Below are 72,089 nucleotides of genomic sequence, written 5' to 3'. Positions count from 1 at the left end.
TCAATCCGAGAATTAACTGTTGCCTGTCACCAAGAACTAAACATGTTGCTATGGTGAATAATTCAGAGTGTAAAAGAGAAAACATATTGACCTAGGTCAGAACCTCACCAAGATTTATTATGAGAAAAATATCAACCCTGTCTTTTTTTTTATTATTTAACCATCTTCTGACAATTAGAGGACATTGGGTTCTCCAAACAAGTTGAACATATGGCGTCATTGAGGTTCAGGTTATTAGTGCTGGTGTCAGATTATCACTTCTTGCTGATCGGCATCACAATCTGCCTACCCCACGTACAGTGAAAGTTTGATAATTGGCACCCATGAGACTTTGATGGTGCTGGACTGGTACATATTCTGGAGTAATGGATGTCACCTCTGTTAGTACCAAAACACACTTCTGTTTTGGTTTTGTTTACATACAATAGAGTAACAATATATTTTCCTGTGAACCCACTAGGTTTAAAGGCAGATGGAAGTAACCCAAGGATTGTGACCCATCTCTGTCTGCTATTCCAACCACGTTTCTGACATCTGGTGTTCTGGACCCCAACTTTGACTTGGGTTGCCCTTCAAACCCCCAACACAGGCCATACGCTCCACTTGCATTTTGGACCTCCAGCTCACATTTCAGTCAAAGGACTCATAGTGAACAGGTTGTTTAGCTATCTGGAATTCCAAACCATCAGACAGATGCCAGATTATCAAACATTTGCCCTACTTTATCATGAAATGAGCTGTAAATGTATGTGCATGAATTTCAGACAAAATTCTAAATCTGTAGAACCAACATATCAGGAGGTCCAAAGTCAGAAATAGAACCCAATGTACTATATGTGTCAGTATTTCAGTTATGAATGTGGTAACTTAATCAAATGAGTGTAAGCAACCCAGACCTCTATTACACAGAAAAAAAACTTCCATTAGGTTATGGAACTAGATTTATTCAAATATACATTCATAGAGTTATACAACATAGAAATGGCCCTTCTGCCCAACATTCAAGATGTCTACCTGAGCTTGTCCCATTTTCTGGCATTGGGGTCATATCCTTCTAAACCTTATCTAACCATGTTCCTGTCCAAACATCCTTTAAGCAATATAATTGTACATGCCTCTACAACTTCCTCTGGCAGCTCATTCCATTTACCTACCACTGTCAGTGTGAAAAATTTACCCCTCAAGTCCCTTTTAAATCTCTTTCCAGTCACCTTAAACCTATGTCCTCTAGTTTTTGACTCCCCCTATCTTGGGAAAAAGACTACAACCATCTATTTCCCTCTACACCTCTATATACTTCAGCCTTTGTGTTCCAGGGAAAAATAGACCCTGCCTATCCATCCTCACCTTTTAACTTTGCACCCTTTGGTCCAAGTATGAAACCCTCATGAAACTTTTCTTTTGCACATTTTCAGGTGAACCTGTAGAACCAAAATAGCAGGAGGCTTAGTAACATCCTTCCTATAACTGGGTACAGTTCTCAAAGTGTGGTCTCACCAGCAACTTACAAATTTGAAACTTCATGCCCTAAAACCTGTACTCAATTCCCTGACTGAGGAAGGCAAGTGAGACAAATGCCCTCTTCACTACCCTTTCTACATGTGTTACCACTTTCAGGGATGTGCTGTTTGTACCTGCAGCTTGTGTCTCTCTGTCATATAACATTTTCGGTGCCTTAGCATTTAGAGTGCAAATCCTGTCCTAGTTTAACTTAGTAAAATGCAAAACTTCGGACTTCTTGGAGCTAAATTCCATCTGCTATTCCTTGGCCCACTTCCCCATTTCATTGGGATCCTGCTGTAATTTTATAAAATTACTGTCGACTACATCATGAATTTTGGTGTCATCAGCAAACTTACTAGCCATGTTAAGAACATTGCCATCCAAATCATTATTTAACCTTCAGTGGTTGTATTGCTTATTCACCTGATGTCATGATTAAAAATAATTCAAAATTAATATGATAATTAAATATTTTCATATGAATCAGACTTGCAGTGTTGTCTGCTGTGATAAATATAAACTTTTATAATGCAGCATATACATTTTCCAGGTTAGTAATTATCTTTTTGAAGATTGTGTATTCCACATGAATCTTGGTCTAAGTATAAAACTCTAAAGCTCCTGAAGAAGACAATTGTTTTCTGATAATGCTTATAACAATATCAATTTCAAAATCATTAACAGATTCAAGAACATTTATCAATTTATTGATTGTCAGAGCTACATGTTATTTCACCTTCATTTAAAGTTAATAGACTCAAGATCAAGAATTTGAAATCCACTGCCAATCAATGTGAATGGGAAAAAAATAATCAGTACCGATGCAATGTAATTTTGACTTTGCCTTGGTAGAAGTAGTTGAAAATGAATGTTGCCGAGGTCTTCTCCATGGAGACTACTTTGAGTAATTCAGTGTAATATCATGCAGAAAAGAAGTTTTATATTCATACATTAATATTGTAAACGTGATATTACAGATGTAGAATGAGCTAATAGTACTGTTACGTATTTCATATCCCTTTCATTAATGCATTTACTCTCAAATTCAGATTGTCCACAGAGCAAACCTTGTTTCTGACCACAGAACTAACCCCAGAAACTGCTCAATTGAAAGAAGTCTAAATAAAATTATTTTTATAAAGATTTAGCTTTCTATGGCTGAGCAACAGAACGCATATCAACTGAGAAAGGAACAAACGTGGATGAAACTTTATCTTTGCAAGGATACCGACATGAAATCTGCAGCTGACTAAGAAGCAAGCAGTAAGTCCAAATGCTTTTGCTATTCTGGCAGAGCTGGTAGGGAGCCACTAATGAACTGGAAAAAAAACATCAATGATTAACAAATTTTAGGCTACTACATGGCATGTTATTTGCAAGTATGTTATTGTTTTAGAAGCTCGACTAATGTCTGCCAGTATAATTTCTGTACTTGTGCATTTATCTGATTATTGAACTCGATTTTGTGAGCTTAGATTCTCACGCTGTGTAAATTAATTTAATATCATTTTTTTAATGTTTTGAGTCTGCAATACACCAATTCTATTTTTAGAATTGTTTCATATTCTGATTTTTAGCATTTTGCCTATAATTACGATAATAACAACTTGTTTGTTCACAGTGCCTTCTACATGGAAACATCAGAGTTTTTTTATCTATCATTATATAACGTCTTAGTATCAAAATCCCCGAATGTTAAAATGAAGATAGGTAGGAGTGCAAAGTGCTCGAGGGGTCCACTGTATGAGCAGTTTGCTACCTAGCTTTGATTAGACATGAATCTGAGAGATGGACCTGGCCTCGAAAATTGCAGTCCACTTCAATCTTAAGTCAGACCAACCACTGAATCAATATTGTACTCATTGTTTAGTTATGGTTCCAAGTCTAAATCCCTTTCTGCAGTGTGGAGCATCCTTAAGACAATTTCTGCCATACCTACTTGATGCACCATCAATAACTCTCTCTGAGACGTAAAGGCGAGATATTGGCTTTTATTGACTGGAAGAAGGAACAAGCAGCTGTCGACCACCTGGAGACTGAGAGGCCGGGCTCAGACCTCAATCGCCTTTATACAGGGGTCTGTGGGAGGAGCCACAGGAGCAGTCAGCGGGGGCGTGTCCAGTCAGGTATACGTAGTTCACCACACTACTCATGAGAAATAACCTTCCCAGAAAGCAAATATTGTGCATGGTCTGTACCTACCGAACTCCTTCCTTTATAGTTCTGGATATAGAAAATAATTGGCCCTCTTCAATTATAACTATTGTAATCTGCACATTAGAATCTGCAGATACTTGTTTGTGCAAGAGAAAGTCAATTTGTGCTGAGTTAAACCAGTTAAACCAAGATTCCTCACTTAAAATTGCTTACATATAATCAGCAATACAATCTGCAGTTCTGGCTTTAAGTCTGCACCTGAAGTACAATGTGGGGAAATAATCACCAAGTCATACACAGAATGCATGAACAGAAATAAAGCTAGTGATTCAGCAACAGACCCACATCTAAATAAAAATAATACAAATTTGCAGTATAGAATTAAGAAAGTGAGCGGAACATTTGGTGAGTGGTGTGGGGGCTAACAAAAAAAAATCCATACTGAAGAATGTCAAGTGATTGACCATAAGACATAGGAGCAGGATTAAGCCGTCTGGTCTACTGAGTCTGCTCCACCATTCAATCCTGGCTGATCCTTTTTTCTCCTCCTCAACCCCAGTTCCCAGCCTACTCCCCGTAACCTTTGATGCCATGTCCGATCAAAAACCTATCAATCTCTGCATTAAATATGCCCAATGACCTGGCCTCCACAGGTGCATGTGGCAACAAATTCCACAAATTCACCACCCTTTGGCCAAATAAATTTCTCCACATCTCTGTTTTGAAAGGGTGCCTTCTACCCTGAGGCTGTGCCCACTTGTCCATGACTCTTCCACCATGGGAAACATCCTTACTACATCTACTCTGTCTGGGCTTTTCAACATTTGAAAGGCTTCAATGAGATCCTCTCTCATCCTTCTGAATTCCAGTGTGTACAAACTCAAAGCCATCAAAGTTCCTCATATGATAACCCTTTCAATCCTGGAATCATCTTTGTGAACCTCCTCTGGACCTTCTCCAATACCAGCACATCTTTTCTAAAATGAAGGGACCAAAATTGTTCACAATACTCAAGGTGAGGCCTCACCAGTGCCTTATAAAGCCTCAGTATCACATTATACATTATAAAGCCTCACTATCAACTCCAGTTCTTACTGAGAGTTGTGTACGATGTACTACCAACTCCAAGAAACCTGCAGAACTGGGGAATAACAGAAGAGTCAATGTGCCGTCTGGGCCTGAAACCAACCACCTAGAGCATATTCTTTCTTCATGCCAAGTTGCCCTTTCCCAAGGATGGTACAGATGGAGACACGACTGGGTTTTGAGAGCTCTCACCCACACTTTGGAGACAGAGAGGAAAAAGGACCACAAAAAGGACAGCCAACCAAACTTCATGAACTTCATCAGGACCGGGCAACATGCTGCAGTAATAAACAAGTGTAGAGATGGTATCCTGAACATAGCAAAGGACTGGGAGATGAAGGTCAAACTTGGAAAGAAACTGGTATTTCCACCAATAGTAGAGACCACACTTTGCCCAGACGTTCTACTATTGTCAGGGTGCAAAGAAGCTCGCGGTGATAGAGCTAACAGTACCATGGGAGACCCGATGCCAAGAGGCCCACGAGAGGAAGCATGCGAGGTATGAAGACCTGAAGACCTGGTGGCAGACTGCAGACGGCAAGGCTCTCAGATGTGGAACTTCCTTGTCGAAGAGGGGGCAAGAGGATTTCTCGCCAGGTCATGCTGGAGGATGATGGCAGCTTTAGGGATACGAGGGAGAACCAGGAAGCGAGCCCCTAACTCCATGGCCCAAGCAGCAGGGAGAGCGTCCAGTTGGCTTTGGCTGCGAAGGGACGATAGTAGCTGGCAGTCTGACCATGGAGGGTAGAAGATTGATCACCTTCCGCTGTCCCACCATCCCGAGGATGTTCCGGGTTAAGGGTTGAAACGTCTGGAGATGGCTGGACCCGGCTGATGACTCGATGGTCCAGCGGCAGAAACATCACAGCTCTTTAAGGTAACTGAATGTCCCTTTGCAGTCTTTCTGAAAGTTCACAGCTTATCTCCACTGTTGACTTTACAGGTATACCCCTAATGAGCCGAAATGCACTCCTGCCTATCCCTGGCTAAATCATTAATATAGATTGTAAATAGCTGACAGTCCTCATGTTGAGGCCATAGTAGCCTGGTGGTTAAGTTAATGCATTTAAAACATGGCATCACAGCTGGAAATTTAAATAAACAAAACCTTATCAGCAACCATGAAACCACTGGATTATTATTTAAAAATCCATCAGATATATTAATGCTCTGCAGCAAAGGGAATCTTCAGACCTTTTCTGGGCTGATCTGCAGGATATGTGACTCCGGCCAGACTAATTTAGTTGATGACCAATTATACCTTGAAATCATTTACAAGCAACACGGTGCCAATTAGAGACTGATGGTAAATGCAAACTCTCTGGAGGAAAGAACAAGAACAAACTGAGGCAGTGAAGTTCAGTGACACGATTAAGGGGTCTATACTCACAGAAGGAGGAGAGGTGATCTGTAAAGCAACTATTTAATCTACACTTAGACTTCCTGATGCAGAGCAGACTAGGTAGAAAGTGCATGCAATTTGCCATCTGACCGAGCAATGTCTGAAATATGGTGCCAGCATTGCATTAACAGTGCAGCTGTGAACTGCGTGACAAGGGTGAAGGTGCTTGGGGGGTGGGGGTGGCAGATTTTATTGGTAATTAGTGAAGGGACTGCACTGCCCCATGAAAGTAGATCCTGCTGAATGCTATGGGGACGGTGATTTTGAATCCGAATCAGAACCAGGTTTATTATCAGCAGCATATGTTGTGAAAATTGTTAACTTGGCAGCAGCAGTACAATGCAATACATGACAACATAGAATATAAATAAATAATCTAACTAACAGTAAGTACTGTATATATGGGTATTTAGAGAAACAAAACAAATGGTAACAAACCAGGCTCTTGGATAGGTACATGGAGCTTAGAAAAAATAGAACTAAAGCAAGTACATGTTCAGCACAGTATTTGTGGGCTGAATGGCCTGTATTGCGCTGTAGGTTTTCTATGTTCCATGTTCTATATATTTGTGTGTGTGTGTGTGTGTGTTAAAAATAGTGCAAAAACAGAAATAATATACCGCATATTTTAAAAAGTAAGGTGGGTTCAATGTTCATTTAGGATATTGTATGGCCCAGGGGAAGAAGCTGTTCCTAAATTTCTGAGTGAATGCTTTCAGGCTTCTGCACCTCCTTCCTGCTGGTAAAAATGAGAAAAGGGCAGCCCTGGGTGGTGGAGGTCCTTAACGACCGACGTTGCCTTTCTGGGTCGCTGCTCCTTGAGGATGTCTTGGGTACTACGATACATCTGCTTGGATGGCATCTTACTCCAGGTTGGCAAAATTAATCTTAAAATGAGGAACGCGGAGCCAATATCTGCGCTGAAATGTTCAGTAGGAAGGGGTGGCAATAAAGTTGAATATGGCACGTGGCCTGTATGCGGGTTCGATGTTGAATATGTTGATGAAATTACTGCCATCGCCGAGGGTCGTGTTTATGCAATGAAACACAACCCCACAGAACCCGCTGAACAGACGGTGTTTGTCATGAGCTCCGCTCTAATAAGGAACGATTGGAACCGGATGGGAGGTGTTGAATATGAATTTACCGCAGAGCCGCTTTTCAAGTGAGAAGCTGAATTCTAAACCGACCTGAAGTATAGTATAAACATTTTCTTTTAAGAATGAATCCCAATAATTACCTAAGGCAGCAACTGTGATGGATAATACAAACCTCTTTAAGAAATTACGTTTTTATAACAATTTGGATTGATACATAAATAATCCCGAAACCAAGTTACTATTATTTTTCAACCTTATGTACCAACACATAATTACTGATAATCAATACCCGCATTTGGGCATTATCCTCCTCTCGGAAAGTGGGGGGGGGAGGGGTTGAAGGTTACATATAAAAATGAAATACCAACTCCAATACAGTACTGAAAACATTTTTCCATTGCGGAACTCCGGCTGTCCGACCGACGCTTCACCTACACGATCGGAACTTGCCAATTATTCCACTCCACCGCAGAATGTGAATTAAATTCCGAATTGTTACAACATAATTCGGGTGTTCGGCGGCCAGTGTGAGCCCTCCGGGAGGAAACTATCAAGCTTTTTTCCCTTTTCCCTCCCCTGGACATGCAGTTTTTATTGTTTTACAAACTTTGGGCTTGGGATAATTTTCCAGCGGTCTTAGAAATTCGCAAAGCCCTTCTGAGAAAGACACCGTCAACCCCAGCACGGAATGATTGGGTTCGGTTCGAATCTTTAAGGAGTTACTTGTCAGTGCGTACTCAGAATATTTACAATGTATATGACCAGCTCGGCAAAGCTAATGTCACCAGATGCATAATGTAATAACAAATAGAAGCAGGAGTGGACCACTGTATCGGTTTTGCCGCACATTAGGATCGTACTTTTATTTTTACCTCAGGCATTTTCCTGAACTAGTCTGTGATCTTTCATTCCCTTGATATCTAAAATTCTGTCCTTTTTGCCTAACTAGAGATAAAATAAAGATTAGCTTTACTTGTCACAGGTACATCTAAACAGATCGTTTGCGTCAAATCAAAGCAGCAAAAATCGCGCTGGGGAGAGGCCACAAGCATCCCGACCATGTGCCATTGGGAGGTGGGACGAAACAGGAACACGGGTCCGCGCAGCCCTGTGAACTGTTCCCATACGAACAGCGTATTAGACAGCATTCAGACAGCGAGGGGGGAATTATCTGTGATCCCGCTGGAATAGTGTTACGCTGCAGTGCCACTCTTAAATAAACTCAGTGGATGAAGCCGTACTGAACTCTTGCCTAGAGAATTCCAAAGACTGATGAAATAAAGTGCGACGAGCACGTTTTGATGAGGACGTAAGCAGCCTATCCAAGGATATAGGCAGGTTGAGTACAAGAATAGAGACATATTGCAGAAATTACAAGGGGTGCTGGTGAGACTGCATTAGTTGCAAAGATCTGCCAACTGACCTATAATGTGGGTAACAGCGAAATCGTTCATTTTGGCAAGAAAATAAAGCAAAGAAACAATTATATAAATGCTGAGAGGCGGGGGCCCAGAGATACGGGAATTTAATTGTCCTAATGTATGATTTGCAAAAGACTAATAATATACATCTGAGGTACTGTGATGCTCCAGGCACAAAACAAACACTGAAAGAAGTACCCCTGGAGGCAAAAGGTGTAAATCAAAGTTTTTAAGTGTCGGCAGCTCATGGGCGCTGAGAGTGTGAGGAAGGATTGTCAGTATGTAACGGTAAGGACAGGGGGTGGATCAGAGGCTGGTAGGTGATAGGTGGAACCAGATGAGAGGAAGGGTGATGGCCAGATGTGAGAGAAGGGGATAGAAAAAATGAACTAAGGGCGAAGAAAACTAGCGAACAATTGAATCTGTGACGGAGGCGAACACAGCTGAAACTGGAAAAATTTATGGTTTTTTTTAAATTGGATTTTAAGCTATCCAGGGAGACTATGATATCCATTTTTTTTTTTCATTTAGCATCTGGCCTCTCCATGGTAATGGAGAAGGCCAGGGACAGACTGGTCAGTGTGGGACTGGGATGGAAAGTTAAAGTGACTTACAAATGGAGGCTTGAGATGGTTGCTGTGGACTGAGCACAGGTGCTCTCCAAAAGCAGTTGTTTAATTTATGGCTGATTTCATCAGTGTGGAGGGGGCCAAATTGTGAGTCTGAATGCAGTAAATCCGGTTGGAAGGGAAGCAGATGAAACTCTGCCTGCTTTAAAACTCTGCCTGCTTCTGGATAGTGGAAATTTGAACAAAGAAATATCAGATGTATTTTAATGCAGGAGAGTGTGAGGTGATGCATTTTGGTAGGTCAAATGCAGCAGGAAAGTATACAATAAATGACTGTCCGAGGGACAGCCTTTGGGGTGCAAGTCCATTGATCTTTGAAAGTGAAAACATAAGATATATGCTAGTAAAGAAACATTTTTACCTTTCTTAATCAGGACATTGAGTATAAAAGTTGGCAAACCTTGCTGCTGTTGTGTAAAACTTTGGTTAAGCAACATTAGTCAGACTGTGACCAGTTGTGGTCGACACACTATAAGGGTATTGAGGCTTTAAGAGAGAATGCAGAAGAGGTTCTCCAGATTTGCATGATTTGGAGTATGTTAGCTGTAAGGAGAGTCTGGACTAATTTGGAGAATTTTCTCTGGAGCATCAGTGGCTGAGGGGTGCCCTGGTAGAAGTGTGTGCAATTATGAGAAGCATAGAAGCTTATACAGTCATGCTACTTTTTCTATTTTGGGAATGTAAAGTACTATAAGTACTATTGCTTTATCGAGAGAAGCAGAATGTTTAATGGAAATGTGAGAAGCAAGTAGTTTACACAGAGAGTTGAATGTGCCTCGAACTCATTGTTCGAGAAGTTGATGAAAGTGGTCACGATAGTAGCATTTAAGATCACTTAGTCACATGAACAAGAATAGAATAGAGGGATATAGACCATATGCGGACAGATGGGATTAGTTTAATTTGGCAAGATGGTCAGTGCAGACCAAAGGGCCTGTTCCTGTGTTGTATCGTTCTTTGTTCTATGTTCCATATCCAATGCCTCATCCCAATCTACACTGCCACCTAGTGTCGCTTCATCGGCGAAACAAGATTTTTGCATTTAATCCCGTTGGGTCAAATCATTGATAGTTTGGAAACAGAGGGGTTTTCGGCACTGATCTGTTGCCTCCCAAGTCAAAAATCACCCAGTTCTGTTCATTTGTCTTTGAACTATTTCTCAGTCCAAACTAAATTGATCATTTTACTGTATTTAGAGATTCTAATGACCTTCGATACAAAATACAGCAGAGACTTGTACTCAGCCAACTCCATCATCAAAGTTCAAAGTAAATTTATGATCAAAGTAGGTATATAGAACATAGAATAGTACAGCACATTACAGGCCCTTCAGCCCACAATATTGTGCTGACCCTCAAACCCTGCCTTCCAAATAACCCCCCACCTTAAATTCCTCCATATACCTGTCTAGTAGTCTCTTAAACTTCTCTAGTGTATCTGCCTCCACCACTGACTCAGGCAGTGCATTCCACACACCAACCACTCTCTGAGTGAAAAACCTTCCTCTAATATCCCCCTTGAACTTCCCTCCCCTTACCTTAAAGCCATGTCCTTTTGTACTGAGCAGTGGTGCCCTGGGGAAGAGGTACTGACTGTCCACTCTGTCTATTCCTCTTAATATCTTGTACACTTTTATCATGTCTCCTCTCATTCTCCTTCTCTCCAAAGAGTAAAGCCCTAGCTCCCTTAATCTCTGATCATAATCCATACTCTCTAAAGCAGGCAGCATCCTAGTAAATCTCCTCTGTACACTTTCCAATGCTTCTTTGAGTATAGGAGTAAAGAGGTCCTTCTGCAGCTGTACAGGGCCCTGCTGAGACCTCACCTGGAGTATTGTGTGCAGTTTTGGTCTCCAAATTTGAGGAAGGACATTTGTGCTATTGAGGGAGTGCAGCGTAGGTTCACAAGATTAATGCCCGGAATTGCAGGACTGTCATATGTTGAAAGATTGGAGCGACTGGGCATGTAAACATTGGAATTTAGAAGGATGAGAGGGGACCTGATAGAGACATATAAGTTTATTAAGGGTTTGGACACGCTGGAGGCAGGAAGCATGTTCCCACTGATGGGTGAGTCCAGAACTAGAGGCCACAGTTTAAAAATAAGGGGTAGGCCAATTAGAACTGAGATGCGGAAAAACTTTTTCACCCAGAGAGTGGTGGATATGTGGAATGCTGTGCCCCAGAAGGCAGTGGAGGCCAAGTCTCTGGATGCATTCAAGAGAGAGTTAGATAGAGCTCTTATAGATTGTGGGGTCAAGGGATATAGGGAGAGGGCAGGAACGGGGTACTGATTGTGGATGATCAGCCATGATCACAGTGAATGGTGGTGCTGGCTAGAAGGGCCAAATGGCCTACTCCTGCACCTATTGTCTATTGTCTATTATCTGTGGACATGTACCCCCAGATTCCTCTGCTCCTCCACACTACCAAGTATCCTGCCATTTACTTTGTGCTGTGCCTTGGAGTTTGTCTTTCCAAAGTGTACCACCTCACACTTCTCTGGGTTGAACTCCATCTGCCACTTCTCAGCCCACTTCTGCATCCTATCAATGTCTCTCTGCAACATTCGACAATCCTCTACACTATCTATAACACCACCAACCTTTGTGTCGTCTGCAAACTTGCCAACCCACCCTTCTACCCCCAGATCCAGGTCGTTAATAAAAATCACAAAAAGTAGAGGTCCCAGAATGGATCCTTGTGGGACACCACTAGTCACAACCCTCCAACCTGAATGTACTCCCCCCACCATGACCCTCTGCCTTCTGCAGGCAAGCCAATTCTGAATCCACCTGGCCAAACTTCCCTGGATCCCATGTCTTCTGACTTTCTGAATAAGCCTACCATGTGGAACCTTGTCAAATGCCTTACTAAAATTCATGTAGATAACATCCACTGCACTACCCTCATCTATATGCCTGGTCACCTCTTCAAAGAAATCTCTCAGGCTTGTTAGGCATGATCTGCCCTTCACAAAGCCATGCTGACTGTCCCTGATCAGACCATGATTCTCTAAATGCCCATAGATCCTATCTCTAAGAATCTTTTCCAACAGCTTTCCCACCACAGACGTCAGGCTCACTGGTCTATAATTACCTGGACTATCCCTACTACCTTTTTTGAACAAGGGGACAATATTCGCCTCCCTCCAATCCTCCGGTACCATTCCCGTGGACAACGAGGACATTAAGATCCTAGCCAGAGGTTCGGCAATCTCTTCCCTTGCCTCGTGGAGCAGCCTGGGGAATATTCCATCAGGCTCCAGGGAGTTATCTGTACTAATTTATTTTAACAACTCCAACACCTCCTCTCCCTTATTATCAACATACTCCAGAACATCAACCTCATTCATATTGTCCTCACTGTCATCAAGTTCCCACTCAGTGGTGAGTACCGAAGAGAAGTATTCATTGAGGGCCTCGCTCACTTCCACAGCCTCCAGGCACATCTTCCCACTTATACCTCTAATTGGTCCTATCTTCACTCCTGTCATCCTTTTGTTCTTCACATAATTGAAGAATGCCTTGGGGTTTTCCTTTACCCTACTTGCCAAGGCCTCTCATGCCCCCTTCTTGCTCTTCTCAGCCCCTTCTTAAGCTCCTTTCTTGCTACCTTATATTCCTCAATAGACCCATCTGATCCCTGCTTCGTAAACCTCATGTAATGCTGCCTTCTTCCACCCGACTAGGTTTTCTTCTTCACTTGTCACCCATGGTTCCTTCACCCTACCATTCTTTATCTTCCTCACCAGGACAAATTTATCCCTAACATCCTGCAAGAGATCCTTAAACATTGGCCACATGTCCATAGTACATTTCCCTGCAAAAATATCATCCCAATTCACACCCACAAGTTCTAGCCTTATAGCCTCATAATTTGCCCTTCCCCAATTAAAAATTTTCCTGTCCTCTCTGATTCTATCCTTTTCCATGATAATGCTAAAGGTCAGGGAGTGGTGATCACTGTCCCCCAGATGCTCACCCACTGACAGATCTGTAACCTGACCCGGTTCGTTACCTAATACTAGATCTAGTATGGCATTCCCCCTAGTCGGCCTGTCAACATACTGGGACAGGAATCCACCCTGGACACACTTAACAAACTCTGCCCCATCTAAACCCTTGGAACTAATCAAGTGCCAATCAATATTAGGGAAGTTAAAGTCACCCATGATAACAACCCTGTTATTTTTGCACCTTTCCAAAATCTGCCTCCCAATCTGCTCCTCGGTATCTCTGCTGCTACCAGGGGGCCTATAGAATACCCCCAGTAGAGTAACTGCTCCCTTCCTGTTCCTGACTTCCACCCATACTGACTCAAAAGAGGAGCCTGCTACATGATCCACCCTTTCTGCAGCTGTAATAGTATCCCTGACCAGTAATGCCACCCCTCCTCCCCTTTTTCCGCCCTCTCTATCCCTTTTAAAGCACTGAAATCCAGGAATATTGAGAATCCATTCCTGCCCTGGTGCCAGCCAAGTCTCCGTAATGGCCACTAAATCATAATTCCATGTATGTATCCAAGCTCTCAGTTCATCACCTTTGTTCCTGATGCTTCTTGCATTGAAGTACACACACTTTAGCCCTTCTACCTTATTATCTTTATACCCTTTATTCTGCTGCTCTTTCCTCAAAGCCTCAAATATGTGAGATTCATTTCCTTGCAGGCAGTCACAGTAAGACAAAGAAATACAATAGAATTAATGAAAAACTACAGTCAAAAGCTGACAAACAACTACGCTGAGAAATAAGACAAACTATGCAAATACACACCAGAAAAATATCAGTTATTGGGCACTAGCCTCCCAACCCTGGAGGATGTCTTCAAAGGGTGATGACTCAAGAAAGCGGCATCCATCATTAAGGACCTTCCCATCCAGAACATGTCCTCTTCTCATTACTGCTACCAGGGAGGAGGTACTGGAGCTTGAGGGCACACACTCACCATTTTAGCAACAGCTTCTTCCCCTCTGCCATCAGATTTCTGAACAGTCCATGAACTTTGCCCCACTATCTTGCTCTCTTTTTGCATTACTTATTTATATTTTTGTTGTAATTTACAGGAGTGATTTTAATGTACTGTACTGTACTGCTGATGCCATGACAAATGACGTGACATAGGTCAGTGAGAATAAACCTGATTCAGATTCTGATACATGTCAAATTTCTTTACTATTTCCTTGTTCACCAATACAATTTCTCCTGTCTCAGTCTACTGGGGAAATCACATCAGTATTTATATTTTTCCTCTCTATTAATCTATGAAAGCCTTTATACTTTTTTATATTTGTATCAAATCTGTTTAGTTATTTTACTTTCCTTTGAATTATCAATGCCCTCCTCCTCTTTGCTGATTTCAGTATCAATCTCTGCTTATTTACTGGCAAACAATATAATAGCTTCCATATCCACCATCATATCTGACACAATCACAGCTCACTTTCATATTCACAGCCTTTGTTTCAGATTGCACTAAATTATTTTTTCATCTTTAAGCAATATTCTATCACACTATGATTGCTGTTGCTATCAGATCAGCAAGAGATGCATCTTTATTGTTCAATACCAGATCTAAGATAGCCAGCTCACTCATTGCTTCTGCAACATACTCATATAAAAGCACCTCTTTTACTCTTCATAAATACATCGTCCATATTATAGCTATTATTTTGGTTTGCATAGTCCATAATTATTGGAGGTTATAATCTCCCATCTCTGATTCATAGTTCCCTAGGGAGCCAATATATGATTCCCACTATTCTAATCCGTCTCCTACTGTTTCATTGCTCTAACCAAACTGTTTCTGCTTCTGGATATTTTGAGCTGAGATCCTTTTGTTACTGCTTTTATCTATCTTTCAATATTGGGCCCACACCCAACTCCTTGTTTTGGAGACACAAGAGACTTCAGATTCTGAAAACTAGAGCAATAAACAATCTGCTGAAACAATTCAGCAGGTTTAGCAACATTTATGGGTTGGAAGGAATTGCCGACAGTTGAAGCCAATACCCTGCATCAGTACTGAAACACAAGTAAATCATAACTTCACCAGAATGGAATATTTGGATCTCTGGACAATAGGAGGAAAGGTATAAAAGTGGAAGTTTTGCATTTCCCGAAGTTACAGACCAAGCCGCTATGAGAAGGGTTGGGTTTTGTATGGGCCAAAGCAGTGCAAATGCAGGCGTTCTTTCAGAATGCTAAAAGATGAAAATTGTATCAGGCACTTGCATGATTATAAAGGTGTCAGAAATTACAAAGGGTGATCCTTTGAACTTGGAGCTTCTAGCTTTTAGCTCTGAAAATGAGAATGAGCAAAAGCCCATTCTTGCTATGGGAGAGAGGAAAGGGGGAAGACTAAACCAAAGAGCCTTCTCAAGTATGATGAAAGGAAACCATATCAAAAGAAAGATAACATAATGAAATTTTTCTTGAAGGTAGTATCATCGGAACAGAGAATGGAATGGTAGCTGTGGGAAAATGTAAGTTTGAGCTGGACATTAATCACTAACCTATCTCTGAAATGGGATATGGAAGTCAATAAGGGAAAAGCTGGGTCCATTGAAAGTGAGGGATCTAGGTGGAAATTAGTGGAAGAAGTGATGGAGTTCTTATCAATGAATCCTCTACACACCCAAATCTAGTGCCAATCAGTATCAAGCAATATTGTATCAGCTCTCAAAACCTCATGAATTATTGGTGCCACAATACTTCACACTTTAAGCAAGTTTGCTGCTGGAGTGCAGTTAATCTATGGAACAAGAAGAAAGCAGTTTTAACTCTTAATATCTCCACTCCAGAACTAGTGGAATTTATGACTCAGAAGAATGGAGTGACAGAAGATTTAAATAATCCAGTCCTGATGAAGGGTCTCAGCCCAAAAGATCGACTGTTTACTCTTTCTATTGATGCTGCTGAGTTCCTCCAGCATCTTGTGTGTGTTGCTTTGGATTTCCAGCATCTACAGATTTCCTTGTGTTTGAGTTCAGACAATCCAGTGGGCATGAGGAACCCAATGAACTAAGAACTAGTCAAAACATGGTACTAGAAACTTGAAAGCTGATCGAGCTCAGAGACACAGTGATTTATGCCCCAGAGTTTTGAAAGAGGTGGCCTCAAAGGGAGTACATGTTCAGTTTCATCCTCCAAATTCCTACATTTTCCTAAAGGAAAATCATGCTTGACTGATCTGTACATGGTCTTTGAGAATGTGACTTGAATAATAGGTAAGAAGTGGGGGTTAACCATTAGATGTGGTATATTTGGATTTCTGCAAATCTTATGGCAATGTCCTGCTACAAAACAACAAATTTTGCATCAGGTAAGACTATCAAAATAATGCTGATCCTTACCTTGATCCTGAAGGTTCTATACAAGCATCTGATTAATAGGATTATGCAACAATAGGTAACGTATTAACATGGATTGAGAACTGGGTAAGAGACAGAAAGCAAAGCGTAAGGATCAATGGATCATTCTGAGTTTGGTAGGCTATACCTAGTTAGAACTCACTTTGATATTTGGCTCAAGATCCAAATTATATTTACTGTCAAAACTCAGATTGGTGGGATTGAGAGTACTGACGAGTATGTAAAGAGTCTTCAAGGGGATATGGACAAGCCAAGTGAGTAGTTGAGAACAGAGTAAATAGAATGTGACATGCAAAAGTGTTGGCAAGAAAGAAATTCATGCTAAAAGTTCTTAATTGGTCAGGCAGCAACTTGGGATGGTAAGGGATGGTTGAAACTTTAGGTCAGGGCCCATTAGACCATAACCCCATAAGAAATAGGAGCAGAATTAAGCCATTCAGCCCATCAAATATGCTCTGTAATCTCATCATGGCTGACCTATTTCCCTCTCAACATCATTCTCCTGCTTTGTCCCTGTAACCTTGCACACCCTGACTAATGAAGAACCTATCAGCCTCCACAGTAATTATCTCAATGACCAGGCCTCCACAGCTGCTTGTGGCAATGAATTCCACAGACACACCATACCTTGACTAAAAAAATTCCACTTTGTCTCCATTATAAATGGACATCTCTCTATTCACAGGTTATGCCCTCTGGTGCTAGATACCCTCACTATAGGAAACATCCTCTCCACATCCACTCTATCTAGGCCTTTCAATGTTCAATTGGTTTCAAAGATCTCCCCCTCCTTCTAAATTCCAGCAACACAGGCCTAGAGCCATCAAACGCTCCTCATATGATAAACCTTTCATTCCCAAAATCATTTTTGTGAACCTCCTTTGAATTCTCTTCAATGTCAGCACATCCTTTCTTAAATACGGGGCCCAAAACTGCTCATAATACTCCAAGAGAAGTCTTCACATTGCCTTATATAGCCTCAGCATACATCCTGTTTTTATTTTCTAGTCCTCTCGAAATGAATGCTAACATTGAATTTGCCTTCCTCACCACTGACCAAACTTGTAAATTAACCTTTAGGGAATCCTACAAGAGAACTCCCAAGTCCCATTCAACCTTGGATTCTTGAATTTTCTCCCCATTTAAAAAATAGTTTATGCTTTTATTCCTTCTACCAAAGTGCATGAACATGCACTTCACAACTCTGTATTCCATCTGCCACTTCTTTGCCCATTCTCCAAATCTGTCTTAGTCCTTCAGTAGTCTCAACACTACCTTCCCCTCCACCTACCTTTGTACCATCCACAAACCTGGCCACAAAGCCACCAATTCCATCATTAAAATCATTGACACACAAAGAAAAGAAGCAGTCCCAATACTGACCCTGTGGAACACTACTAATTGTGGCAGCCAATCAGAAAAACCCACCTTTAATCCTACTCTTTGCCTCCTGCCAATCAGGCATCTCTTTGTCCACATGAGTATCTTTCCTGTACAGTATTACCATGGGTTCTTATCATGCTAAGCAGCTTCAAGTGTAGCACCTCATCAAAGGCCTCCTGAAAATCCAAGTACACAACATACACCAATTCTTCTTTGTATATCCTGCTTCTTATATTCTCAAAGAATTCCAACAGATCTGTCAGGCCAGATTTTCCATAAGGAAGCTGTGCTGACTTGGGCCTGTTTTATCATGTACCCCCAAATACCCCAAAACCTTACCCTTAACAATCAACTCCCAGCCAAATGGCCATAATTTCCTTTATTCAGTGCCCTCCCCTTCTTAAGGACTGGAATGATATTTGTAATTTTCCAGTCTTCCAGAACCATGCCAGAATCTATTGATTCGTGAAAGATCATCACTAATGACTCCACAATCTCTTCAGCCGCCTCTTTCAGAATCGTGGAGTGTAATCCATCTGGTGCAGGTGATTTATCTACATTCAGACCTTTCTGTTTCCCAAGCATCTTCTTCCTAGTAATAGCAACTGTACTCACTTCTGCCCCCTGACACTCTCGAGCTTCTGGCATTCTGCTAGTGTCTACCACTGTGCGAACTGATGCAAAATACTTATTCTATTCAATGCCATTTTCTTGTCTCCAATTACTACCTCTCCAGAGTCATTTTCCAGCAGTCAAATATCTACCCTAACCTCTCTTTTACTCTTTATATACACGAGAAAAACTTTTGGTATCCTCTTAGATATTATTTGCAGGATTGCCTTCATATTTCATCTTTTCTCTCCTTATAGATTTTTCAGTTGCCTTCTGATTGTTTCCCATTAATGATTGCTTCATTATATGCCTTCGCTTTTGCTTTCATGTTGGCTTTGACTTCCATTGTTGGCCACAGTTGAATCATCCTGCCTTTAGAATATTTCTTCCTCTTTGGGATGTATCTATCCTGCACTTTCCAAATTGCTCTCAGAAACTCCAGCCATTGCCTCTCTGCTGTCATCCCTGCCAGTTCTCTTCCAATCAACTGTGGTCAGCTCCTATCTCATGCCTATTAAATTCCTTCTATTCCACTGCAATACTAAGGAATTTGACTATAGCTTCTCCCTCTCAAATTACAGGGTAAACTCTATCACATTATGATCACTGTCTCTTAAGGGTTTCTTTACCTTAAGGTCCCGAATCAAATCTATTTCAATACACAACACCCAATCTAGAATGGCTGATCCCCCAGAGTGCTGATCCAAAAGCTGCTCTATAAATTAATCTCATAGGTATTTTTCAAATTCTCTCTCTTGGGATCCAGCACCAACCTGATTTTCCCTATCTACCTGCAAACTGAAATCCCCCGTGACTATCATAACATTGCCCTTTTTACATGCCTTTTCTACCTTCCCATTGGAAACCTGTATATAACTCCCATCAGGGTCTTTATACCACCGTAGTTTCTTAACTCTACCCACAAGGATTCCATAGCTCCCAATCCTTTGTCCCTTCTTTCCAAGTATTTGATTTCATTTTACCTGCAGAGCCTCAGCCTACATGTCAGTCCTTTCCACATAATGTATATCCTTGTACATTAAATGGTCTAATTCTGTCCCTATATATTTTGGTCTTAAGCTCTCAACTATAATCTTCTTTCAAACATGACTCGGAGATATACACAACATCATACCTGCCAATCTCTAACAGTACTGCAAGATCATCTACTTCGTTCCATCTACTGTGTACATTCCTGTGTACAGTCCTGTATTTGTCACCATTTTTGATTTTGTCTCCTTGCTTTGTCTCTGAAGTGTCAGAGGCTGAGAGGAGATCTGAGGGAAGGTTTACAAGATTATGAGAGGCATAGAGTGGAAAGAGAGTATCTGTTTCCCAAGGTTGAAATGTCTAATACCAGAGGGCATGCATTGAAGGTGAGCGGGGGTACATTCAAGGGGGATATGCGAGTCATGGGTGCCTGGACTGTGCTGCCTGGTATGGTGGCAGAGGCAAATACACTAGAGGTTTTTAAAAGACATTTGGGTAGACGCATGGATGTGAGGATGATAGAGAGATATGGACATGGTGTAGGTAGGAGGGATTCGTGTTTGGGTGTTTTGAGTTGCTTTGTTGCTGGTTCAGCACAATATTGTGTATCGAATAGCTTGTTTCTGTGCTGTAGTCTTTTATGTTACACTGCAACTCACTCCATAGACTGCAATTTTACCCTATCATTTGCCTGTCCTTCCTGACAGTCTCACTATACACACTGCCTCTACTTGTATACTAACTGCCCCATCCTCAGCCCTATCACTCAGGTTCCCATCCCCTTGCCAAGCTAGTTTAAAGTCTCTTCAACAGCTCTAGCAAATCTGCTCACAACATTATTGGTCTCTGTCAGGTTCAGGTGTAACCCATCCTTTTTGTATAGGTTATACCTTCCCCAGAAGAGATCCCAATGAGCCAGAATTCTGAAGCCCTGTTCCCTGCACCAGTTCCTCAGCCATGCATTCATCTGCCAAATCATCCCATTCTTACCTTCATGGTATGTGGCACAGGCAGCAATCCAGAGATTAGTATCCTTGAGGTGCTACTTTTCAGCTTTCTACCCAGCTTCCTGAATTCTCTCTTCAGGTGTTCCTCTCTTTTTCTACTTATATCACTGGTGCCAATATGTACCAAGACTTCTGGCTGCTTATTTCAACCCCCCACCCACCTTTGGAATGGCATGGACCAAATCCAAGACATCCCTGACCCTGGAACCTGGGAGGCAACATATCATCCTCTACCACGTCTACAGAATCTCAGGGCTATCACTCTAACTATGGAATCCCCTATCACTACCATCATCCTCTTCTCCACCCTTCCCTTCTGGGTCACAGCACCATACTCAGTGCCCGAGCCAAGAACACCACCCCCACAACCCATCCCAGTACCCAAAACAGTATACTTATTAATGAGGGGAACAGCCACAGAGGTACTCTATAGTGGCTGCCAATTTCTTTTCTCTCTCCTAACACTCACCCAGGTACCTACCTCCTGCAAAATTTAGGGGTGCCTACCTCCCTGTAGCATGCATCTATCACCTCTTTGATTTCTTATATGAGCCAAAAGTCATTGAGTTGTCATTCTATTTCTCTGAAGAGATACAACTTGATGTGTCTGGTGCATATCTGGTTATCTGTGAGGCCGGAGATTTCCCAGAAATACACAACTCACATAAAGAGCACAAAAAAAACCCTAGAGCCTTTCTCACTCTTCTAACTAAGTGCTAACAGAAAAAAAAATGAAGAATAAAGAATAAACGTACCAAATACTTACCTTGCCAAAGTCTTTTCTCGCCGAAACCTAATGAGCCATAACCTCCCCACTCTAACATGCCCACTCACACAATGGCTACTCCATTCGACTCCACCTTATTCTTAATTGGCTTGCTAATGAATTGTGATTTGATTGGACCATTAGAAAATGTCAAAAGTCTGTGAATGCTCCTCTTTAAATCTCACTCACTGACCTGGGGGTTGCCTCCTCTCTCACTCCTGATTTGATAGAGCCACCAGAAAACATCAAAGCCCATGAATGCTCTTTTATAAATCTCACTCACCAAGCTGTGAGTCACCTCATTTCTCACTCCCGATTTCAGTGGGCCACTGGAAAACCTTGCATTGGTGTTGCCAACAGTGAGCTGAATCTCGGAAGTGGAGTAGAATGTGTGCGTTATGATATATTGTATATTTAATGCAAGTATTTTTTATTCAGCTCATGATTATTTACCTGTCCCATATACTTTTATTGCAAGATAAAAGCTTTAGTTTGAATTAAATATGAACATAATTAAGCATGCAAGACTCTTGGATTGTTTAACAAATGACGGTTGTCCATACAAATCCCCTACTGTGGTAAGTGAGCCAGGAGAGGAAAAACAAGTGGAGATACAAAATAGCAACCATCTGTATCTGTAACAGAACATTTCACCATCCTTTGTAATCACATTTTCTTGCCCTGAACATAACATATTTTGTTTATGTAAAGGGAAGTAGCACAAAATACTATAAGACTTTTAATACGGTCTGTGGATTTAATGAATTAATGCTCCATGATTTCTTATCTTATTATAATAATTTTAATGTAATCATTGAGGCAACTTCAATAGTGAAAAGATACACTTAATAGAAGTGTTACAGTTGAAAATTATTTATTGAGGAAATATGAACAATATTAAATTTGACGTTATGAAGACGGAGGTTTACAAAATGTGTTCCAATCGAAATCTGGAAACCTGCATTTCTAAAAAGATGTGTTAGTTGGGTTGGGCGGATAAATTACTATTCGGCAAACCAAGCGTTTGCATCTCAGCTACGTTATATAAGTGAAATCCTTTTTTAAAATGTTTTTTTTTACAGTTTGAACATTCCCATTCTTCAATACCCGAAAGAAATCGGAATTCCGACCAAGTGTACAGAAAAATAATGTATTTTTTTAACCAAACACCGCAGTCGAAAAAGCTGCAAAGGGAGTTGAAAATCGATTAGAATCACTGATCAGGTCCGGTCTCAGAACGATTTAAAATGACTGATGTCGCTCATCCAATACCCCAGACTGTAGGGTCGCATTCATGTGTGTCACACTCAGTTTCTTCGATATTCGACAAAGTATTTGGCACACACGATACCGGACAGGAAAATGGGGTTAGAAAGGATAGCGAATTATCTCCTTGATCGTGAAAAGAACTATAATTTTATAATCCCGATAACAATTAACTTTTAAAAGAATTGAAGAAAAGTAAAGCCCGAAATTGCGTGGAATGGCTGAGAAAAGATCGTATTTTCGATTTAACGAAACTTGAACCGGCACCTTTGGGACTGTTTTTTGATACTTGTGAGAAACAGTCTCTTCCCGGTTATTTAAACCCTCGATTGAGAAGTTTGCCCTCTCTTCTCCCACTCCGCGGGCAGGTGCTGAGAGACACGATCTGCCGCACCAATGGGAGAGACGTCATCTTCTAATCTAGTTTAAAGTGCTTTGTGAAGCGCTAATGTTATTTTAGATAGTCTCTTTTTCAAATAATTTAATAGCTGGTAAGCGAGGAATAATAAATTTACTGCACCCACCGAGCGCAATGCCATTTGTTCTTGATCATGGGAAATTATCTCCTATCAAAAGCTCTTAATCTTCCCCAGGCGTGCACTTTTACAGACGTCAACATCAAAGTTAAACTGAGCCGTGAGCCCGGTGTAAACTTAATTAAAACTGGATTCATGCAGTATGAAACGATATGAATACATTGGTAGTTGTGACAGTTCCAGTATGTCGGCAGAGAGGTGGATACAGTCTAAATCCGCTCAAGGCGTTAATACTCGTGGTAGAATAGCTGAGCTTGGGAGTTGAACAGTGGGTTGGCGCCAAAACCTTGATGTCCTTGCTTTTCTTCCGTTACAGCATGGTTATGGGGCAGTTCCTAGTGATGCAGAGCCAACTTTGCTACGGATTACACTTTCTTCCACTACTCGACCAATAATGTTAAATTAATAAAAATCAAAGCTAATCAACAGGAATAAAACAGAACGTGCTAGAAATACAGGAGCAGTGAATTGACGCCCGTGGAGAGAGAAAAAAAAACTCAGGTGATGTTTGGGGTTGATCTTCCATCAAAACTCAAACACGGAAATGTCAATACTGTTACTTCCTTTACGAACGCTGCCTGGTCTAATAAGTATTGCCGGGGTTGTTGTTTTTTTTTTCAGTTTTGATTTCCAGCATCTGTGGTATTTTGATTTCGATTATCGTTTAGAGTAAAGATTCCCAACAGTAAGTGGAAATACAAAAGTAAGTCGAAGTATAAAAGTGTAAAGAAAAGAGATGTCATACACTAGATTTAACCTGAACCATAAAATGTGGTAGCATAAAAATATTCAACATTCAAACAGAATAAGAAATGCACATGAAATTGCAAAACAAAAACGAATAACAACCTGGTTTTCCCAAACTTCTTATATCAAATGACAAGTTTTCTTAAGTAAAGACAGATTGGTAAATTACTATTAAAGAAAACAATCCTGACCAAATCCCAGATGGCATCCTCTGTATCTGTAGTCAGTTTGAATTATATGCTTTCATAATCTTTAACTATCATGCGTGATTTGGCATCCTTCATCTATATCAGTCAGTTGTTAATAATGCTAAAAGTATGTTTAGTATTAACTTTTATGCTAAAAGTATCAGACTGCTGTGCACTTCTCCCCTCCCGATACAAAATTCCTTCTCCAGATTACTTTGCAAACTTTCCCACTGCAACAATGCACCATCTTCTCAAGTGAAAGAAAGAATGGACAGCAAATGTGCGCAATGAAAAGTTAAAAGTCCAAAACAAAAATGGTATTACTAAGTGCCAGTGATTGAAGGTGAAGTATTGGCTGATGCACCATCAATAACTCACACTGAGACGTAAGGCGAGATATCGGCTTTTATTGACTGGAAGAAGGAAGAAGGAACCAGGAGTCTATACTATGTCCTGGAGACTGAGGCCGAGCGTCAGGCCTCAGATTGCCTTTATACAGGGGCCTGTGGGAGGAGCCACAGGAGCAGTCAGCAGGGGGCGTGTCCAGACAGGCACATAGTTCACCACATTGGCCTAATCCATCTGCATGATTGACTTTTCATTACCTCTGTGTTTTCAATATTCCATGAATTATAATTTTATTCAGGTAGATGTTAGGGAGACTGAACATAGTTGAGCAAATTGGCTTGGTTTGTTTGGTAGAAATCTTGACTTCAGGTGAGATATTGTGGTTACAAACCTCACATCACAGAACTGGATTGGCACTTCTATGCAAAAATATCACCTCTCAGTTTAGGTCAAATGGGTGCAAAAACCCTCATGGTACTATTTGAAGAAGGAATAAATCGTCTGCCTGAAATGAGCATTCATACAACCATATAACCATATAACAATTACAGCACGGAAACAGGCCATCTCGGCCCTTCTAGTCCATACCGAATGCTTACTCTCACCTAGTCCCACTGGCCCACACTCAGCCCATAACCCTCCATTCCTTTTCTGTCCATATACCTATCCAATTTTGCTTGAAATGACAATATCAAACCTGCCTCTACCACTTCTACTGGAAGCTCATTCCACACAGCTACCACTTTCTGAGTAAAAAAATTTCCCCTCATGTTACCCTTAAACTTTTGCACCCTAAGTCTCAACTCATGTCTTCTTGTTTGAATCTCCCCTACTCTCAATGAAAAAGCCTATCCATGTCAACTCTATCTATCCCCTCATAATTTTAAATACCTCTATCAAGTCCCCCCTCAACCTTCTATGCTCCAAAGAATAAAGACCTAACTTGTTCAATCTTTCCCTGTAACTTAGGTGCTGAAACCCAGGTAACATTCTAGTAAATGTACTCTCTCTATTTTGACATCTTTCCTACAATTTGGTGACCAGAACTGCACACAATACTCCAATTTTGGCCTTACCAATGCCTTGTACAATATTAGCATTACATCCCAACTCCTATACTCAATCCTCTGATTTATAAAGACCAACATACCTAAAGGTTTCTTCACCACCCTAGCTACATGGGATTCCACCTTCAGGGAACTATGCACCATTATTCCTACATTCTTCAATGCCCTACCATTTACCATGTATGTTCTATTGGATTATTCCCACCAAAATGTAGCACCTCGCACTTATCAGCATTAAACTCCATCTGCTCTCGTTCAGCCCACTCTTCTAACTGGCCTAAATCTCTCTGCAAACTTTGAAAACCTACTTCATTATCCACAACGCCACCTACTTTAGTATCATCTGCATACTTACTAATCCAATTTACCACCCCATCATCCGGATCATTAATGTATACGACAAACAACATTGGACCCAGTACAGATCCCTGAGGCACACCACTAGTCATCGGCCTCCAACCTGACAAACAGTTATCCACCACTACTCTCTGGCATCTCCCATCTAGCCACTGTTGAATCCATTTTACTACTTCAATATTAATACCTAACGATTGAACCTTCCCAAATAACCTTCCATGTGGAACCTTCTCAAAGTCCTTACTGAAGTCCAGATAGACAACATCCACTGCTTTACCCTCGTCAACTTTCCTCATAACCTCTTCAAAATATTCAATAAGATTTGTCCAATATGACATTCCACGCACAAATCCATGTTGACTTTAGTTTTCCAGAAATGATGGAAAGACATTAATCTATATTGTAATGGTACTCACTCTTCAGAAAGTATTATTTGGCTGTTTGCTACCGTAGGTTGCCCAGAGGCAATATTAATTGTTCTATAAAGGAAATTTAATTAATTTCTCTGTTGATCATGTGTAAGTATTGCAATGAATAGACCATAATATATCAGAGTAAATTAGGCCATTCAGCCCATTGAGTCTGCTTTGCCATTCCATCATGACTGATTTATTATCCTTCTCAATCTTTGGCAACCTGACTAATCAAAAACCTATCAATGATCATTTTGAATATACTCAATAACTTCTCCTCCTCAGCTGCCTGATTCATCATATTCACCAGCCTCTGGCTTTCAATATTCGAGAGATTTCAATGAGATCACCCCCTCTTTAATTCTTCTAAACTCCAGTGAATACAGACTTACAGCCAACAAACACTCCTCATCCATTATCCCTTAAATTCCTAGAATCATTCCCATGAACCTCCTCTGGATCCTCTTCAATGACAGCACATCATTTCTCAGATAAGGAACTCAAAACTGCTAAAAATACTCCAAGTGCAGTCTGACTGATGCCTTATAAAGCCTCAACATCACATTCTTGCTTTTATAATTGAGATCTCCCAAAATAAATGCTTACATTAATTTCAATGCATAAAATGCATAACATTACAGGGCTAAGAGAAGAATTCTGCTTCTTCCAGCAATAGAGAAATATTTGTCAAATGACGTGATTGAGCCCTCCATTTCTGTTTCCCGGTAGAGTTTTAGTTTCTGTCTTGTGCTTTTGTAATTTTTTTTTCATTCAAACCCTAAATCTCCTGGGATTCAACCTTGATAATTTGAATATTTTTGTATACCTGCTTATAGCCAAGTTAAGCACCAGAAACTTAAACCCAAATTAATTGCCATAATTGCCATAAACGTTATCATGTATACCTGAATTAATTTTGAAAATCAGTTAGCTTCTGCTAGTCCTCTTGCTTATTCCCATATTCAGACTTGTTCAAAACTGCTCATTTATACAGCCTGTTAATAAAATATTTTTCTATAATTTAAAGCCTAAAGTTAGAATTGTTTTCTTTCAGAGTGGCATGAGTGTTTAATAGAATGAATGTGAGAAAATTGGAAGAATATGGACATTGTGTAGGTAGAAGACATTAGATTAGTTACTCATTAAACTACTAATTTAATTCGTTCGGTACAACATTATGGGCCGATTGACCTGTTCTTGTGCTGTACTGTTCCGTGTTCCAACAGTGGAAGCCTAGTTAGTGATTTGGATACCGACCTGTCTGGATTTATTGAAATGACCTGCAAGCTTTCAATTTAGTTATTTCAACGTTTGGGAAATAAGGAAGATCACTTTTCTCTCGATAACAGAAGTCAAATCTTCCGGTGTATATTGAACTGCACGAACCCCGTCTCCTAACTATAGTCCTTAAAAGACAAAGCAGGACCGTATCTGCAACGTGACTGTTAATCTGTTAATCGTACAATAAATAGCACCTTTAGTTTTCACAATTGAAATCGTTTGATTTGTTCCAAAATTTTGTCTCAACGCGATTAATGGGACAGGCAGCAGTTCTGAAGAAAGGTAAATAATTTTTAAAAGGAGCCTTTGCAGAAAGGCTGCCATGGATTTTCATTAAAATGCTCATAGAATAGAAACAGCAGAAGGAGTAGGTTTTTAAATTGCAATTTTTGTGATATGACCCACTTTGAGTCCATTCCCCTTTTCTAATGATGCTGAAAAAAGCACAATTAGAAACATCATCTGAAGAGTTTCGCCATATCAAGAAATTTGTTTTTGTTATTTGAAAGCAAAATTAGGATCCATTCCATTTGATTACCTAAACCGTACGACCCTCCTCAGATTTCTAATGGTGTTTATTTCCTCGTTTCATTGCAAGCACGGTGTCGAGTTTCTTCTCCTTCCTGATTAGACGTTGGTGGCGGATTATAAATAATATCCCAGGGAAAGGCCATTAAAATTAATGATGAAGTGAAATTGCCTTATAAATACTGGCACGCGACCGACGTGCGCAATCTAGGAGCCACGCACATCTTCAGCCACTCTGTAAACGTAAACTGGGTGCCTCCATCATAGGAACCGTCTGGTATCAGCAAATGAGAAGGAAGGTAAATACGTGACAGTACGGCTAACAGAAAGCGTTTTTGAAAATTGGTTGTTGCACAATAAATGCTGCAGGATGACAATTTAAAATGTGAATTATTTCACAGCTCTTAGTTCAGAGACTCTTCGCTGCTACTGACAATGCACCACCCAAATGCCGCTGAATGCCTCTCCGGCTCCAACCAGGGGATCAGTGTGGTTTCAACAGGTAACTTCAAGGAAAAAAATCCTTGTTCCCATTCAAATCTTATTCATTACACTATAGGTTACAAAATTAAAGGCTTGACGCAAGAGGAGCATTTGATCGCTCCAGAATTGTGCTAGTTGGATTTTGGTCGAATGGGGGGGGGGGGGGGGATCTCATTGAAATCTATCGAACATTGAAAAACCTGGATAGTTTCGACGGAGAAAAGATTACCCATTAGTGGGGAATTCCAGGACCAGAGGGCAAGCTTCAGAGTACAAGGACTCCCCTTTTGAACAGAGATGAGGAGGAATTTCTTTAGTCAGCGGGTGGTGATTCTGTGGAATTCATTGCCACAGACGGCTGTGGAGGCCAAGTCACTGGTTATATTTAAGGCTTAGGTTGATATGTTCTTAATTAATAAGGGCCTCAAAGGTTACAAGGAGAAGTCTGGAGAATGAGATTGGGAGGGATAATAAATTAGCCAATGGAATAGTGAAGCAGACTTGATGGGCTGAATGGCCTAATAATGCGCCTTTGTCTTATGATCTTGTGGTCTTAATTAGAGTATGGGTTAACTAATCAGGGCTGGCAGATAGATCAGAACACTTTGCCCAAGTAGACACATTGACGAGCAGATGACGATTGTTAGCAAATTTTAGGCGCCTTAAAAATGTGTAACCACTTTTAGCGAGATATACCAACATTACGCACTGCAACTTTTGCGCTGTACATTCTAACTTGTAAGTAAGTATCCCAAAGTGATAAAATGTTTAATGGGTTAGTAATAGGGATGGCCAAAGTCTTGATTAAAACTAGGATTTTAAGGTGGAGTTGGAGCCGAGGTACGAAAAGCAAATCTTCAATAATATTTCACGGAACAGGGGAGCAGAGTTAGGAGAGCGGGGAATTAAAAGCAAGTTACAGCGTCGCTATACAAACCAACAATATGGCTAAGCGTTGGTTTAAGTATAAGAATTTTGTGCAGCTATTGACAGGTTAACAAAAGTTGACATAACTCGTACAAGAAGGTCAGTGCACGTTGCATGATTCTGTTAAATGTCACTTACAGAAAGCAGTCTTTTAACTAGAACGTCAGATCACCGTTTAAAATAGAGGTTGCAAAAATGAAGCTGGGGCTTCTTTTTCCCGCTGTACCTCTCAAATAACCCCGTTGGTTACACGCCAACCGAAGCTCAGTTTGCCACATTCGGACCTCTGCGTCAGAAATTCGTGAGTTCGTTTCATTCCAAAAATCTGGGCGGACTCTCCTCTGCGTCAGAGTCATCGCCTTTAGGCAACATCAAAAGTTTGTCCTTAACGTCTTGGAGTCTTTTATTCCCTTCCGCCAAGCTCTAACAGATAATTTGGTCATGTTGCGGGAGCCTACTGTGGGAAATTTGTCCGCGTCGCGGCAGAGATTGCATTTAAAGGCGATTTTGTTGCTATGAAGTGCTTTGAGAGGGCTATTCCGCTTCCATTTTGATCAAGTCCCATTGCTCAAACATGAAGGAAGATTCCACCCTGCAACCCTTATTAAAGGCTGATTATTTTCCGACAAACTTTGAGCAAAGGAAACGGTCGTTGAATTGTTTAATTTTAGTTGGTGTTAACTGACATCGTACGAGTAACATAGGCTACTGGAAAATAATACGAGCCATATTGGTATCTAAAAAGAACACCTAGTTCACGAATTGGAATTTTCAACATCTTTCCGCCAATTGTATATCAATATATACATTTTCTGTCACTTTTTAAATAACTGTACATTAAATCGTGTTAATTGACTTTTATGCAAATCGTTTTATCTTTAAGACATCTAAATGGAGTGAACATCTCGATCGCTACATTGTAAAAAATCGTTGTGTATTTTTATAACTACTTTTTTGAAGAGCATGTTCTCAGAAATATCAAAGCTTTCAATTAGTCAATTGTCATAATTATAGATTTAGAATTTTATTTGAAGAACATTTTGAAATTCGAGATTTTTGCTGTTTTATTTGAAACTATTATTAAATTAGGTTTTTCGTACGCTGTGCTCTTTCTAACTAGTCCCATCGGTTTTAACCTCGATACAACCAATGTCAACAGCCAAATGTTCCTTTATGCATCTCCCCTCGGGGTCTATGGCCAATACATCCACCGGACTCCATTATTCCATGCCATCTTGTCATTATGGGAGCCAACAATCTCCTTATGGGATTATGACGGGTAAGGTGAATATACGTTTCTCTTGCTGTTGCTATTACAATTACGTTTCTGCTTCTGAAATGTACGGTTTAGTGTAATAATCTTCCTAGCTTTCCAGTACGGCTTTGCAATTGATCTTGAGTGGTTACCTCATCACACTGCGTACGTGCACTAGTTTTTTTTTACAGCAACTAAGCGGAATGAAATCGGCCAGTCTGCAGAACTTGCGATTCCACCACTCCCGGCAATGTCCACACTTGTAAGGTTATGTCACCAGATTAGCGGCCGGAGGTCGGAACGCAACCTGCTTTGGGGAGAATCAGGAGACACTGACGCGGTGTTTACAGGTTTGTTTTAAACGTGATGACAGAAAGATTATAATGAATGAATAAGGTGTGTGTGAGGGTAGGTGGGGGGAGAAGAACTCCTTCTATCAGTGTAGTGTAGCGGCGGAGTGAGGAAGTTAGAATGAAACGATGGAAACAATTTGAAGACAAGCTCGCAGGTTCTGTAGTCCACTTCAAATTGACGCTGTTCTTAATCAACATTAGAGTGGTGGGGTAAGGAGAGCTACGTACCACTATAAGAATTGAGAAGTGGTTGAATAAACCTATTCGCGCTACAATCAAATGACTGAAATATTAAGAAGCACGACTTCTGTTATAGTGACAACAGGTTTTTATTACGAAGTTTATATCTTATCGAAAACTCAAGACATTCTGCAGATACTGGAAATTCAGAGTAACACACATAAAATGCTGGTGGAACTCAGCAGGTTAGGCAGCTGAGGAAAGGAATTCCTTTCTATGGAAAGGAATGAAAGATCTTGGCCTGAAGCTGATCTTCATAGATGCTGACTGACCTGCTGAGTTCCTCCAGCATTTTGAGTGTGTTATATCTTATTGACTCTTCCCCCCGCCCCCCAACCCCCGATGAAAGGAACTTCCATCTGCTGTGTTGATATCCTGGTAGCAGAGTACCAAAATGTTGCGTAATTGCACTGAATATAACATTTATTCCATTGTTGCCAATTTTGTTATCGATTCCGGCAGCAGAATTTAGAGTTCTTAATGCCAAATAGGCAGTCAGTCAAGAATTTTCACGTGAAGATATGCCTATTTCCCAATTTTGACACACAATTCACAGGAAATATGGGACACATTCTTCCGTCGTCATCAGTTCAAGACGTGGAGCTGCGAAGGTAATCTGAGAATTGATCAGTTGCCTGGCATTTCACAGAAATGCAACAAGCACTACGAACTAGGCAATCAGTGCATTTAAACTGATAGGATGGTAGATGCATTTCAATGCTCTAAGTAAATTTATTATCAAAGTACGCATAGTACATGTCGTCACATATTAACCCGAGATTCGTTTTTACAGGCATTCACAGTAGAACAAGGGAATGGAATAGAATCAACGAAAAATTACAGATAAAGACTGAACAGACAGCCAAGGTGCAAAAAAAGACAAACTGAGCAAATACAACAAGCTAATAATAATATATGTGTATCAATAATACGGGGAACATCAGTTGTAGTCCTTGGAAGTGAAAGTATGTTTTCCGAACCTTTGAACAATTTCAATCCAGCTATCTTCCAGTGTACTTGAATATATTAAATTATTACTTTATTTACAGTTTTGAAGATAATTGAAACACATAGATTCAATTTTTAAACTGGAAATGCTGTTGAACGAGAGCGATAACCATTAGGGAATGATAACATGAAGGGAATTAAATAAACAAGTGTACCAGCGAGGGACGGAGAATTCAGGTACAAATTAGAAACGGGGTAGAACTGTCGGATAGGTATACAACAGTTCATACAATACATAGGTTTATGGTAAAATACCAAACTACTGGCGAGCTGTAACTTAGCAAGCAAAGGAGAAAATATCTTTGGTCATTGTACATTGTCTGACATTCACCATTCTAGTACAAAGTCCAAAAGGAATATTTATCGGAGTATAAAGTATATCGGAGACTGTAATACTTTAACAAATAGTTCTCGATCAGACTATGCAATGCTCTCCTGTCACTTAATATGTATATTCTTATTCCAATTACTATTTTGATTCCCATCTCAAGGTTAATCACTTGTTCTACGGTATTTTGGCAATTTGGAATACGTAGAAACGTCTACGGGTGAAATTTCTTTAGAAATATCACACCTTAATAAGGATCGCAATACTTTTTTATATCTCAAATAAGCTGTGAAACTTCAAAAAGCAAGTAAATAATTCTACTAATTTTGTAGAATTCCATTCAAAAGATAAACTTCATGAAAAACGCGCAGCAGCTCAGGCTAAAATGGTTGATCATGTTCGTTACTGCCCGATAAGATGTTCTGTAGCTTCGCGCACATAATAAGTTATTTTCCGTTTCAAATGGTGTTTTTAACAACCTAGCGGCATTCTCTCTGTGTGCAGGTGGCCTTGCTCCGTGTCTGTATAAGCTGCCCGACCATGCATTGAGCACCTCCTCATGTAACCTGGGGCATGGATTTACTTCCTTACATCAGTCAGTCCTATGCGAGGAGTCCATTGCCGTGGACTTCAAACAAGATTTCCGTAAAAAGAATAAAACTCCCGAGGACCCGGTTGCAGTGGATTCGCCAGAAATCAAAGACCTAGAGGTGTTTGCAGCTCAATTTAAATTAAGAAGAATAAAGTTAGGTAAACAATAAACATTTTTTTATTAATCATGCAATTATTTTGTAAGCCAAGAGCCGCGGATACTTTGGCTCAAATGGTGCAGCGATAAAATCAACCTTTTGAACATGCAAAGGATTAAAGGTACATTGCAGTTCAAAAAGTTGGATATAGCTCAGAGTTAGTATGGACAAAGGTGCTAAAATCATCTAAATTAATTAGTTAACGATACTTTTGGCGGTTTCCAATAGTAAGGAAAATGAATTTCGAAGGTTCTGTTTGAGAACTCTCACAAAATGTCAGCGACCTTTGTTCAGAGCTTGAAGGAAAAGCTGAGAAATAAAAACGTGTACAATGTGAACAAGAGGACAGTGTTGTCAGCATTTATCAGATTCCTCAATTCTTTTGAGGATCTGGGTTCATACCTAATTTCTAATCCTCAGATAATTTAGTTCATGAGTAATTTCTATTGGAGAAATAACACGAGAACAATATAAAATAATAGTACATAGGACGAAATAAAAACACAAAATGCTGGCGGAACTCAGCAGACCAGACAGCAGCTATGGGAGGAGGTAGTGACGACGTTTAAACCCTTCATCAGGAGTGAAGGAACATGGGATGGTCGAGGGGGGATAAGAAGTGGGGGGAGGGATAGAGTAGAGAGCTGGGAAGTGATAGGCTGGAGGGAAATGGGCTAGGGGGAAGGTGGAGAATTATGGGAAATAAAAGAGAAAGAAAGGTAGGGCTGGGGGGAGATTATAGTGAGGGGAGGGGAAGAGAGAGAAAGCGAACCAGACTAAAATTATAGATAGGGATGGGGTAAGGGGGGCAGGGGTATCAACGGAGGTCTGTGAATTGAATGTTTATGCCGGCAGGTAAGAGGCTACCTAGGCGGGAGATAAGCTATTGCTCCATCGACCTGCGTGTGGCCTCATCTTGACGGTAGAGACAAGATCAGTTAATACAGACAATAGGATTTTGATGCTTGTACCTCGAATTCTTTTGTACAGTAGTTTTATAAACTTACCCCATCTTAACGCAAGTAATAAGGGAGCCTAGATTCGTATTTCTATTTGCAAAAGTGCAATAATTTTATATTCCCAATTCATTCGACAAGGCAGACTTTTAAGTGATGAGATTTACTTGTCTTGTTTTATAATGCTGAGTTTTTAACGTAAAGAGGGAAATAAGCGTGAAGCTATAATGATGCATGAATTAGTGATTCAAAGATGGGATTAGAAGTCCGACTACATTCGGGGGCCTACAAAGCAAGGCCCTGAAAACGATGCCGAGCTGGGGGTTGTACAGAGTAGTAAAAGAAAGCTACTACCCCACCCTGACATGAACAATTTCCCCCCTGCAGTACAATGAACTTAAACGCAAGGATTTTGCTGGTTGTACCTCCAACTTTTTTTTCCACTTCTGATAAAAGGTTATCGACCACAGAAGTTAACTGCTTGTATCTCTACAGATGATAGTGGGATTGTTCAGTATTTCCCGTCTTTATTTCAGAATTCCAGCATCAGCAGTATTTTGTATTGTAACGCACACCCAATGCATTACGAATTTCCTGGAACGGAATTTTAGGATGACACACCTCCAGCACCCTAAATTCAAGCTTGACTTCCTTTGCTATACGTGTGGAGACTGCGATTCTCCTCCTGGATGCTTGAGTTTTGCATCGGTGCTGCTGTTCTTCCCATTTTCAAAATACATATAGACTTGTATTTCGATCGAACACTGTAAATCGTCCCTTGGTATTATCTGCGGGAAATTGATTTCAATGTGAGAATAAAATGGGATTTCTGTAGGATTCATTTAAATTGTATGACAGCTGAATGTCGTGTTTCGGTGTTCAAAGATTTAGTTCTGTTTGTGACTGGAGAGTTTATTTGTCATTTTAATATAACTAAATCCAAATAAAAATACAACCTTTTCTGCGCTTTTGTATATTTGCTCCCAAATTATAAATTATAAAAATTATAGTAAGAATGTGTCGTTTCTTTCCTTATGTGGAAATATGCGAATTAAAAATTAATCAGCTTCAGTCACTTGTAAAACTGTTCAATTTCAAGCAGGGTTAAAGTTCATAGCTCCAACAGGTGCGTGCAAGTTTAATGTTATACTGTATTGCCTCAATTAATAATCTCCCTTGAGGCCACCTTTCTTCCTTCCTCACCACAGGTTACACACAGACAAATGTTGGAGAGGCTCTTGCTGCTGTGCATGGCTCAGAATTTAGCCAAACAACAATTTGTCGCTTTGAAAATTTACAATTGAGCTTTAAAAATGCTTGCAAACTTAAATCAATCCTTTCCAAATGGTTAAATGAAGCAGAACAAATAGGAGGTATGTGTCTCTCGATTTTTTTATTCTGTTCAATTGGGTACAATTATTTCTGTTAATCACTAAATAATTAAATTTCATTAAGTTTCATTTTGACATACCAGAGATCCAACTTATCTGCATATAAACCCATGCATTAGTCTTCCTTGAGTTTATTTCAACACTTCCCCATCAACAATTTTCTATCCCTTTAACTCCCAACACACATGTAATTTCCTCCTCACTATGATTAGGTATTGTTAGAATGTACCATACTGTATTCTAAACGATCATTTCCTTCCATAGATGCTGCTTAACCTGCTGAGTTCATGCAGCATTTTTTTTGTTGCAATCAGTTTCCCCAGTTCTTAAAAGTTAAATTTTGCTAATATAGATATTTATTGTTGTAGGAGGTTATCGAATGCCTTTCCAAAATCATATGTGTTAACTTGAAAATGAACAAGATCCTCAAAATGCTGAGAGTTCAAGAATGGTTAAATGTTATAATTAAAGCAAAACAATGTGATTATATAGATTTTTAATACAATAGTAGATATAACCAAAGGCCTTTCATATAGTTTGGGTATACTATAAACGTTACCTTTAATACAGGGAGATTTCTTTAGTTACTTTCTAGGAGCATATCAGAAAATTAAAAGTAAAATTTAATCATTACAATTAATATCTGGTGAAAATTCACTTAAATTTAAGTAGAAGGTAGATAACTATTCTTGTCTGAGGAGGTCATTTTATGAAGCAATTTAAAAGTAAGACAGTTCAAAATAAAGGAATTCCTTACTAGCTGAGATCATTGCTACCAATTATGGGAAGATCAAAACATTAGAATTTGAAGATAGAAGATTATTGAAAAATTATTGGAGTCCATTATTAAAGATTATTGCAGCACAGAAGATTTGAAAAATCAGACCCAAGAATGCTCATGAACCTGTCCTTCTATTCAGCTTGACCATTGCTGAATTTTATCGCAATTTAATGTTCTAATCATCTGAAGAAAATTCTGGGGAATCAGAACTCTACCCTTTCTATGAAGTCTTTCCTTCCATTACTCACTGAATAATTGAGTTCTAACTTTAATGTTATGGACCTCTAATAAAAGTAGTATTGCCCTCTTCTGCAAAATAATTGATTTGTCATATTCATCAATTTTCAATCTTTAAGGGAATATAGCAAGTAATCTGTTTTGGTAATTTAATCCTTGTAGTCCAGGTAATATTCAGCAATATGTACAGCATTTGCTCCACAACCACTGTAAACTGCCAAGGCACACTGCCAAAACTGAATGTGGGAATATATTCAGAAGCCAGCAAAAAATATGCTATAAGAATTTTTTTAAATGTGGTAATTAAAATGTAAATTAGAATCTGGAATTGGAGTTTGATCTGGTTTACGCCCATGTAACTAACCCAAAGTTAACCGAAGTTTTCAAAGAAAAGAATGGATACAAGTTCTTGCAGATGAATGCAAATTTATTCTGTTACTGTTTTCCTCACAGCTTTAAATAATGAAAGGGCAGGAACAACTGAAAGGAAAAGAAAAAGAAGGACTACAATCAGGTGAGCATAATAGTTAAATATTCTCATGAGGAGCAGTGTATGTTTTCTACATGAAAGTACTTTCATCTTAAAATACCAACTCAAGGTAATCTTCTGGAAACTATGTCTTGTGCATGAAAATGTTAAGAGCAACTTTTCTAAATTTAAAGTTTTTTTTAAAGGGGCAAAATTGTGAAAATAAACTTTTGCACCATTTATGATAGAATGATAGCAAATTTCATGTTCATTATGACACTTAGCAAATGTAGTATTCTACAGTTTAAAAAACTGGGAAATTGGTAGTTTGGGTATTCCCCATTAAAAATCAAAAATTGACAAAAGCATTATGTCTGTGACAAGCTAATTAATTACTGATACAACTTCCATACATGCAAGTTGAGGGGTGGGGGGGATTTCTAAAGCAAGACATTTGCAAAACTACTGAAATGTATGCTTGGATTTTATCCTACACTACACTACATGTATGTTGAATATTTTCCACTACAGGAAAACACAATTTGTTATGCAAATTCTGAAAGGGCAAGTTTACACTGCTACTTCACAGAGAATTGACAAGTACAAAAATTAAGGAAATAGTATAATAAATTATACAGAAGGCACAGGTTGAACTGATTTATACATTTGCTTTTGTATCATCAGCATGCTAGCAAAAGAAACACTGGAGACACACTTTGGACATCAAAGTAAACCTTCCTCCCAGGAGATCATGCAAATGGCAGAAAGTCTAAACCTGGAGAAAGAAGTCATAAGAGTCTGGTTCTGTAACCGACGGCAAAGGGAAAAACGAGTGAAGACAAGCTTGCACTACAATTCATTTTGCTTTTCCTTCAAAGAGCACCTTGACTGCAGATAAAACCCAATATTCTAACCAGGATTTTTAAGCCTAGAAACAGCAAAACATCCAAGTTATAGATAATGTATATTACTCCCAGATAATGTATATTATAGATTACTACAGTTTCCCCAAAACATTTGATTTATTCCTATAGATCAACATTTATGCTGCATCTTGTATTTACAAACCTTCAGCTCTACCAAATCTCTTAACCAATATTCGTATAGCAAACCATTCAGAATGCTTGTGATTCATTTCATTTGCTTGGTAGAAGAAACAATATCATAGCAGGACCGGAGTCTGTCCTCAGCCACCAAACATGCATTAGTGGCTCCTGAGCATAAATGCTAGTACAAAACCATATGATTTTCCTGTAATACTAAATACTATCATAATTGATTGGAAATCTAAAATATTTTGCTGTGTGTGGCTCTGTTACTCAGTGGCTCTCCCATTTAAATCAGATTTCTATCCCACTGGTTTTTATTTCCATATTTTATATACACAGATTGTAAAATCTTTAGTCAGTCAAACAGGGTAATTTTAAAATGTCCCAAGATCCATTTTTAAACATTTATATCATCAACCACATTGATTAATGTATTAGTACTTTATTTTAGTTCACTTTAATTAACCTACAGGGAAAAACAATAGTGTTCTAGGAGAGAAACTACATGCTGGTATGAGAAATGAAAATACATGCTGACAAATTGGTCTACACTGTACATTAATGAAATAGAATAAATGTCTATTTATTAAAAACTTAGTTATAATTTTCAAAACAGAGCCTAGTCATCACTTTTGAAATGTATTTGCATGCCATTTTACTACATGCAATTTTGGTCATTACTCAGTGCATTTCCAAATTAAAGATGACCTGTAAAGTTCTTCATTAAAATGTCAAATTCTTCAGTTTAATGTCAACTACTAAAGCAAAAAGAGAATGAACAAATAGAACAGTACAGCACAGGAACAGGTCCATCCAAGACCCTGCAGGACTAAAATGTCAAAGGTTTATTTCTCTCTGTAGATGCTGCTATAACTGCTGAATTCATCTGGGTGTGGGCATGGGTTACTCTGCATTTCCATCATCTGCAAAATCTTGTGTTTGTAATCTCATTATTTCTATCTAAACCAATGCAGTGTCTGCATGTGGTCTATATCCTTCCATTCACTGCCTGCTTATGACCCTGTTGAAATAGAACATAGAACAGTATAGCTCATTACAGGCCCTTTGACCCACAATGTTGTCCCAACCCTCAAAACCTGCCTTCCAAATAACCCCCCACCTTAAATTCCTCCATATACCTGTCTAGTAGTCTCTTAAACTTCACTAGTTTATCTGCCTCCACCACTGACTCAGGCAGTGCATGCCACGCACCAACCACTCTCTGAGTGAAAAACCTTCCTCTAATATCCCCCTTGAACTTCCCTCCCCTTACCTTAAAGCCATGTCCTCTTATACAGAGCAGTGGTGCCCTGGGGAAGAGGCGCTGGCTGTCCACTCTGTCTATTCCTTTTAATATCTTGTACACCTCTATCATGTCTCCTCTCATCCTCCTCCTCTCCAAAGAGAAAAACCCTAGCTCCCTTAATCTCTGATCATAACGCATACTCTCTAAACCAGGCAGCATCCTGGTAAACCACCTTTGTACCCTTTCCAATGCTTCCACATCATTCCTATACTGAGGCGACCAGAACTGGACACAGTACACCAAGTGTGGCCTAACCAGAGTTTTATAGAGCTGCATCATTACATCGTGTCTCTTAAACTCTATCCCTTGACTTATGAAAGCTAACACCCCATAAGCTTTCTTAACTACCCTATCTACCTGTGAGGCAACTTTCAGAGATCGGCGGACATGTACCCCCAGATCCCTCTGCTCCTCCACACTACAAAGTAACCTGCCATTTACTTTGTACTCTGCCTTGGAGTTTGTCCTTCCAAAGTGTACCACCTCACACTTTGCCGTGTTGAACTCCATCTGCCACTTCTGCATCCTATCAATGTCTCTCTGCAATCCTCGACAATCCTCTACAATATCTACACCACCACCAACCTTAGTGTCATCTGCAAACTTGCCAACCCACCCTCCTACCCCCTCATCCAGGTCATTAATAAAAATCACAAAAAGTAGAGGTCCCAGAACAGATCCTTGTGGGACACCACGAGTCACAACCCTTCAATCTGAATGTCCTCCCTCCACCAGGACCCTCTGCCTTCTGCAGGCAAGCCAATTCTGAATCCACCTGGCCAACCTTTCCTGGATCCCATGCCTTCTGACTTTCTGAATAAGCCTACCATGTGGAACCTTGTCAAATGCCTTACTAAAATCCATGTGGATCACATCCACTGCACTACCCTCATTTATATGGCTGGTCACCTCCTCAAGGAGCTCTATCAGGCTTGTTAGGCACGATCTGCCCTTCACAAAGCCACGCTGACTGTCCCTGATCAGACCATGATTCTCTAAGGCACTTATATAAGGCACCATAGATCCTATCTCTAAGAATCTTTTCCAACAGCTTTCCCACCACAGACGTCAGGCTCACTGGTCTATAATTACCTGGATTATCACTACTACCTTTTTTTGAACAAGGGGACAACATTCGCCTCCCTCCAATCCTCCGGTACCATTCCCGTGGACAATGAGGACATAAAGATCCGAGCCAGAGGTTCAGCAATCTCTTCCCTTGCCTCATGGAGCAGCCTGGGGAATACTCCGTCAGGCCCCAGGGACTTATCTGTCTTAATGTGTTTTAACAAGTCCAACACCTCCTCTCCCTTAATAACAACATGCTCCAGAACATCAACCTCACTCATATTGTCCTCACAGTCAACAAGTTCCCTCTCAGTGGTGAATACCAAAGAGAAGTATTCATTGAGAACCTCACTCACTTCCACAGCCTCCAGGCACATCTTCCCACTTTTATCTCTAATCGGTCCTACCTTCACTCCTGTCATCCTTTTGTTCTTCACATAATTGAAGAACGCCTTGGGGTTTTCCTTTACCCTACTCGCCAAGGCCTTCTCATGCCCCCTTGCTCTTCTCATTCCCTTCTTAAGCTCCTTTCTTGCTACCCTATATTCCTCAATAGACCCATCTGATCCTTGCTTCCTAAACCTCAAGTATGCTGCCTTCTTCCACCTGACAAGATTTTCCACTTCACTTGTCACCCATGGTTCCTTCACCCTACCATTCTTTATCTTCCTCACTGGGACAAATTTATCCCCAACAGCCTGCAAGAGATCCTTAAACATCGACCACATGTCCATAGTATATTTCCCTGCAAAAACATCATCCCAATTCACACCCGCAAGTTCTAGCCTTATAGCCTCATAATTTGCCCTTCCCCAATTAACAATTTTCCTGTCCTCTCTGATTCTATCCTTTTCCATGATAATGCTAAAGGTCAGGGAGCAGAGATCACTGTCCCACATATGCTCACCCACTGACAGATCTGTGACCTGACCTGGTTTGTTACCTAATACTAGATCTAGTATTAGGTAATGAACTAGATGCTAGATCTAGCATTCCCCCTAGTCAGCCTGTCAACGTACTGTGACAGGAATCCATCCTGGACATACTTAAACTCTGCCCCATCTAAACCCTTGGAACTAATCAAGTGCCAATCAATATTAGGAAAGTTAAATTCATCCATGATAACAACCCTGTTATTTTCCAAAATCTGCCTCCCAATCTGCTCCTCAGTATCTCCGCTGCTACCAGGGGGCCTATAGAATACCCCCAGTAGAGTAACTGCTCCCTTCCTGTTCCTGACTTCCACCCATACTGACTCAAAAGAGGATCCTGCTACATTACCCACCCTTTCTGCAGCTGTAATAGTATCCCTGACCAGTAATGCCACCCCTCCTCCCCTTTTCCCCCCTCTCTATCCCTTTTAAAGCACTGAAATCCAGGAATATTGAGAATCCATTCTTGCCCTGGTGCCAGCCAAGTCTCCGTAATGGCCACTCCATCATAATTCCATGTATGTATCCAAGCTCTCAGTTCATCACCTTTGTTCCTGATGCTTCTTGCATTGAAGTACACACACTTTAGCCCTTCTACCTTACTACCATTATACCCTTTATTCTGCTGCTCTTTCCTCACAGCCTCTCTATGTGTTAGATCTGGCTTTACTCCATGCACTTCTTACACTGCTCTATCACTCCAGGTCCCATCCCCCTTCTTAAATGCTTCTTAAATATAACTATTGCATCACCGTCTACAACTTCCACTGTCAATGCATTCTAGGCACCTACCACCCTGTAAAATAATTGTCTTGTAAATGTTCTTTAAACTCACCATCAACTGCGTCCCCCCCCCCGACCCCCAGACACACACACACCCCTTTAAACCTATGCCTTCAAGCCCTCTAGCATCTGACATTTCCATCATGCAGAAACAAAACTATCTAGCCCAGTTACTTTAGTGCTTTTATCAGTTGGACCTCAGACTCCAACACTCCAGAGAAAACAATCCCAAGTGTGTCCATCCTCTCCTTATAGTTAATTCTCTTTAATCCAGGTAATATCTTGGTGAATCATCTTTCATACTCTCTCTAAAACCTTCACATTCTTCCTGTAATATGGCAAATAAAACTAAATATAGTACTCCAAATGTGACCTTCCCAAAGTTTTATACAACTGAAACAAAATTTGCAACTTTTATACTCAACACAACAATCAATGAAGGCAAGTTTGCTGTACACTTTCCTATCACCCTCTTCATTGTGATGCCTTTTTCAATGAACTGTGAATTTGCACCCTGATATCCACCTGCACATCAGAGACTCCAAGGCTCCCAACATTTACTGTATTATTTCCTATTAAGTTTCATTTTCCATTGGGCTGGATTATGCCGTTTCTCTGTCCACATTTGAAAATGTTCTATATCCTGATGAATTCTTTGAACATCTTCCTCACTATCCGCAACTCCACTAATTTCTGTGTTATCAGTACACTTACTATTTAACTAACCTGTTTTAATCCTAATCATTGATATACATCACAAAAAGGAGGATCCAGCACTAACCCTTGCAAAATATCACTGGTCACATACCTCCACTCTATGTAAAACGCCCCTCCCCTACCATTTTGCCTTCTATAGCAAAGCCAATTTTGAATCCAATCTACCAAGTCTTCATGGATCGTGTTTGCCTAATTTTCTGTACCTGCCTACTCAAAGATCTTGTCAAAGTTTTACTAGTCTAGGTACGGAACATCCACTGCCCTGTCCTCAATCACCCGTGTCAGCTCCTAGCAAAAAAACTCAAGGAAGAAATAAAAAGGCTCATGACCATGCTCATGACCTAATAAATCTATTAAACAACCGTAATCATAGCTTTGTACAGGAGAGATCACATCTGACCCCTTGAGTTCCTCCAGCTCCTTTGTATGTTGCTCCAGATTTCCACCACATGTAGTCTTGTGTCTATGCTTCCACACCCCCCCCCACCCCCAGCTGAGAGCAAATCCTGTCCCCAAGAATCTTCTCCAATACTTCATGGATACGAATACTTTGCACTAATTTAGCACCTCAGCCACCTCCTGTTTCCAAACATAAATTCATTACTTTGTCCTTAAGGACGCTACCCTCTCCATAGTTACCCTCTTAATTTTAATGAATGTAAAAATACCTTAGGATTTCCTATAATCCTACCTGGCAAAGATATTTCATGACTCATTTCAGCCCTCCTGATTCCCTACTTAAGCTCACTCTTGCTTCCCTTTGATGACTCAAAAGACACCATCTGATTTTAGCTTCCTAAACTTAACATTCTTCCTTTCTCTGTTTGAACAAACTTGTAACACATCTATCATTCAAGATTCCTGAATACTGTCATTTGCTTCATTTTCAAATGAATTCTGATGAGTTGACCTTTAAATAGCTCTCCCTCATCAGGAGTGGATTAACTCAATAACAGCCAATCCCAATGTATTCTCCCAGTTTTTGAATAATGTTACAATTAACCTCCCCCCAAGTTAGCACACCCACCAACCCTTCACTCCCCTCCAGGTCATCTTACCCTCATCCATAACTTTGAAAAATTACAGTTATGATCACTATTCCCAAAATTCTTTCCAACTAAAACAATTAAGGCAGGCTCATTTCCCAATACAAGGTCCAGTTAGACCAGGGGTGGGCAAACTTTTTGACTTGTGGGCCACAAAGGGTTCTAAAATTTGACAGGGGGGCCGGACCAGGAGCAGATGGATGGAGTGTTTTGGTAATACACCTCATAAGAGAAAATAAAATATCATGGGATATGTAGAAAACATGTGCTTTAATTTCAATTGAAAATGAACAAATGCATTACAACAAAATATCTGTCTTTGAAGTCCCATGGTATTTAGCTATTTATTGAAATGACTTTTAAAACACTGAAAATTAAATGAATAAAATACAGCTTTTTTAATAGTAACAGTTATTATTTTAAAGCACTGAAAATTCTGTTATCCTTCAAGATATTATCATCATCACTCTCCTCCTGACTGTCTTTATTTCAAAAACGGTAGGAGATGCAGGTCTACTTGTCCTGCTCCTTCTTATTCAATTGTCCCCTGTGCCAAAACTCAACAACAACCAGCACAAAGACAGAACAGTGATAGCACGCCAGTATGCGGAGCGCGTTATTTATTTTGAGAACGTACGTGCACCTGCGCACTACTCATGTCCATCACTTAACAGAAATGACATGTAACATGTAAGGCTTATTGAAAAAAATATTTTCAAATGCATTTTTTACATAACACAACGAAGAAACTTATTTTTAATTTCAGTGGGAACAGTGTTGTTGGTTTCCCTTTTTAGCCAGCGCATCAAAGTCTGGATTTAGTTTTGTTGTGGCGATTCTCAGGATGGATCTGAGGTGTTGGTCAGTTAACTTGGATCTGTGGCTAGCTTTGTTGATGTTCATGACGCTGAACGCCTGTCGAGTTGAACAAAGAGTAAAGCGCAAAAGTGGAGTAATACGCTGCACCTCAACAAAGGTCAATGTATATAGAGTGCGTCATCTATTGGGAAAACGCCAGAATTGCGGGGAAAAACCATTAACAAGGTTTATTAATATAAATTCATCAAGTTCTGCGGGCCGGATTAAAAAGTTTAACGGGCCGCATATGGCCCGTGGGCCGTAGTTTGCCCATGCCTGAGTTAGACTATCTACATAACTTGTCGAGTAACCCATTACCACTACTTTGTTGCATATACATCTTACCATAATCTGCTTATATTTATCTCCTGCTGCCTATTAGGATGCCTGTAACAAAACCCCATCATACTAATTGCACTTTTCTTATTCGTTAGCTGTACCCATATTGCCTCACAGATGGGCTCTCTAGTGCTGCTCTAACCTTCTCCAATATCAATAATGCAACTCCTCCACGTGCTGCATCCCTCTATCACATTTGAAGTGGAACATGAAAAGAGAACAAAAAGACAGTGAGAAGGAATTGAAAACAAGTAAAGAAAGGCAGATTAGAAGAAATAAGTAATAAGAAACAGGCACATAATTAGGCAATAAAAGGAGAATAAGAGTGTAAGGTGATAGAAAAAGGAGGAAGTGGCAGAATTACGAGAAATCACCGAAAAACAAAACTGCAGTTTAAATTAAAAAAAGCAATTCAGCAATTTCTTATAAAGGCATTCTCACTACTGAAAGTATACCACTATGCCATTTTCAAAATTTCATCATCTCTGCCAATGTAGTTTTTACTTTGCTCTTCCATTCTTAATAATTTAAAATGTTTTTAAATGGTTAAAAGACCAGATATGGAAAGTATTCCACAGATTAACAATTTTTTTTTAAAAACATTGCAATTAATATTAAAAGGCAATATCATTAACATCACTAAACATAGACAGTTCTAGAACGTTAGGTAGCCAAATAAAGTTACCAAAACATTATCAGTATACACATGAGCACACATTTTAAACTTACTTAGGAGGAACACAAGACTATAAATCTGATGCAGCATGATTTGTAGAATATATCCAGCTTTGTTTTTATTTCACATTGCCAGTACCATTAGGTTTTTGATTTTCATTTATTCATCTTTTAAGGTAAATTCTGAGTGACCACAGAAACACATAATCATCACCAATAACCCAAATGATAGGAAGTACGCAACTCAATTTAGCAAACTGGTTTACTGCACTTTAAGTCTACTCTAAAAAGCAAAATCATGACCAGAATTAATAGCATGGCATATTGAAGTTAAGACTATACAGTTTCTATTGGATAATAAATCTATCATTACAAGAATTAACATTGATTTAACTTATGCATTAAATAATTGCCACATATTCAATTCCAACAATGGTCCTATAAAACAAGGACCACAATTTATTTCATATACATGCCAGTATCCCAATGATTTTAATAAAGTAATTAAACAATGATTATAATTTAAACAGATTCTCGAGTTTTTTTCCATAAACAAAAACAAAATCCTGCAGGAATTTAACAGGCCAGGAAGTATCCATGGAAGATTAAATCATAAATGTTTACTCTTTTCCGTAGATGCTTCCTGGCCGGCAGAGTTCCTCCAGTATTCTACTTATTGCTTGGATTTCCAGCATCTGCAGATTTTCTCGTTTGTGAAACACTCTTCATAATTGTGTTCGTAGTTTATACATGTCAACTTATAATTTTATTATAAACAGTTAAAATGTCTGCTATATTGTGGCTTTTGAACTCAACAAATAAAGTTGCTTCTCTACTTCACTGCACTGAAAGGAAAAAGTTTAAAAACTGAAACAGAGACCCAATCTGAAAATCTGTGCTCCCAGGAAAGAAGCATTTTGATAAGAAGGCACCTGTACTCTTTTACCAGAAAATAGGTAAACAAAGCTGTTCTGAATAGAATAATAAATATGTAATAAACATATTTTTCTTCCATACTTATCTTGTAATTGTACAAAGGTTAAGAATAGTGAAAATGCTAAACTTATGCACCAGATTAAAAAAAAACACACCATCATGGACAGAATTTAAGAATTATTTGAATAAACAACTCATGGCTTAAGTTATATTTACAAAGAAATAAAGGAAAGATGGAACAAGTTCTATTTGTGCCCTGTATCAATTTTTAAAAATACATTTACAGGGTGTGAGCATCCTGGCAGCTTTATTGCCTCACCTAATTGTCTCTTGATCTGACTGGACTGCTACAACATTTGAGTTAAAACATTGCACTGAAATCTGACTCATTCAAAAAACATACTTTTACGGTGTGGACTTGCTCACAGTAAATAGTTTTGTTTATTATTAATCTATGAAGAGGTTTCCATTAATCTAACTGAAGCAAAAAAATGCCCACAAATAAACACCAGCTCTATTCCATTTTTTCAATAGTTAGAACAATAAGGTCACAGAAGTTCTATCTACATTACTGCAGCACTCATCCAGACCCTTGCGTCTAAAAACAAAGTAAGGTAATTATTTAGTTTTACCTTTCTACCTTTTCTTCAGAGAAGTTATTTTTCTCCAGTTGACCAAACTGCTATGAAATTCTTCACAGCAAACATTTTATTTCATTAATTCAGACCAAATTGCAGTCTTCAGTTTAAAATCAAAGAGAAAATGTATACCTAACAATATTCACTTAACATCTACAAAATCAGTAACATCACAAAGAATTCATTTTCTTCCAACTGCTTAATCTAGGAATCAGAAGTGTTCATTATTAAGATTTACTTCACAAGTATTTGCTAGTAAAAGTGGCTAGTGAGCGAGGAACATTACTGGATCCTCAAAAAAGAAAATACATCGCTCCTGCAATCAACATTTATTTTCAAAAGTAATGAAAAATGTTCAAATCATACTCAAAATACTGCATCAGTATGCACAAATGAAATAGCAATGTGAAAGGTGGAGTAGTTTACTTAACAAAGCCTGTAAAATGTTTTAACAGCCACTGCAACATCATTGACATAAAATGAATTTAAGCATCACCATTCCCACAAGGCTGTGACCAACCCAAACTGCCACTTCTTAAATTTGTCAGGAAACTTCTCAGTATACATTACCACATGCAGATTGTAATTATAAATCTATAATATCTTGGTTATTGCAAAGAGTTTATTTCATGTCCAGGATTAAATGAGCCATTGTTAAACTGTAAAGATACTCGGTCTCCATCTCCTACCTATAGAATGTGATGCTTAAGTCGAAGCAATTTGCCAGTTGTGCTGTGCTTTTGAACATACATACAGGTAGTTAATTTTCAATGCACCTTAGATTATCCTGTGTTTACAGAGAAGCATGTATGGATCTCTGAATACTTTTTAAAATATGGGCTTACAGTAGGTTACTTTTCTGCTTCCAGTGAATTTATACCACCAGAAATCTGGATGGAAAAGAAAGAAATCAAAACTCAACCCGAGTGTTGAGCCATGTTGTAAAAATGCAACTTCTGTACAACATCCCCAAATCACCCTTAAAAGTTGTATCTTAATAAGACCAGAAGTGTATAATAATTTTCAATGGTTTCAGTTTATATGAAAGCACTCTTAAATACTCAACTGTTTGCCTGCATCATTGTCCACTGAGATGTAAATTTAGATTACACAAGAGTATTTGTTAAAACATTATTGCATTTCTTTTCTACCTTATTGGCAAACTGTAAATAATGGCTTGTTATATGTGAAATGAAGCCACATAATTTAAGTACAATGGTCTGATGTACATTTCAGTCATACTGTATAAATCACTACTAATCACACATACATTATTTCCACACCAGAAATCCTCAAGGTGATCTTTTTTTTCAAAGCAGCATTGTGTTATTAAGGTAGACAGGGTGTGTTTTTAGATTATAGACTTAGAAATTAACATATTGTTAAAGTTATGCAAGGATATCCACAATGTTCCCTGAAACTATCCAATGTCCACTTTAAACTAAATCCAAATTAGTTAAAATAAAAGGCAATCCCCAAGGAACAGAAAAAAAATCCTCAGCTCCTCTTAACAATTAGATCAATTAGTCCACTCCCAAAGCCTTCAGCTGTCGTTCAATTTCTTCATCTGAAATTGTAGATTTTGATGTTGAAGCTATAGGTAGACCTCTGGCTGCTGATGGAGCATTAGCCATCTGTTAGGGAAAATAAATACAGATTTCACTTACATGCAGTGTTCTTTACTAGATAAAAAATTAAAAGCTGAATAATAAATAAGTAAATGAATAAAGATACTAGTGAAAATGAAACCGGTAAATACCTTTCCAGAAATCTCAATTCCTATTTCATCCAACACCTGGTTCACAATGTCTTGGCTTTCTTCTTCATCTCCTGACTCATTAAAAATGTCATCTAATGTATCATTCACTGTAAAAAACCACATGTTCAGTTCTATTAAAATTCCCTCGCTTATATACAGGAACATTACAACTGAGACCAAAAGAATAAGAACATGACTCTTAACAGATTAGTAGTCTGCACTGACATTCACAATATCATGGCAGATATGGTATATCAACTTCAACTTCCTCACTTATCCTAGTATGCTCAGAACCCACATAGTGCTGTTTCGTTACAATGTGGTTAATCAATTCTCAACTGAAAAATTAAATGATAAAAATTCTAAACAAAGCTTCTCAATAGCAGCCGCCATTACAATAACTATTCAATTAGCCAACAAGAGTGCTTTGCATACGCTCTGAGCCACTCACAGCTAGCCACGTATTAGTTCATGCTCTGCCCCCCCACATGTGTAAACAATCTTGCTTCCTCACCAATTTATTCCCTTTTTCTCCCCCATTCATAATGGCTGGAAAAAAGCCTGCAACTTCTAGTGAGGGTAGTACATCCAAGATGTCTAGGAAAAGCATTAGCACGGATGTGAAACTGCAAGTGATATAGCGTTTGGAAGCTGGTGAGTGTCAGGTTGATGTTGCCACTGCTAAAATTGGCCACATCGACGATCAGAACAATTATAAAAACAATGCAGACAAGATAAAACTGCTGTAACGGTAACCTTAAAGTTATCATCAATGAAGGTGACTTATTCAAGGACCCATTTGTTTGAAAAAAATGAAAAATAGACTAAATATATGGGTATATAACCAAACACAACAAAACATGCCTCTAACCCTGCTGATAATAATGGGAAAGGCCAGAAGCATCTTCAAATATATTTAAGTTGAATAAGATATGTCAGTAACATTCACAGCCAGCAGAGGTTGGTTTGATAGATTTAAAGACTATAGTAACCTCCATAGCATACACATCGCTGGTGAAGAGGAAACACCAGCAAGAAACCTCACCAAAAAAAAATTCCTCAGCACTAGCATCACCATGATCATATAAATCATGGACCAGTTCATTGATAATGACCCTGACTGGAAACGAAGCAATAACGCAAAAAGAGGTGTTCTCAACATGATTTCCTGCTACTGCGAACAGCTTCATGAGAGGAAACATAAGAAAAGGCAGTCAAATCTCAATGCCTACTTGAAGCCAAAGTTAGAAGATGGACCACAGCCTGGTCCCTCCTCCAAGATGCAACCATCACCTGTTTCCCTCCAGTGCTGCTGTGATGTGTTGCTGCTCCACTGATGCACAGGTGAGGCTTATTTGCGTGTTTGTTACTTCACAAATTACTGTGTATACACAAAATAATAATATGCCCAAGGTTTATAGAACATAGAAATTTACAGTACATTACATGCCATGTAACCTACTCTAGAAACTGCCTAGAATTTCCCAAGCCCTCAATATTTCTAAGTTCATGTACCCATCTAAGAGGCTATTGTATCCGCTTCCACCAGCACCTCTGGTAGTACATTCCACGCACCCAGCACTCTGTGTGAAAAACTTACACCAGACATCCCCTCAGTACCTATTTCCAAGCACCTTAAAACTATGCCCCCTTGTAATAGTCATTTCAGCCCTGGGGAAAAAGCATCTGGCTATCTAGATGATCAATCCTCCTCATCTTATACACCTCTATCAGGTCATCTCTTGTCCTCCGTCACTCCAAGGAGAAAAGGCCAAGTACAATTAAACTATTCTTATAAGGTACACCCTCCAATCCAGGCAACATCCTTGTAAATCTCCTCTGTAGACTTTTATAGTATCCACATCCTTCCTGAAGGGAGCTAACCAGAACTGAACACATACTCCAAGCTCTTCAACCCAATCCCACAGCTGATAAATGCCAACACACCATACGCAGTCTTAACAACACTGTCAACCTGTACAGCAGTTTTGAGTGTCCTGTGGAGAGCATTCTGGTTGCATTGTCACTTGGTTTGGAAGTTCCAATCATAGCATCGATACAAGCTGCAGAAGATTGTCAACTCAGCAAACTCCATCATAGGCATTAGCCTCCCCGCCATTGAGAACTTCTTCAAAAGTGGGTACCTCAAGAAGGTAGCATCCATCATTAAGGACTCTCACCATTGAGGATGTTCCTCTTCTCATTACTACCATAATGGAGAAGAAACACACTCAGTGTTTTAGGAACAGCTTCATCCACTCCATCAGATGTCTGAACGGTCGTTGAATCCATGAGCAGCACCTCTCTATTTTGCTCTCTTTCTGTACTACTTTAAAAAATATTTCATTGCAACTTAAACTTTTTTTAAAAAAATGTACTGCACAGTACTGTTGCCACAAAACAACACATTCCACAAATTGCAAACTTACATATGTCAGTGATAATAATCCTGATTCTAAAATGTGTTAATATTTAAGGCATTGACTTTTTCTCCCCATTGTTGTGATTATATTTAGGAAACTGTTGAATCAGATTACTCAATGCACTCATGGCATTTCCTTTATTTTAAAGACATATTGTATACAATTATGCAATTTGTGAACATAACTGATTCATCTATATGTATAACACATTATCCAACACATCTAACAGATCACTTTCAGCTTATTTTTGTTATTAATCTTGTTCATATAAGGGACTAATCTCCATTTCTAGCTTATCCATGATTCTACTGCCATCCATAATTCTACCACTCCTGTCAAGTATGAGTTCCAAGAGCTAGATACAAGGTCCCTTAAAGACTCAGCCAAAAAAAAATTCTTCCAGTTCTCATATCTTGCCCAAACTAGCCCTTTCACCTCCATGCCACTGTAAAAAGGGAACACAGACACCTCTTTTCAGTTCTAAAGACCAATATGATGATTTCTATAAAAACTGGAAATTTTAATCTTCAACTTTATTTTGCAGATATCCAAATGAAGAAAAGTTGAAGTCAAAAACTTTGTGGTCAATAGCAGTGACATAGAGGATCATCTAATATTGTGCACTAAGAGTTCATTATTACCAATTAGCAAATTCTTTCTAAATTTTTATTACTCATTCGGACAAGACCACCTTGCCCACTCCTTACCAATACAGAAACATCAAGATTTTAGCCCAATTATGAAATTGCAACATGCATTTCAGATGGAACTATATTAAAGGGAAATAAATAATTCAATAATCAATACTTTAAAAAAAGTTCTTCTTTGTGAAATTGCACCCTCCCCTACCCCACCCCTCATTTTGAGAGGATTAACCATATACAAAAGATAAAGATTATAAAAGAAAATTCACCATAAGTTCTCTACCTGTAATTTTTATTGTTTGGTAAGGAAAGACCTTAGGAAGTATTCACATTTCAAATGACCTGCAATGTTTCTACTTAATTTGTTTTTTTTTATTTTCACCAAGTCACATTGGTTGGTACAAAAAAATCACGAAGCCCAAATAGCAGACAAATATCCTCACATCATTTTTTGTAAATACAGCCTAACACACGTTAGTACTTACTCATTTCTTCTGTCATTTCCATTTTCATGTTTTCCTTCTGGAAATTTTGCATAGATTGTAAGGTTTTCTGTGGATCCATTTTCTTGTTCACCACTTGCATTGTCTGAAATACAAAACATTTTTTCCTTAAAACAATAAACATTTACTTCAGTACATCTTAGAATAAAAGTTATTGAAGAGTAAACATTTCTAAGTTGGAAAATCAGTCCCTCTGTATCCACTTAAATTACATAGTTTACACTGGGTATGATATAAACTAAGTTCACAATTGGTTTCTAAAGCACCATTACTCATATAATACAATCTCTATATAAAATGAAAAAAGTATAATTTTGGTCAAAGATATCCACCAGCAGAAGGTGGTGATGAAAACCCCTAGACATGAAAAAACCATGAACAGGTACTCATCTTTCCTTTACGATATTGAGATTGGCTTGAACACATTTTTCTATTAGTAAAATAATTTTTCAAAATGCATAGTTAAGACATTAAATGATCAGTATGAAACATAGTATCATTTTTTCCCCAAGTGGAACCGAAAACATTATCATTTTGTAGTGAATAGAAATCAAATGGATGTAGAAGATGTGCAGTATTATGGGTCTTACATAATTGACAAGTGAAAATATATCTATATTTTCAGTGAAGGTGCACAGCAACGCTTAAATTTCCAAAAGCTAGCATTTCTGACTGTTAATAAAAATGTTATGGTTTTTTTGTGCTGTGAGTGTGTTACTTAAAAACATTTTCCTGACTTTATTACCTCTAGTCAATTCAGTGGCTCCCATACACATAAGAATTTACTCTGACCATCTTCTGATATGTTCTCCACAACCCTGGTTGCCATGTAAGAGGGTGAATGCTAGGCAGCAAAGGCTACCATGACTCAAGCATGTAATCCTGATATCATTCACACAGCAAAGCTTAGCTGCCACATGAAGTGTGTCTGATATGGCAGAAAAACTGTGCTGAGAAAATGTTTCTGTTGATTTCATAACACCACATGTGTCAAAATCCACAATGGTTCAGTACTTGCCAACTTATAAAGCGATCACCAGGAACTTCAAAAGGAAAAGAAATCAATCTCAATAACCTTGTATCATCCAAACATCTTATATTTTTAAAAAAACTAATTCAAATGAAATATCACTAACCAATCACACCACCACCTAATTTTTCCAGTCACTGAACATCACAATTTCTGTTTGGCACAATACACAAATAGAAGCTAAACAAAATAATCATATAAACAAATTGAATTATTATTAAACATTTTCCAAATGTTTGCCCAAGTCCAGTGTCACCCCAATGACTACAGTAAAGGTTGTTAAAAGCTACTGATTTCCAGTGGAGAATACTACAAGAAATGCCAGACACTGAATATCGCTGGGTCCATGAAGGTTTGAATTAACTTGACCAACGATTCCAACATGAGAAAGATGGAGTCTAAGTGACTGTGCAAAGCCTTGTGCAAACTGATGCTGAAATCCATCATGACGTTCAATACAATTTTTTGACAAACCAATCAAAGCACCATAAATTTCACTGTACATACTCATCAACCTAACTCTGTCTATTGACTGTTATGTTAATATCTCAAAGCCCTCATCGGAGTCACCTACAGCAGACCTCATGTGTGACTTCTTGCTCATGTGAGCTGCTCCTTTCCTTGAACCCCTAACTTAGTTGCAGGCCAATTCATTTCTCATCAGACTATCTATCTTGCTTTATGTTATCCTCTAAATTACACACAATGATACCATCTGAGCTGGTGGCTGCAAGCATCTCCATCTTCTTGAGCACAAGAACATAAAAGAAATGCAAGATTAGATCATCCATTACCTCGATCCTGCTCCTCCATTCAACAACATCAAGCTCTGCGTCACTTTCCTGTACCACGCCCATGTCCCTTGATTCTATTAATAAATAAACTACAAGTCTCTGATTTGAATATATTCAGCTACTACACCTCCATAGCCTTCTTGGATACAGATTTCCAAAGATTTGCTTTCCACTGGGGAAGGAAATTGTTTCTCATCTCTATCCGAAAAGAGCAATATCTTTTATGGGAGTGAAATCTCTGGTTCCAGACACACCTGCAAGGAATATTATCTGATGTTAAGGCTGTTAGGAACTCCCTCTTCAATGGAACTCCCTCACATTCGTGTAAACTCAAGAGTTTATAGATCCAGTCTGTTTAATCTTTCCTCAAACAACAAACCCATCTGCCCATGTATCAATTTGGTAAACATTCAATGCACTCTATTTTTCCCTAGGTAAAGGCCTGTTCCTAGAGAGAACAGGCCTATACACACAATTTCATTTGGAGTTTCACCAGGGCCCTATACAATTAGAGAATATAGCACAATCTGTGTATTCAAATTTTTTTGCAATAAAGGCCAACACTCCATTTACCTTTCTAATTGCTTATTCTACCTGCAGGTTAATTACCTAGCAAGAGAACTAAATACAAGGATATTGACAGCATTAATGGTTTTCTCCGGGTCACTGGCTGCAGCCTCAGCTAAAAACGTCCCAATTCTCTCCATTCCAGAAAAATAACATCTTCACATCAACCTGTTTCTGACTGAATTCAGAATGACTTAAAAAGCATTCCAGCCATAGGGAGATACAGCACAGAAGCAGACTTCCTAGCACCCAAAGAAAACTCATATGATCACGAACAGAATATGTCAACTCACACAGTAACAGAGATCAGCATCTGTCACAGATCACCAGAACAGTAAAGCAGCAACTCCTCTTGTTCCACTGTTAGCACCAAAGATTGCAAGGCAAAAAAAAATGAACCCCATTGCAAATGGACAATGGTAAATTTCAATATCCATTCTAATACGACAAGGATGTATTACTCAGACTTCTGATAAATGTTAACCTCAACCAATAAAATCAGCAAACTTACAACTACTGTACTCATTAAAATCCAACAATGGCCTATATACTACATCTTAGTTAAATCAGTCTTCCCAGGAATATTAATGAGCAAATTAATTATACAGGTGGCCCCCATTTTTCGAATGTTCACTTTATGACAGCTCGCTGTTACGAAAGAGCTATATTAGTACCTGTTTTCGCTAACCAAAGAGGATTTTCACTTTTACGAAAAAAAAGACGCCTGTTTTATACATATGTTTACCCTGAGAAAGACTATCATGACCGTGAAGCCTTGTGCGGGCAGTTGTGCATGCATACGTGTATGTGCCAATTTTTTTTTTCTCCACATCCATTTTGGCTCGCTGTCTTCCTGATTTTGATAAATGAAACTACACCGTACATACAATATTTCTATTTTATATAGGCAGTATACTTATATCATTCTTGCTTTTACTATACGTTCATGTTACTTTATGTTTTATGTGTTATTTGGTAGATTATTTTTTGGGTCTGGGAATGCTCAAAAATTTTTCCCATATAAATTAATGGTAACTGTTTCTTCACTTTACGACATTTCAGCTTATAAACGGTTTCATGGGAATGCTCTACCTTCGGAAGGGAACCTGTACTGTTATCACTGCTGCAGATGTTACTCGTATATACTTTTAAATATACCTTTGTGGTAGTTGCCATGGCACCAGCCATCTTCATTTGTGAGTTCATGAGTTTTGTCTGAGTGGACATGGAAGTGACCTTTGAGCTCACAGCATATGTACGGGTCTTCTGCTTCCGCAGTTGCACAAGTTGCTTTGCAAGAACCTTACAGGCATCTTTATTGCCAGACTTGGCCATTTTCTTAATCTCCATTTCCTAAATAAGTTCAAATAAATATTAGTAAATTGACATAAAACAAGAAATCTAAAATTAAAACATGTTGCAAATATACAATCGCTTATTAGTAACTGTAAATTAAGAATTGGAATATCCATTATATACAAATACCTTAACAGGTCACAGTCTAGTGTTATATGACCATAGTTTCATTTACTGTGGGTGTCACTTTAAAATGCCTGGATGAGGTGGGAGTATGATGTCAGTATAACAAGCTGCGACAGACCGCTGGGATTTTAGGGCAGGGGGGAGAACAAACAAACGAACTTTGGACCGCAAGCTGCTGGTTGTAGCTTGCTGTGACAATGGCTAAAGTCTGGTACTTTCCCATGCCCAAAGGATTGGGTTGATTAACTACACATTGGATGTGCACCTGTCACATTGTATGATCCATACATGGATTTTGTTGGTGTATTCTGTGGCGACTGCTTTTGTTAACCCTTACATGGTTTCAGGTATGTTATGTGGTAACCGCTGGTGCTAAGGAATATTCCGTGACTGTCACCTTGTGATATTTCTGCGTGGATTTCAGGATGACTCAATGGATAAGACCTTCAGTGACTGTTAATTCGTTTTCCCAGCGTGGAACCTGTGGAATTCTTCATGATCGCCTCCTCTCTACATTTTAACGTGGATTTACCAGTCCCTCCCCTCACTCATACCATGGATTACTGGACCTTTCTAGTTTTCCATCTTAAGACTTTAAGAACTATTCTTAAGCTTGACAGTTTGGGAGCCACACACATACATAACACTGTTAACTTCTGTTTATTTTGTTTAATCTCTTATATTTTAGGTAGATACTAATAAATACAATGGTTTTAACATTAAAACCTAACTCAATTTGTGATCTATTGCTGCTGGTACGTAACACTAGAAACATCAAGCATTTACCAAATGGTTACATCTGGCTATTTCTCTCAAGATTCAATCTCTGAGATAACTTCAAAAACTTCAGGCTTCACATCACATCAATATTTATAATGATGAAGAGGAATGCTAGATGTCTACTGTTACGTTTGACCTTGAATTTTTATTAAGGTGATTTCCAATCTACTTACCAGCTGTTTTTCTTGTTTCTCTAAACCTGCTCTATCTCTGGCTATCGACCTTTGAGTACCCTTCAGCTCTCGATTCTGTTCCTTTATTACATCTGTAAGGAAATTGAGAATTTTTAAACACAATAGCGCAGTTATCAATGTTGTCTCATCTCAGATAAAAATCAACAATTAGTCATTTGCTAACATCTATTATGATTAGATAGGGCAACTCATCCCTGTAAATTGCTTCACCATTTTTGAAAAGGAAAGACATCGGCACCTGAAATACACACACGCACACGAGATCACTGATTCTTTAGGAAGACAGACCTGGTGTTTTCTTACTTAGGAGCACTATGTACAATTCTGTCACTATACTACAAGAAAGATGAGGTAGCAATAGAGGGAGTACAGAATGGATTCAAAAAGATGTCTGGAATGATGGGCTATATTTATTTTCATTGGAATGCAGGTTGTTAAGGGATAAAGGTTTAAAAATTTTGAGAAGCATAGATTAAATACATTATCAGTGTTATTTTTCCAGGACAGGAAGCCTCACATTAGAGGACACAGGTTTAAGGCAAGAAGGGAGAAATTTAACGGAGATCTAAGGAATTGAGTCTTTTTTTCCAGCAAAAGAAAGTGGTGGCTTAATAGAACAATCTACCAGAGGGGTGATAGAGGCAGATACAAAGTGTAAAAAAGCACTTGGATGGGTACTTAAAGAGAAAAGGAATAGATGTACACAGGCCTAATGTAGGCAAATAGTATTAGTGTAGATGCAGACTTAAAAAGGCCCAATTTTGGTGCTGTATGATCCCATGACTCTACATGGTGATAAAATTAAATTCTAAGCCAGTCAGGTAGCTAATACTCTTGATTACTATAAACAATCATCCATCTACTTTGACTCATTAAGAAAGTTACGGTTCCAATGACCCAATATCCTAAGAGATAGACTGAGGTTAAGAAGCCAAATTGAGGTTTTCTGGGTACGTCTTCGTCGAGAACGGCAGCTTAAGTCACTAGCTCATTCGGAAAAATGTGTATTAAGCCCCATTAACCCGTCAAATATAATATTTTTCAAAAAATATTTGAACTGAAAAGAGGGGTAAGAATGGGGAAAAAGAATGGAAATAAAAAAAGCGACACTGCGGAGCTTGCGTCCAAGAGGATTGCAGCAAGCGGCTCTCCAACCCGACCGCGTGCGAGAAAGGTGGCCGCCGGGCCTCATTCAGACGAAGTGGCGAATATCTTCAAAATCCTGCAAGTAATAATGGAGGTCCAGAAAAATATAAAGCAGCAGCTCCATGATATTAAGGCAGAGCTCACCAGCGTTAATCAAAAAATAGCGGTGGCAGAGACTCGCATTGAGAAGGTGGAAGATCGCATTCAAAATGTGGAACGGATACTGAGCAAGACAATAAAAATCATACATCACCAAGAAGGTAAACTGCTTGATCTGGAGGGAAGATTATGGCAGAAAAATATCAGAATCTACAACGTTCCCAAAGGAGCGGAGGGCCCGTCTATGACGGAGTTTGTTGGAAAGTTACTGCAGGATGTGCTGGAGCTTCCCCTGGCTATGAAGCTGCAAGTCGAAAGAGCGCACTGCACGCTCGTCCCAAAACCTACCCAGGATAGAAAGCCACGCTCAATTATAATAAAATTCCTTCGGTACAGCACCAAGACGGAGATTCTATGAAAGGCCTGGGGTAAAAAGAGAGTGTTTTTAGAGGATAATTTAATATATTTTGACCAAGATTACCCCCCCCACCGGCAGTCCTCCAGAAATGCAAAGAATACTCCGAAGTAAAGCGAGTATTAAAGCAAAATAAGATTAGATTTCAAACTCCGTACCCTGCTAAACATCAAGCAGTTTTACGACATTGCAGTTGTACCAGACAGTGGAAGAGGCGACTACAGACATGAAGGCCAGAGGGTTGCCCGTCAGCATGACCAAAACGAAAGAAAGCCTGGCTGAGGAATTGTCCGCTCAGCTTGGGAAATAATGCAAGAAACGAGAAGGCAGCAGACAGGAGTAAGCCGAGAGAAACATATCAGGAAGAGACCAGGAGTTTCCCAAAGACAGTCCTCAGCCCCTTCAGAAGAGCCATAAGGTATGGCTAACTTTAAAAATGTTGAGAAGCTAAACAGAAGCAAAAGTACATGGTGATATACCTATCTCGAGAAATACTTATTACAATGTGATTTTATATTACGTAGTTGTTATTCTTTATTCGCTCGCTTACTCCTTTTTCCCCACCAAAATGAGTATATAGATGTGTGTGTGTGTGTGTGTGTGTGTGTGTGTGTGTGTGTGTGTGTGTGTGTGTGTGTGTGTGTGTGTGTGTGTGTGTGTGTGTGTGTGTGTGTGTGTGTGTGTGTGTGTGTGTGTGTGTGTGTGTGTGTGTGTGTGTGTGTATATATATATATAAATTAAAAAAAAAGGAGTACACAGGGAAATCTTTTCTGTGTAATGCATTTGTTCACTGACTTTTATGAATACTGCAATGGGGACCCTCAACTCACAAATAGGAGGGGTTATCCCCCACAGCTACACATTTCCTCTAGCTCATCACAGGGTCATTTACTAGAGACCTCAGCCTTGGAATCACACGTTTGTTGCCATTTTTGTTATTATTTGAGTTTCTTGGTTCTTATTTGTTCAGGGAGTAGATCGATTAAGTTTTATTCTAATTTCAATGATACACTGACAGATAAATACAGATGGCTAAGGACAAGGTAAAATTCATTTCTTTTAATGTAAATGAGCTATTAAATCCAATCAAGCATAAGAGAATTTTATCCAAAATGTAACAAGAACAAGTCAATGTAGTATATTTACAGGAAACTCATTTAAGTGATAATGAGCATAAAAAACTAAAGAGAATGGGCTTCACTAATCTGTTTTTCTCCTCATATAAATCAGGACATAGGAGAGGAGTTGCTATTCTTATATTCAAGTAAGCTAAATTTTGAAACAATATTCAAAACGGAAGATAAAGAAGGCAGATATATTCTGGTAAAGGGGAATATAGACTGCAATTCAGTTACTCTAGTGAACATATACGCACCCCTGGGAAGTGATATTGGTTTCTTTCAGAAAATTACTGATATTATGGTAACGGAAACAGAAGGTCTCCTGATATGTGTGGGAGACTTAAATTTACAATTACAACCAAACTTAGACTCTTCCAATAGTAAAACCTATGAAACAAAATCTTTACATAAGAAAGTTAATACACTTTTTGAGGATGTTGGTTTAATTGATATATGGAGGGACCTTTTCCCTGACAGAAGGGATTACACTCATTAATCTGCTCCACATTCTGTATATACAAGAATAGACTATTTCATAAAATTTGGAAAAGACAAAGACAAAATAAACACCTGTGGAATTGGGACAATACATATAAGTGACCATGCATCTATATATTTATCTGTTGATTTTAACCTACAACCAAAGAATACTATTGGGAAACTAAATTTAAGCCTACGCAATGATCCTTACTTTAAGGAACAAATTAAAACAGAAATTGGTCTCTACTTAGAATTTAATGATAATGGAGAGGTTTCACCTCCCATTTTATGGGATACTCTGAAGGCGGTCTTAAGAGGGAAAATTATAGCGATAGCCTCATATAAGAAAAAAATAAGGAATAAAACATGAGGAATTACAAATTAGGCTGAAGGAACTAGAGAAAAAAAACACAAATTGAATTTGGCACAGGATACATTAGGGGAAGTTAAAAGAATTAGGAATGAAATAAATAATTTGGCTAAGCAAGAGATCAGGAAAAACTTAATGTTTCTGAAACAGAGACATTATGAAAGTGAATCGAAATCTATGAAAATACTGCCTTAGAAACTGAAAAAACAGATAGCTGAAAATACAATTCATAGAATTAGGGACCCAAGAATGAAAATGATAAAAAATAAGCTAAGTGAAATTCAAGAAGCTTTTGAAGTGTTTTACAAAACTCTATATTCCAGTTCCAGGGGGAAACATAACCCAAACTGACACCTTCTTGAATTCTCTAGCGTTACCCACTTTAAGCAAAGAACAAAATAGAACAATGACTGCTGACATAACTGAAGTTGAATTAAAAGCTGCAATTAGTAGGCTTAAATTAAGCAATTCACCAGGATCAGATAGGTATATGGCAGAGTGGTACAAAGAATTTAAAAATGAGTTAATTCCTGTTTTACTCCCCACACTGAACTGGGCTCTAAAAAAGGCACAAATGCCACCCAGTTGGAAGGAAGCGATAATCTCAGCTATACCGAAAGAAGGCAAGGATAAAATAGAATGCGGGTCATTTAGACCAATATCCGTTCTTAATGTAGATTATAGGTTATTTACCTCCATCATGGCCAAACGATTAGAGGAGTTTCTACCCATACTGATACGTAATGATCAGACAGGTTTTATACGACAATGCCAGACTCAAGACAATATACGAAGGACACTTCACATTTTGGATCATATACAAAAAAATAAAATCGAAGCAATAGTGATAAGCGTGGACGCTGAAAACGCATTTGATTCGGTTAATTGGAATTTTCTTTACAGAGTTTTACATAGATTTGGTTTCCAAGGACAATTATTAAAACTATACAGACACTATATGACAACTCTACTGCTAGGATTAAAATCAATAGATATTTATCAAATAGTCTTACCCTAGAAAGGGACACGAGACAGGTTTTGTGCATGGTCACCGCTACTCGTCACGCTATATCTGGAACCATTAGCTCAATACATCAGACAAAATGAAGATATCAGGGGAATTACTATTAAAGGGACAGAGCATAAATTGGCTTGTTATGCGGATGACATTTTGATCTATCAAGGGCAACCAACATACTCTTTACCTAAATTGATGCAATCTTTTGAACAATATGGTCAATTATCAGGATACAAGATCAACACAGATAAAACCCAATTACTTTCATATTACTATAGCCCACCAAGAGAAATTGAAAGTCAATACCCCTGGGCATGGCACACAGAGTCTTTCAAATATTTGGGCATCATTATGCCAAAAGATTTGGCAAAATTATCAGAATGTAATTATCAGCCTCTATATAAAGCAATTAAGGAAGATGTGGCAAGATGGAGTCTGATTCCTTTTTTCAGTCTCAGTTCAAGGATCGAGTCTATTAAAATGAAAATAGTGCCCAGACTGTTATATCTCTTTCAGACCCTACCAATAGAGATTAATCAAAATCAATTCAATGAATGGAACAAGATGCTATCAAAGTATATTTGGCAGGGTAAAAGGCCTCGAGTTCGTCTCAAAACTTTGCAATTAGCAAAGGAAAAGGGGGGGTGGAGATTATTATTTTGCAGCACAGTTGAGAGCTGTGATATGTTGGTGCAACCCATCATATGACTCTCAATGGAAAAACATTGAGGAGTGGGTACTTCCCATCCCCATATAAGCAATTTTGGCTGATAACAACCTGCAAAGGTACATAAGTACTATTGATAACCCATGGGTGAAATTGACTCTTAAAATATGGAAAACCACTATAAAAGAATATAATCTAGAGGGAGATATTGCAATTCTTAAATGGTGTGCATATGACTCTGATTTTACACCAAATAAATTGGATGCTAGATTTAAGGACTGGACAGCTAAAGGAATAACGGTTCTTTGCAACATAATGAAAGAAGGAACACTGTTCAGTTTTGAAATGCTTAAAGAGAAACACTTATTAGAAAAATAAGATTTTTATCGGTATTTACAGATGAGACAATATGTTAATAAGACGCTTTAAAATGTAACCAAGGCAAATACATGCTTGATAGAGCTCTTTAGAAAAGCATATAATTCAGATAATGGTAGTAGAATCATTTCAAGCATGTATAAGGGGTTGTCAAATCTTAAAATGCATTCGACTTCATACATTAAAACAAAATGGGAGAAGGAAGGAGGGATAATTTTATCTGAGGAAGAATGGACAATATGGAGATATCAGTGGAAGTGTACCAATTCACAGAAATGGAGGGAGTTTGAATGGAAAAACTTGATAAGATATTTTATTACACCCTCTCAGAAATCCCATTATGATAGTAACCTCCCTGTTTGCTGGAGAAATTGTGGAAATCAAAATGCAAATCATTATCCTATTTTTTGGGACTGCCCTGTTATCAAAAACTATTGGAGGGGGATACATAATGCCCTACAAGACATCCTTAAATGTGAAATACCCTTGCAGAGTAAGACCATATATTTTGGATATATACCTCAAGAATGGTTGAAAAGAGATGAATATACTGTTGGTGGCTGGTAAAAAGACTCTTACTAGGAAATGGTTATCACAGGAGAGCCCAACTTTAAATACATGGATGAAAATTACAATGGACATTTACAAAATGGAGGAGATAACAGCATCTGTTAATCATAAGCCGGAACAATTTGATTCATACTGGGAAAAAATGGTTTAACTACATAATGCCTCATAGGCCTGATTTTATTCTCACAAATCAATGAATCTGTTGTTTAAAAAAAAATCACTCCCTACTTGTACATAGTTCTTTCCTTTTGCTTGTTTTTTTCTTTCCACTCTTTTCTATAAGTGTATAGCCCAGATAAATACTTTGCGGAGATTTTGTGATATATATGATTATATGATATATATGTACAATGTCTGAAATACATCTTATGGAAACGTATGTTTGATGAACTTCAATAAAAAAAATTACAAAAAAAAGCCAAATTGACAGCTGGCACAGCTACAACATTCTAACTGGCTGAACTTCAGTGGTACTTCTGCATACTTCTTTACAGTTCATAACTCTGAAAGTTCACAACCAATATCCAACCTGTGCATATCCTTGTTAAATTGAATGCATATGTAGTGTGAAAAATTTTGGTTCAGGTTTGACGATTTAGCTATTTTCCAATAGTGTTGTTTGGGACTCTTAACCATACGTCACACCCGAGCAAAAAAAGTCAATAATTAATTTGATATTCCTCATGCTGGAGTGTTGTAATCTGTGGTCCAATCTCCTGACAACATTCTCAATCACTACATATAAAATAAAATAATAATGTGCATGTGACTACGTCCAGAATGAGTCACCTCTCAAGCTAACAACACACTACATCTCAGCATGAATGATTCCTGAAATCTTTAAAACAAAGATCTAAGCTCATTATTCCAATGAAGAGCACGACTTCTGTGATAGGACTTATTAACACTCCTTTAAAAATTGATTTTCAGGATCTGGACACTATGGCAAAGCAGGCATTACATTGCCCATCCCTGGTTCCTCTGAATAAGGTGGCTGAAAGCTGCTTCTTGAGCAGCTGCAGTTCTTCTAATGAAGGTACTTTCACAGAGCTTTTAGGGATGGAGTTTCAGCACAAAGGCAATGAAGAACCAGTAGATATTTCTCAGTCAAGATGGTATGAAACTAGGAGGAGAACTTGCAGTGGTGATGTGCCCAAGCACACACTGCCCTTGTCATTCTTGGTGGTAGAATCTGTGGTTTAGAAGAGATGTTGTCAGAGAAGCCTGTGTAAATAATCAGTGTACTCTGTAAATAGTGCAAATCTATTACCGACTGAGCACCAGTGATGAGATGAATTAACAGTCAAGCTGTTCGGTTCCCAATCAAGTGGGGTGCCTTGTCCTGGGTGATACTGAACTCACCTAAGGAAGTGGAGAGTGTTTCATGCTCCTGATGCATTTTATGGATGGTGGATAGGCTTTGGGCTGTTAAGTGTAAGACACTGCAGGATACACTGCCTCTTACCTGCTCTTGTACTCATCATTGATATGGCTGATGCAGTTGTGTTAATGAGATCCTTCAAGATATTGATGGAGGAGTATTTGGCAATGGCAATGCCATTTTATAGACTGTTGGATTCTCTTGTTTGAGCTGATCATTACCTGGTACTTGTTAACTGCAAATCTTATTTACTGTAGGTGCCATGTATCTATTTTCTGTCAGTCTGTATTGTATTTTGTGTTGCACATTTTATTATGGGTAATCTATCACGTGGGTTGGGGGCATGGTAGAGGTGAATAAGTGTAGTTCCATATTCATACTCTGTCTTAAGTTCTGTTTAATCTAGTTAGAGCCAGGGAGTAGACCTGGGGGAAGCGGGGTGATATTTTTTGTTGACGCTTACTTTCGCTAATTTTGCTACAGCTTAAGATCGCTACAGCTTATTTTGTTGTATCATTAGTTTTTGTTTTTTATTGTTACAAGATTATTAAGAAACCAGCAAAGATGAACAATGGTTCAAACATACTCTTTTGAACTCCGGAAATTCATTATTTAGATCATGTCATACAGTGTCAGCCCGCATGCTTTGTCTCTGAGCAGTTTTGATTTGATTTCAAGTAACCGCTACATTTACCACTTATCAATCCACTCCTATTGCTGTCTCAACCTTGACACTATCCACTGAGGTCCCTTTAATGCTCCTCAATTTCAGTTTTACCATGGTGTCTCAATATCAAACCCAGTCATGATATCAAGGGCAATCACATTCACCTCATTTCTGAAATACTGCTCTTCAGTCCATATTTGGACCAAGGCAGTTAGGAGGTCTGCAGTAAAACAACACAAGTGAAACCCAAACTGGGAATTGCTGAGAAGGTTATTGGTGAATTAAGTGCAATGATAATTCTGTTGATGAAAGCCTCCATCATTTTGTTGAAGGGTCAATAATTAGCCAGATTGGATTTGTCCTGACTTATGCAAACAGGCAACCTTCCACATTTTTGTACTGCAGCCGTACTAGAAGAAATTGGCTAGAGGCATAGCTGTACTACAGTTGGGATGTTCTCCGATTTCAGTCTTGTTGTGGAAGGGTATGGAAGCTGTCCAAAGGAAGTCAATACAGAGCATACACCATTTCAGCTGAACCAAAGTATCAGCCTTTTCCTTAGCACTTTTTTGTTGAATCACATGAGTGTTGAGGATGAGAATGTCCTTAGCACCTCCTTCTTCTGTTAGCTGTTTAAATACCCACCGTCATTCACAACTAGATTTTGGTAGGCCTGTAGGGCTTTAGTGCAACTCATTGACTGAACATCACTTAACTCTGCTACACCAGAACTGGACATACTTCATTTTGAAGGTTCACAAAAAAAAATACCAGTAAGCGCACTTCCAAATAATTTTCTGATGATTCCCCTTGGAGCAACTAACATCAATTTAAACCTGCTTATCCTGTCCATAAATAACTCAAGTACCAAAGAAGAGAAATCTTGCTCCAGTTCTATAGGGTCCTGGAGGAGATCGTATCAGGAAATACACTTGGTTCTGATGCAAAAGACCCAAGCAATCTTCAGTCAATAGATCACACTCCACAGTCCTACCCAAATCTTATTGCAAATAATGATGGGTAGTTAAACCGCTAACAGGAGGTGGTAATAAGAGCATTTCCACATTCTGTACAGGTCCCGGCACCTTATCCAGGAGTTGAGTGCATGTAGCTATGAATCATCAGGCTGATTGTTTGAGAGATGAATGGTCACAGACCTAAACTCTCGAGTTTAGAAGAATAAGATTTTAGTAAAACATACAAAATGCAAGTGGAGCTTGACAATGTTGGTATGGAGTTGCTGTTTTCACGGGTTGTTATGTCCAGAACTAGTGGTCAAGATCTCAAAGTAGAGGCTGGCCATTCAGGACAGAAGTCATTCTATCACCAGAGGGTGGTGCATCTTTGGAACTATCAACCCCACAGAGCTGTGGAGGCTATTGTGGAATATGTGGAGCATATTCAAAATCAAGATTAATGGACCTTTGGATCTTAATGGAATTAAGGAACATGGTGCCAAACTGGAACTGTAGTGTTGAGGAAAAAAATCATCCTTGATATTATGCAACAGCTGAGCATGTCTAGGGAGCCAAAAGGATTCATCTCATATTATAAATAAGACATATGGGAACAAAGTAATGGATGAGCAAACCCTTAGGTACAATCAAGGGCAGTAAAAAGAAAAAGAAAAATAGTCTGCTTTAAATGCAAAATAAAAACAAGATGCATTTGGATGGTACGCAGCATCTGTTGGAAGAGAAACAGTTGATATTTAAATGGAAAACACATAATTTCAGCTAATGAAAGGTCTTTGATCTAAAACATAACAGTTTCTCTTTCCACATATATTGCTTGATCCAAGTTTTTTTCCCCCAATATTTTCAGCTTTTATTAAAAGGTACAAAATTTTTTTTGGCCCAGAGCAAGTCAATGGGAACTAAACGAATAGAAAAGGTGCTAATTGGGAATTATAAAGAGAAGTGAAACAAGTAAGTAGAACATTATGGCACTGAAAATACTGAGGTAAAAGGAGAACAATAACAAGGGAACTTTTAAAACAAACTAAATGACCTACGTATATAATTCATTCTTGAATCTTCAGTGATTCAATCTTAAGAAACTCCTGTCACAAGTATCTTACTCCCAGCAGGAGGCACATGTCCCAGAGCTTTTAATATAAGTTTCTTTGCTTTTAGCTTTCCGATGGAATCAATACGTTGTGAAATTCACTACAACACCAGCATTTCAATTACTAGGAATACGTTGACAATCTTTTGTTTAAGGCGTAGAAAGTCGCGCAGTTCTATAGAGCCGTCCTTGACCCATTCAAAAGATTTTTTGCTAGATAATGAAATACCTTCCTAAAATTACCACCCCACCCCTTCGTTCAACCACATCCCAGCCGGGCCTACGATCAGGTCCATCCTGAATATCGGACTGTGGCTCGGGCCAGACCGTTGGGGCAATATGTTACACCGTTTAAAAGGACATCGCCGCTGCTCACCCTCCACCGTCTTTCTCTTCGCAAACAGCGACATGTTCCCTCTCCGCTCCGGCCTCCGTCACCTTGGAAACGGCGAGCTTGGACCCAGCAGCCTGCCCCTCTTCCACTTCAGGCCTCACCCGTGGCCCTAAGTGTTGTTGCAGTCCCAACAACAGCTATCTAGCCGGTCCAGCAAGATTTTTGCTCGTATGTTTTTTTATATATGCTTCTCTCCTTCCTGCTTCCGCTCTTTTATTTCTTTTATCCTTCCTCAATTCCCAGTTTCCCCATAACCGGTTTGGTCACCGCCTGAGATCACGCCCCCTGGCTCTGGGAGGACGCTAATACAGCCAGTCCCTGCTCGCTGGGAGCCGCATTAGCCCGCCCCCTGGCGCTTGGGAAGACACCGGCAAATACATGACCAATGTTAACGAGTCGCGTAACTGCTTCCCTAGGCGATATGAGGTCAGGGTGCACCAGAGTAGATTGTACCCAAATCAAATGTAGCTTTGGTTAATGCTCATCCACAGTGAAAACAATGGTTTACCTTGAATATTTTATGGGGAAAAAACAACACAATACAAATGGTTCACTGTTATTTCTTATTCCGTATGTTTGAAGGCTGAATTAGGTAAATAAAACTAGAATGATATTTGCTAGCAACACACACAAAATGCTGGTGGAATGCAGCAGGCCAGGCATCGTCTATGGTATTTGCTAGAATCAATTTCAGGCTTTTAAGAGTGCAGACAATCTCACCTCTCCCAGAAGTTCGGGGAGTCTCCAGCATATTGATAGCAGCTCCCTGACACCCGCAAATTATATACAATATCCTGGAAATCGATTTTTTTAGAGCGATCGAGCGAGGGCAAGAGAATGAGTGACAGAGAGCATCCTGATTGGTCTGTCTTTGTGCTAAGTAGACCTACCAGTTTGCTCTGTGGGTGAGCTTTACAGTCAACTTCTCTCTCTCTTTCATTGTCCATCAGTTCAATTTAATGTCCTGCAGCAGCATGGCAGAGTGCTCCAAAGAAAGAAAATATAAAACGTACTTCCAGACTGCACTAAAGCGTATCCCTGCCTAATAGGGGTCAAAAATAATGACAGCGCAGTGAGCAACTGCACTGTTTGCAACAGTGACTTTTCTATTGCCCATGATGGGTTAAATGAATGTAAAAGACATGTTGAGGTGAGTTTAACAGGTGTCATTCATTCATTCATCAGCATAGCTAACGTTATTTAAACTAGCTGGCTAGCTGCTAAGGAGCTAAGGATGAGGCCGAACTCCCTGTAAACTTGCTGAAAGTTGTAATAGAATAAAAAATGACTCCATGATAATATAATATATAATAATGAATCTGATGTCCTGCAAAATTAACAAATTCATTGACACAGACTGCTATGAGGTTGAGTCTTCCGGCAAAATGCTCAAATCTGCCAAGCAAGCCACAGCACAGTATAAGGAAAGTTTACAAAAGAAATAGAAAAGCTATTTGCATTAGCATTGAGACTGCCAACAAAATAATCAACAAGGAATATATATATATATTTTTAAATTTATATGTTTGTAAATAGTTCCAAACTGTCATCAAATAAATTGTGTTCTTTCATAATCAAAAGTCCTGTATACATGCACATGCACCCTTGGAGGTCGACCGGGCGGGGGGATGGGGTGGATATGGGGTTGTGGGGGGCGGAGGTAGTGGTGCTACCTCACTGAAATGAGTTTTTGCAGGGTGGGATGTCTGAGAGTGTTACTTTTGGTGGAACTTTCTGTAATGTAACTGATGTTTCTAGTAATGTTGGATGAAATATAAGCCATCACAGGCAGGAAAGCTTCCAGTTACAATCTTCATGCATGCACATTCAATAAGTGAATATCAAATCTTGTTTGGTAATGTTCTTAAGGAATAACTTTGAATGTTAATGCTAAAGACAAAACATGAACCACATTACTGTTATTTATCTCATCTTTACAAAGTAGTTTTCCCTTCACTTTGAAGCCACTAATTTATTTGCTCAGGAGTGGTTGGGTGGAGTCATGTCTCTACCAAAGGAGGTGTAAGGTGCTCTTTCCCTCCACTATCCCGCATGTGACCCTTCAGCAAGGTGTAGCTCCTGGTTGCCCCCCCTCCCCCCCACCCGATCAGGGTCAGGTGATGCCATGGGAGCAGGTGGTGGATGGTCATATGAGCAGCCGGTGCAAGTCTCAAGTCCTGATTATGTGACCACTGATGCCAGGCAGACAATCTCTGAAGAGTATTGATAATGGCTGGGGTCACCCGAATGTAAAAGCGCTGCCCAGAAGAAGGTAATGACAAACTACTTCTGTAGGAAAATTTGCCAAGAATAATCATGGTCATAGAAAGACTATGATTGATCGCCCACGTCATATGACATGGCACATAACGAATGAATGAATTTATTTGCTCAGGTGATTATTCAAAACTTTTCTTTGACAATAATGACTGAGGCTGAAAGCTAGGTGAGATGAGAATTCATTCAACTGCAGGCCTATCATTTAGTGTAAGGTCACACACAAGGATTATTCTGGAATCTCTTGAATAATAAGGCAAACAAATAGAGAGGAAAAATAAGGACTTTCAAATGGACTTTTAAAATGTTTCCTCTGCTCTTTTCTGTAAGTTTTAAAAACATTGTAGATTGGGAAAAATGACAGGATTAGATGGGACAGCTGACTAGAGAATGGCATGTGATGAAACATTCAGTAAATATTTGAACTACAGTTGGCTGCCCAGACATCAGATCCTTCTGAAATTCCCAGTGGTCTAATTTTTGGCACTTGGTTTACAGCATTTCTGCAGCTACCAATCTTCTGAATCACATCCTTGCTTTCTCTTTGCCTTTGTCCTTTTTAAGCCATCACTCTTTCTCATCCTAGTCACATCCCCCGTACATACTATAGTACAGTATTGTGCAAAAGTCTTAGGGACACTCACAGTGTATAGAGCTAGGGTGCCTAAGACTTTTGCACAGGACTGTATTTGTCAATTTGGAGCAGAGGGCGAGTTTGGAAATCTAGCGGGAGCAAAGGATGTTGGGAATGGTGAGGATGGAGTGCCATGGGTAGGGTGCGGGACAGGAGACAGAGGAGGAGTGCCAGAAGCGAGGGTGGCACAGGTGCAGACATACCCAGCCCTGAGACTCCAGGCAGTGTCGTTTGATTCCAAACAATTGGTTCATTGATCATTACAGAATGTCTCTCTGGTGCTTCCCGCTCCCTTCCCCTTTGCCCAGCCAGATTCCCCTCTCCCTGCCCCCTTCCCACTCTCAGTTGCAACAGAGTCCCATATTAGAATCAGATTTTTCTCACTCACATATGTCATGATTTTTTTGCGGCAGCAGTACAGTGCAATACATAAAATTATTACAGTACTATGCAAAATTAATAGACTCCCTAACTATATATATCCAATACTGGACATGTCAGATAAGTGCTTTTGCTATTTATCTTCATGCATATCTTGATTATGAGT

General features: G+C 39.1%; 2 protein-coding genes across 2 annotated transcripts; one reads left to right on the top strand and one right to left on the bottom strand.

The window, feature by feature from the left end:
• The first annotated feature begins 28,581 nt into the window (after positions 1 to 28,581).
• Positions 28,582 to 38,233, top strand: pou1f1 (POU class 1 homeobox 1). The gene is made up of 6 exons (XM_059966207.1): positions 28,582 to 28,660; positions 30,689 to 30,847; positions 33,257 to 33,502; positions 35,666 to 35,830; positions 37,320 to 37,380; positions 38,020 to 38,233. The coding sequence occupies exons 1-6, from the start codon at positions 28,594 to 28,596 to the stop codon at positions 38,231 to 38,233; spliced, it is 912 nt and encodes a 303-aa protein (XP_059822190.1). The 5' UTR covers positions 28,582 to 28,593.
• Positions 38,234 to 47,996: 9,763 nt separating this feature from the next.
• Positions 47,997 to 68,915, bottom strand: chmp2bb (charged multivesicular body protein 2Bb). Its single transcript, XM_059968653.1, has 6 exons — positions 68,614 to 68,915; positions 57,838 to 57,929; positions 56,561 to 56,755; positions 52,994 to 53,096; positions 49,442 to 49,548; positions 47,997 to 49,316 (listed from the first exon to the last, which is right to left on the bottom strand). Exons 1-6 carry the CDS (start codon positions 68,645 to 68,647, stop codon positions 49,206 to 49,208), a joined length of 642 nt encoding a protein of 213 aa, XP_059824636.1. The 5' UTR covers positions 68,648 to 68,915; the 3' UTR covers positions 47,997 to 49,205.
• Between the last annotated feature and the right edge of the window lie 3,174 nt (positions 68,916 to 72,089).

Source organism: Hypanus sabinus, chromosome 4 (genome assembly GCF_030144855.1).
Source record: "Hypanus sabinus isolate sHypSab1 chromosome 4, sHypSab1.hap1, whole genome shotgun sequence".
Lineage (NCBI taxonomy): Eukaryota > Metazoa > Chordata > Chondrichthyes > Myliobatiformes > Dasyatidae > Hypanus > Hypanus sabinus.
The sequence above is the reverse complement of the archived record's forward strand: the minus strand, read 5'-3'. Positions and strand labels throughout refer to the sequence as shown.

Bases quoted from the DNA above. Each gene is read 5' to 3' on its own strand.
- pou1f1 (XM_059966207.1), top strand. From the start codon at position 28,594: ATGCACCACCCAAATGCCGCTGAATGCCTCTCCGGCTCCAACCAGGGG. The intron at 30,848-33,256 runs GTAAGGTGAATA...CTCTGTGTGCAG, and splicing joins TCCTTATGGGATTATGACGG to GTGGCCTTGCTCCGTGTCTG. The intron at 33,503-35,665 runs GTAAACAATAAA...TCCTCACCACAG, and splicing joins ATTAAGAAGAATAAAGTTAG to GTTACACACAGACAAATGTT.
- chmp2bb (XM_059968653.1), bottom strand. From the start codon at position 68,647: ATGTCGCTGTTTGCGAAGAGAAAGACGGTGGAGG. The intron at 53,097-56,560 runs GTATATTTAAAA...TTTGTATTTCAG, and splicing joins CCATGGCAACTACCACAAAG to ACAATGCAAGTGGTGAACAA. The intron at 49,549-52,993 runs GTAAGTACTAAC...GGTTTTTTACAG, and splicing joins GGAAATGACAGAAGAAATGA to TGAATGATACATTAGATGAC.